This window comes from Cupressus sempervirens, chromosome 4 (assembly GCF_028749045.1).
Source record: "Cupressus sempervirens isolate cs-2001-9-10 chromosome 4, ASM2874904v1, whole genome shotgun sequence".
NCBI classification, from domain to species: domain Eukaryota; kingdom Viridiplantae; phylum Streptophyta; class Pinopsida; order Cupressales; family Cupressaceae; genus Cupressus; species Cupressus sempervirens.
The window spans coordinates 726,189,532-726,261,620 of NC_143121.1; the positions used below are offsets into that span (position 1 = coordinate 726,189,532).

General features: G+C 36.5%; 1 protein-coding gene across 3 annotated transcripts; it reads right to left on the reverse strand.

Annotated features, from left to right (window-relative positions):
• Nucleotides 1-1,894: 1,894 nt before the first annotated feature.
• On the reverse strand, nucleotides 1,895-58,581 carry LOC149563329 (beta-mannosyltransferase-like protein). 3 transcript variants are annotated; one of them, XM_089826677.1, is made up of 3 exons: nucleotides 58,287-58,581; nucleotides 3,433-3,555; nucleotides 1,895-2,531 (listed from the first exon to the last, which is right to left on the reverse strand). In XM_089826677.1, exons 1-3 carry the CDS (start codon nucleotides 58,464-58,466, stop codon nucleotides 2,451-2,453), a joined length of 384 nt encoding a protein of 127 aa, XP_089682803.1. In that variant the 5' UTR covers nucleotides 58,467-58,581; the 3' UTR covers nucleotides 1,895-2,450. The 3 variants fall into 3 exon arrangements, with proteins under 3 accessions (XP_089682803.1, XP_089682804.1, XP_089682805.1); XM_089826678.1 differs by lacking the exon at nucleotides 1,895-2,531 and adding an exon at nucleotides 3,010-3,266; XM_089826679.1 differs by lacking the exon at nucleotides 1,895-2,531 and having other exon boundaries at nucleotides 3,010-3,555.
• Nucleotides 58,582-72,089: the final 13,508 nt, after the last annotated feature.

Sequence of the window (72,089 nt, forward strand, 5' to 3'; positions counted from 1 at the left end):
AAGATCTATTCTAGGTGCTCTCGTTTGGGTTTGTAAGATCTATTCTAGATGCTCTCTCTCTTCTACTATTTTGAATCATGGTGTTGGTGTTTCTGGTCCCAAGGCTGATAAGGGAGGGCCCCCTCAAAAAACAATTTATAGCTACTTATGGAAGGATTTGTGCTCTTGCTCCTAAAATTGTTGCTACCAACCCATCTAATGTGAAAGCCTACCCCATTTTCTTGTGCCCGGACCTCACATATGGTCATTTGTGGTCCTGAAGTGGTAGATGATGTAGACTTTACCAATGTCATGCCTGGTTGGTAGATTTTCTTGCCTTTGGCCCCTCCCCTGAATCTATATTGTTGGGTTACAAACTCATGGAGACCTCTTGTTTCAAGTGACATTGAGCTCTACCCTTGTGATAAGGGATTCTTTATGGGTTCTTTTTCTTCTTCTAGAGATTGTAATTTGATTGTGAACAAGTTATGGGTTTGGGGAAATCATTCTCATTCTCCCAAACCCTAGATACTCTCTTTCAACCCACTCACTAAACCACTTAATGAGCAATTAGTGTGGGTTAGCCTTTCAAATCTCCCACTTCATTTCTGGGAGATGTCTTGCATTGAGGCCATTGGGAACTCCTTTGGTCATTCATGAAGGTGGATGAAACCACAAAGACTTTGGGTCATTCTACTTTCACCCATATTTTTATTGATATGGACGTCTCTCAATCGCTTTGTGCGGACGTGTTGCTCATGGTTAGGGAAAGGCAATGGACCCAAGCATTGGATTATGATGGGCTTCCCTACTGTTGTCGGCACTTCTCTACTGGTCACATAGCTTCTAACTGTGATATCTTCCACCGCAAAGGTGTTGCTACTTGGTGGAAGGTTGCAAGTAATGATCATTTGACTGTCTAGGTTGCTTTGAGGATTCACAAGTTGTTGACAAACTAGAAATCTATATGGAGAATATTGATAGTGCCACTATTACTGATCAAAACCAAGTTGTTCCAAATCTTGCTCCTAATGCAACCCTTCTTGCTGCCCCCAAATTGTTGGTTCAATGCCTCCTAGCTAAGATTTATTTGCTCCCTCTACTTTTGCTAATGCACCGCACCAAGCTTTTTCTTATGCTACTTAGCTCCTAAAACACTACGGTCACATGTTGATCATCTCCTTTGTTGGGGAGCCTAAAGACATCATCGCTAGGACAACTATCTAATGGCATAGAAAGAACTCTTGCCCTTCTTGTTTTGTGGCATGAGGTTTGCCCTTTATGTCTAGGCCAAAGCCTTTGTGCTTTGTGATAAGTTGTTTTCTTTTCTAGTCAGCAGTTGTGGTGATGCCTATGTGTTGGTAATGGCCCATTAACCTAGCGTTAGGCCTGGTTTTTGTAATCGGAAAGCCCCCTTGTTTTGGCTGCTTTTAATATCAAAAACTAAATTATTTTTGCTAGATTTATGCAATTTTTTATTCACATTTTGTCCTGAATAACATGAGTTTACAAGCGTCTTGTTCAAAGAGTTTACTGGGTGCCAAATTTGACAATTTTATAAATCTTAGTAGCAAAGAATAAAGATAATTCAAACTAAATTTACAGTATTTTTTTCATTACTCGTCATGCAAAAATAAGCATTGGTTTCCCAAAAACTAGCATGAAAAATCCCTTCGAAAAACCGTGTTTTGTCAGCAGATTTCAGTTAATGATGATGACTTTAAGATGATAGCAATAGATAATTTATTGACATTAATTAATCCAGCATGTATTATAAGCCAGAATTGTTAGAGCATTTCTGATAAGTAACAATGATAAGAATTGCTACTATGGTCATCTTAATAATGATAGCTTCTAAACAAGAAAGAACAACACTCAAATTCTAACTTGATAGTATCATACAGCAATACACAAATTGCGGTACCCACAAAATAGACTTGATAAATATTACAAGCATTAGCTTTCTGCAAACTTCAGTGTGCACTAGGAAATCCAAATAATTGTTTTAATACCTCCAATAATGTTTCACCTTCAAGGTGAAGCAAATCCAATCGATCTGTATTAGTGAAAAGAAAATTAATGCAGCAGTGCAATTTTCTGACTAATCCATGATGACAGGATATTAAAAATTAAGCAGAAAGTATTTCAATGGTGTTCTCCAAAAAGTGAAGGCATACGGCTTCAGACATAACTTCAGTTGAAACCCACAGCAGAAAGAATTGATTGTAGGGCTATCTCCTATTATAAACTACTTTAAGTAATGAGAATATCTGCTTAAATTTTCAACAAGTATATTGGCTTAATCGTAACTACCTACAGTCAACTGCCTTCCAATTACTGGTACATGAAAGTCAGGAGGAGCAAATCTCTCATTTGATGATATTACTTTCAAAAACTATAGTAAATTCAGTACCATCGTATAGCTTTCATCATTAAGGCAGGCCACATGCAAAAGGCTGCAATTGAGTTCTTCATGAAGGTATGCTTGTGCAGCAGTCATTAATGCAGCTGTTCTCTAAAAATGTAAGCATGCTGATATTTCCCATGAAAATCTGTGTTTAAATGCAAATAATTAATTGACATGCTTCCCATCTTACAAGTAAAAAATTACAATAAAATATGAGGGACTGAACAGGCTTTTCCTGCAATCAAATAATGTTACATTAAGATATGAGGAAATGAACAGGATTTCCTGCAATTGAGTAAATTCTGACACAGCCATCCAACATAACTCTAGCTTAGGCCCATGACTGCACAGCTCTGGAGATCTAAAAGAAGATTGAAATTATCAAAGCATTGATTATCTATGAAATTTATAGTGTTTCACTCTGTCAACTGGTTTATACAACTTTCTAGCATTGAAGATAGACTATTTTTAAGTCAAAAGATCCAAACCTTGCAAGCATTTTCCTTTTAAAAGGGCTGATTACTGTTAACAACTTTTGTTTGCATTTGGTTACATGGCTCCATGCTTAAGTTATGTTCCTAGACTACTCGTACTTTTCTATCTCAAAGCAGAAGCCAGGGACATATCCCAAAAATATACCATCACATAATTTAATCAATATACGTTGGTACATCCTCGTGGTATGTTGTATCTTCAACTGTTAGTCAGACGTCTTTAAAAATTAGAAATTGGGTGAATTTAATTTAGTTAAAAGCTGGATAGGTCCATGACCAGGAACCAAGTTAGAAATACAGATTCCCCAGTCCCAAATTTACAAGAGAGAAATCATTGGAGCAATATAATCTATTTTCCTTCTGCTTATACATAAGGGAAAGGTGGCCTGAATTGAAGAGATTAAAGGAATGTAAATGAGATTATTTTGCCAATATAATGAACAAATCAACTTTTTAACTTTACAAGACAATGCTAAGCTGACCATCCTAAAGCTTGAGATGTTACTTTTTAGCTTTAGAGAATCTTAGGCAACGATACTTTTCTCCACTTACAGTAATTTCCAAGGCACCATCTAGATTATCTTGAGTTGATGCAGTACCCATCAGGACACTTTTCTCTTTTTCTAGATCTTCCCTCTCAATTTTTAATCTTGCTTCTTGTCTTGCAATTTCAGCCTACATGAAAAAACACAAATATTAGACCATTTACATCATGAAAATCTCGTGGATAACAAAGATGGCAGTCCATTCCTATTAAGACTTATAATTTGTCCATTAGCATCTCTCTTTCTCTAAGTAGTGAGAGAAATAATTACATAGAACTAGAAAGAAATAAACAGATGCAATAGAACCTCCAGAACAAAGAAGTACAGAAAAAATGACAATACCACAATACATGCAAGCATGTGTAACTGTGCAACACCAATACATATTCAATTCTTTTCAATAATAAACTACTTGAGTTTCATTATATGATTTATATTTCCAAATCCCTATTTACATAATTAGAATCCTGTATTTGCAGGCTAAAAATCTTGTAAAGCAACTTATGTTTCCAACTTCAAACTATGTACCTCCATTTCCTATTTGCTTCTATCTAGCCTTTGAAGGAAATCATTACAGTTAACACACTAATTATCATCGATTTCCTCATCATTTATCCCTTTCTTGAAGGAAATCATCCCAAATACCTATATGTAATTTGGCAACTATTGTCGAAATGCTGACTTGGAGAGCCAATTGACCTGCATCATAGAGTTCTGTTTCCCCCTTCTAAGTGGTGTGACTTGAACATCACATAAATTCTCTACTGCCAACGGCTATTGAAAAAAAGGACTGCTAGACTTGAGATGTGTGATCAAACCCTCCAAGTGAGACAATAGCATTGATGTAAGTAGAGTTGGAATATGAGGTAAAAGGCATTGTGCCCAACTTCTTTGAGAATGGTATAGTGTAAGGTGTTCTATATTGGATGGCTTCAACTTGCAATGATTGTTTGGGAACCTCTATTTATTTAGGTAAAGCCAAACACAATTTGCAACTTGGAAAGGAGATGCTCAATATCAATTACAAAATGCCTTGTTAGAGGGGACTTTTGGGAAGTTTATTTTGGAGATGGAGAGAGAAAGGTGAGAAGGTCTGGAACTTTGTGGAAGAAGCTGAGAGTGGGAATGAAGAAGATAATGGTGAATATAGCTTTCAATTTTTAATCAAATCTTTAAGTGCTTGAAGAGGTTGGCTAACTTTGAAGATGATTAATTTGTCTTGTTTGAGGATTTTGAGGATAATGTTTTGTTTTGAAAAGTTGGGTATTGTGTTGTATGACATTTTAAAATATGGAGTATGGTATCGTGATTTGTGATTTCAGTTGTTGAGGGCTTATGTGTTGTTCTCCTTTTCAATGTGTTTGAATCTTATGGAAATGAGTTTTGTAGGGAAAGAGAGCTTGCCCTTCATCTCTCCTTGAGATGAACTCTTGAATTAGATTTAGATATTGTTAACTCTCCATGGTTGCATGAGTTTTTTTCTATATTGAATTTCCCACAAACTATCTGAATTTTTTGTGTGAAGTTTGACCAAATTTGCACCAAAAATGAAGCTTCAATCTGATTACAAATAAAAAGGGCATGGACTAATGCAGGATTGACACCTTGAATCTGCTCGTCATCCTGCAGATGAAATAGAAATATGGAAGCGAGAAGACTAGTGACAACACAAAAATTTTGATGGTTATCCTAAAAGCATCTCAAGAAGCATGAGTAGTGATCTGAAATGGAGTGAAGCAACCCAACATTGTTCCAAATGTGATTAAAGAACTAAGCCCAAGGTTTGCCGAGTATATGTGGGTGGGGCACATTAAAAGATTTTGATTTTGGTTAACCAATATATAACCACAACTATGCAATCATGCTGCCATTTATTGTAAAGAAAGCTCAGTGATAAAGTCCATGGAAACAGATTGCCGTGGGCAAAAAGGTACCTGTAATAGTTCATAACTTGATATAATCAAAGCTTTACAGTGGAAGGCATCGACATGTAATCCTGAACCTGCCTCAACACAAAAGGCTAGAAAAGAATAAACCAACCATTAAAGGTGTTGCAAGTCTTGTGTGCCTCAATATTTCTATCTTAGGAGGATGAGTAAGTTCCCTTTAGCAATTGTTTGCAAGAACGGCCAAACACCATCCTGTAAAGTGCAGTCAAGGAAAGACATTTCACCACTGTTAGTTACTGCAAGACTTCAACAATCAGATCAAGCTAAAAATCGATGAAGAAACATTTCCATTCACCGTAGGTTATGGATGTGTAGTAGACATTAGTAACCAAAAGGATGGCAATTATGAAGATCCACAAATTTGTCAGGAATTTTATGCATTTACTGGTCAATATCAAATTTGCTAATATGGGTTTTTTTAAATCATTCATGATATGCATAAATATGGAAGATGCATTAGGAATCCAAAAGGCATGTCCAATATATCATAGATTCCATGGTCTTGAAATCCATCTTTGAAACATCACAAAGCTTACAACTGCATTTAGAGCTATCCATAAATGCAATCAAGCTTGACATCATACTTGGCATGATCTTATAGATTAATACTTAGTTACCGGATTTGCATCTTGGAAGTGTGAACCGTGTCCAGATTTGGCGTGGTTCAGATACACCCTCACAATGCGGACTTGGATGCATCCTAGATGTGCATCCAAAGCACATCCACAAGCCAGTCAGAAAAAGTGACTTAAAAAATCATTAATAAGTGTTTTTGTTTCTTTATAGACACGCACACACACCCAAACCCCCAAAACAAATCTGCATGTACCCACATACTGAGTTCTCACACTCATACCTGCATCAGTAAATTTGAATTAATCTTGGAAAGTTGATAAACATTCTACATAATGATTTGGTTATTGAAAGCTTGATAATATTGATATGTGACTCACTACTTGTTTGGCATAGTTGGAGAATGATATCAATAAGAACGCAATGTTAAGTTGGATTTTTCAATGGCTTGTTTTGCACTCCCAATTGCCGTATTGCATTACGGTTGGTGAATTGGAGCATAGGACAAGCTCGAAGGAATGTTAAGTCAGTGTTCAATAAGAACGCAATGTTAAGTTGGATTTTTCAATGGCTTGTTTTGCACTCCCAATTGGTGAATTGGAGCATAGGACAAGCTCGAAGGAATGTTAAAATGGGTCTCAAAGAAAGAAGCCCTTTAGACTCTGAAATATTATAATGTATCAACAAGCAATTTAACTACATGTGGAAGCCTATCAATATTGTTAATATAACTACTATGGCAAACCCTAATCAATGTTGTTCTGAACCCTAGCAATCAAGCACAAAACTTATGAATGGAAACCCTCAAATTCATAGGAGGTCAAAGGACAAATATCCTAAAGATCTCACATGCCAAAGGACTAAAAACCCAATGGTCAAAGGAGCGATTCTCGTGTGAAGGTCATTTGTGTAATGTTCCCATTTCTACCACCATTAGAGTTTGAGGGATTAGCCTATCATTGCGATCCTCATAGGCTAATTATGGTGGATAGAGGGTCTTCTGACGCGGAGTCTTGGATATGGGAGGGTCTTGTCTTCTTCACAATTCAATATGTTCCAGTTTGGTCTTCGTTTGACTCTGATTGGACTTCGTTTGGGCTTAGTTTCATCCATCTACTATTTATGGCAAGTCAAGTGTTGATTGAGAGGGACCCTTTCTATTTTTTGAAAGTGCATTTCGTCACATGGGGAAATAATAGGAGTGACTCATGTTTCAGACAGCATATTTAAAGTATAAGTATTTTGGGAGTTATTATTATTTTAGTGGACAAATTATTATTAAATCATTAAATGGCTTAATATAAAGTTATAATTTAACTTTATAAGTTGAGGGTTGAGTCATCATTGGAAAGGGTCATTTAATAATTAATTATAAGCCTAAGTCAATTATTAAATATAAAGGTGCAAGTAGTTGTTACATTTAAAAGTTGAAGCCTCTTAAGTGAAAAGCGTCTTCATGAAGCCATGTGTTAGAAAAGCTATTTAATAAAAGAATTTAATAGAAGCTTCTAATTACTGGTGTGTTGGTGAAGCCAAGTGCATTATAAAAGGTGGCTTCATGAAGCAAATAGATCATCTAATTGCCTATTTTGCTTTTGATTATCTCTTGTGAGGGTTTCTGAGCTGTGAATTTCCATCCATTGCGGATGTATAATGGATTGGATCTGAAATTGTGACTACTCTACTGTTTCTCACTGGCTGAGAAGTGAATTGTTTTTTCGTGAGTTTGTTAGCATCTTCCTTTACTGTGCTGATGGTGGATGGGAAGAAGCTATTGAGCTGAGAAGTTGTGGTGAATTTAATTGCTATCAAAGAGGTTCAAGTTCTGCACATAGATATCTACATACAGCGTTTGGTGGCAAGGACACTGCTTTGCAGCTAGAGAATTGAAACTACTGCTGAAAAGTGTCATTACAATCTGCAAAAATCAGGTACCTGCAATTTGAGCCTGCAAACCAATGTTGTGGCTGCTGCTACAAGGGTTTAGGAGTACCACGGCATGAAGATGCTGTACAATTTACTACAGATCAGACATTGTTAGGAGACCACAGGTTCTTTCCATTCATTGTAAATTCTAATCTATTTGGTGATATATTAAATGCAGCGATCTTGAGCTTGGTATTGCTGTAATAATTTGTAAAAATCTCATATAGTGAACACTGCATGCCACATGTTTGTCAAAATGCCCTTGGCTGTAGATAGTCATTTGATTTTCCTAGAATGCATGAGCAGTGGTTGACAATATGTCAGTCATTGTGAAACTCATTTCAGTCACTCATGCATAAGAAAGTTGTAAACAAAGTAGCATTTTGTCTCTATTACCTTACCAGTCAAATTTGTATCATTAGAACTATTCCAAACACCATTTGCAGCATATGAAATTCAAAACAATACAAATTGAAACAAAGAACGGCAGGTAAAGTCTTTGCATGCAAAGTGTTTGACGAAATGTCAAACAAACTGGTAGGCGTTATTACAATTTGTGCTTTAATAATTGTTTGTTAGCAATATAAAGTTGGCGCAACACTTACAATTGTCGTGGGAGACAGACCAATGATATTAGACCTATCATAGTAACACAACTCATCTTAATCACGTCTATGTGATGTGCAGTGAGTTATTGCAGATCCCTAAACGAGCTATTATAGATTTATGTTATAGCATTGTTGCAAACTTAGAAGTAAAGTTACATTTTATTGTTAGAACTAGTCAATCATTGTTCTTATATTTATCGGAGTTGTTCTACTCCAATCAGATGTAATACCAACATTCTATAGAGCATTTATTTAAATACAATTTTCATCTTATCTTTTATTATGGGTCAAATTCATGCAACTGGGTTATCCATGTAAATGCATGAATGGCACAGAATTTTTATGGGTTTGCTAGATTCGAGTAGAACATATCAGGATTTGTCGCTTTAGGGGCCAATAGTAAAGTTTAAAGCATAATGATGGGATATCAAAGTTGCTGGTAAACATCAATATAATCTAGGTTTTATAAACTAGCTGAGAAGTGTGGGTAATATCATTGGCCATGGGAATGAACTAAGGTGAGAAGTGTGGGTAATATCCATCCAAATCCCAAATTCTCCATATTGTGTGGTTTTCTCAACAAGGCATCGATTTCTTTGATTTTGGGATATAAAAATCATCAATAGAATACCATTTTGGCATGAAGTCAGCCACAGATCTTTCCACTGTTACATAACAAAGTTAAACCCTTAATGGATCCATCAGGTAACCAATATCCCTTCCTTAATAACGAATAGGCAACGCGAGGAGCATTAGAAAGGGTAAATGATAAAGAGTAGGTTTACCCATGAAAAAAAAATGATTTGACTTTGACAATACTTTATTGTATTTCAATTACAACTTTGCTAGAATGGATGCTCTAGGAAAGTGATAGTAAAGAGCTCTATGTCCTATAAGAAATGATAAAATAATGTTGAGACCATAGTTTGCAAACTTGGACTCGAAGAGTACTTTGAAAAGCACAAAATTTCAACTCAATAAAGACCCAAAGCAAACTCTGCAAAAACTCAACTTAGAAAGAACTAAATAGTAAATTATCTTAAAGAAACATATTTTATTTGTAAAAGTCAATTACAAAATGTATTAAATTAAAAATTGACATCTTGAAAGAGAAAATGCATGGTTTTGGAGCAAAAAAACAGCATGTGAAAAACACATTTAACCAGCATTTTACTAGCATCAACATTTTTTTTATCGATAAGAGGATGAAGCAAAGATTTATTATTTTTTGTGTCGTGATTAATTAATATTATTATTATATATTAAACTTGAGTAGATTTGAACCCAAGACCTCTCGAATAAGAGGCTCACAATTTACCATTGTGTTGTAGGCTCTTGCCTACCTGCATCAAGATTTTACCCCTAGATTTTTGTGCCTATAAAATGCAATAGTTAGCACAACAACAAAAAATGGAGAGTACTCGGCAACTTGAGAAGTACCTGGTGAGTTTGCAAACTATAGTTGAGGCAAATATGATATAGGCAACTTGTGTTCCACGGGGATGCGTCCCTTGTGATTTTGGGGTTGTACTTGTTTCAAGGACAAAACGGGGATGCGGAGACAGATTTTCACTATCCCAAAACTATTCCTTTTTTTTCAAATTCAGAGATGTCCTTGAAATGGCCAAAATTGTTTTGCAGGAAACTTGGGGATGGCCAACAGTACTCGAGACAGCATTGTCATCCTTCATCCATCTCTGATACTGCTGGTTGTCCCCTTTTTTCTAGTCGATCTGGTAATGTCAGAGCACCCCCAAAAAAAAAAAAAATTCTGTCAACACGGGCCCCACACAATCTTAAAGACATAATTAAAAAATGCAAACCCTATTTGGTTAATTGAAACGCTAAAATACTAACTCTTCTACCTATTTTGCTAAGAGGAAGAAAAAACCATAGAGCAGCAGCAGTGAGGAAAGATTGCATTTAGTATTTACTATTTACTATTTGAGTTGGACTTCTCTTAATGTCATTTTGATTTCACGCATGATACTTGGAGCCTTTGGGCATTTTGATTTTTGTGATATGTATGTGATATTGTTATAATGAAAGTACTTAGCATTTGTCATTTGATAATTTTCCATGTATTGATCTTCTAACATGTCTATGGTGAATGATTTATCAATGTTATGATATGCATATCTGAATTTTATCTCTATATATAAAGAAATCCCCTATGTTTTTTATCACCTTCCCCTGAGGTCCCATCCCTAAATTTTCGCTTCAACCTATAGCCGTATAGGAAACACATCCTCGTCCCCCAAAATGTCCCCGTCCCAGAAACTAAGTGGAACATAGCGTCAAATCAATCCTTATGTTTTACGAACAAAAAGTAAGATTACATGTTATAAAAATGCTGATAAAATTAAAAAGCATAGAACTTTGTCTGAAAATTGTATGATGGACCACAAACTGGTAGTTCAGTCTGTTATGAAACATTACCTACTTTTTACAGGTGGCCTTGTCATTTTTCTCTGAGCCCTTATTTGGGTATTAATTATAAGAAACACTCTGTCATGGTTGAAAATTTAACTTCTAAAATTGAAAACTCTAAATAAAAAATTGAGAACTAGATAAATATGTACTATTTGGCAACATAGAAAAATAAATACTTTTGTTAGTTCACGTCATATACAGTTGCATATAAATAAAAATAAACACTATACTCATGAGCACACAGTTATACTAAGAGGGGGGTAAAGAATCAGTATAATAAATTCCTTTTAACCATTTTCGAATTAATTATTCAACTATGCTTAATTTATAAATATGAGAGAAAAACAATAAGCAATATAACCACAACAACAATGTTTATGTGAAACCCTTACAGGAGAAAACCGCAGCAAAAATTTGCTTTGTATTAATTTGTTTTTACAAATTCTGGTCGCCAACCCCTCATTCAATTCATGGGCGCCAACTCACTAGAGGTACCAACCCATTATTCAACTCAAGAGTACCAACTCACTAGAGGTATCAACTCCTCATTCAAATTTCCACCTTATCAATGTCGCTTCTACAACAGATTGTGGATAGCCTATTTCTTCACAACTTTTGTTGTGTTAATCTCTCTTCCAAACTGAAATAATCTCTTCCATAAATCTGCTATAACTTGTTATAAGTTTGCCACAATACGTCCACAATCTCCTCTTAAAATATGTTATATAGCTTCTCATATATTCCTCCTCAAGTCTGAAATAATTTTCTCATAGAACATTGAAAATAAAGAGGATAAAAATAAATATTAAAATAGTAAGTAAAACATAAAATCACAAGCTTTGAGATTTTGGGGATAACCTTTAAATCTTTCGGGAAAAATCATTGCTGTTTCAAGAACTCAAAAGAAAGAAGCTGAAATAGAAGAGGTATCTTGGAAAGAATTAGGAGAAAACAAGAGAGATTGCAAGTAAAGTCAAAATTCAAGATGTATGAGGTGTAAATGTAATTTGAAATTTAAAATAGAAACTATAAGTGTAGTTTGTTTGTTTATCCTACCAAAGAGTTGAAACAATTAAGCTCTAAGCAGTATAAAAGTTGTCAAATGTGTTTTATCCAAGATTATATTTGTACATATAATTTTGCAAAATCGGCAACAAGAAAGAGTATCTAGGCATGAACTACTTCAATTTTACATCTAAGCACTCTCAGTCTGTCAAGTCTCTTATGATTATTCATTTGAATCTCAACCAATGGCATTTCTATATTATCAAAGCTAACATTTTGATTTGCGAAATACCAACCTGGGTCTTAGGATTATAAACTCGATACACAAAATGTTGATCCCAACAATTTGGAAGTTACATGCTGCTGCAACCTAAGAGCCCAGTTAAGTCCATGAACACAACAGATTCTACTGAAAAGTGTGCATGAAAAGTCACTATGCAAGTTTGATTACTCAGCTAACACAAAACATTCTCAGATTTTCAAGCAATCAATTTCCACCATCTAGAACTGAAATAACATTCAGAAACAAAATTACTTATTGCGTTGCAGGTGGGAACACCAACATGAAGCCTCTATACAAAACAACCATTTTTCCCCAATTTCATGTGCAAATGTTCAGATCCAATCATGAAGAGTGCTACAGGTGTGCATAGCAGATAGCACTAGATGATCTGTCTTTGAATAGGCAAAACCATCTAGACTAGGGCATCCTCCACTCATGTCTGGCACTTTTTGGGTGATTTTCAGAGAGACAGCTACAGAACCTCCTAATCTGGAATCAAGAACTTACTATTGATTTCGAAACCGTCAGACTAGGGTATGCTCTATCCTTGTAAGAAATTTCCCAGCCAAGATTGCAGCTACAAGTTCTTCTGTTTCTCATCTTTCCGAACTTGAGATACTAAGCTGATTTCTGGTTCTGTATTTCACTCTTATTGCTGGAAGTTGTCAATTTCATTTCACTGCATGTCCAATTGAATTCAAATACATCTCAAAAAGGAAACCATCGATTAAAGTGATCAGCTCTCCTTTTAGAACTAAAGTTGAACTTTGTTCAATGTTCCCCAATGATCTTGTGTGAACAGTTGACATCCTAGTTTACATTCTTAGGCATCCTGATTTGGATGTTCAGATCTGATTTATTTGCATCAGTTTTTCAGATTTAGTTCATTAGTGTATTCATTTTTTAGATCTATTGCATTCATCAATTAATCATAAGATAGGTATCTCAAATTGCTTGAAAGTGGTAAATTTATCATAATGGTGCCATATCATATAGTTTAATCAATTACATCATTGCTGTCATTACAATTTATTTAATTAATTGGTTAATTGATTGCATTATTATCATTTGAATTCACATTTACCATAACTTTTTTGGGAGATAAACCAATTCATTAAAAGCGTAAACCAATTTCCCTATCTTTACCTATAGTTTTCCTTTGTTGTGATGGAATTATTGTCATTGATGTCAAAGGAATTTGTTAAGTATGAACAATAAGCGTCATCAATGTCAAAGGGACGAAATGCAAAAGACATGTCTGAAAGATGTATATGGATAAGATTGTTGACAAGAGAGAAGACATTTTTAAATTAAAAACATAAATATGTTTCTCTAGTAATAAGCAAGGAGTTGTGATAATTAATCATATTTGATGATTGACAAGTAAGCCAACCTCATATTGGAGAAAGTTGACTAGATGTCAAGCAACTATAATACAAAGAGTTGTGACAATCATATATCTCTGTCATTGCATTCAAAGGAATGCATATTTTATTTCATTCAGAAAAAGGCAAATTTACACAAGTATATAGATGGGAATGACTAAGTCATAGCATAAACTTATGACTAAATCGTCAAGGCAATGACCAGTAAATGGTGAGTGATTTTGCAATACAAGCAGTTTATACAGATAAATTAATGATTCAGTAAAGGAATTAGACGGTGAGTGTTTACATAGCAGCGGTAAAAATCCTATGATGGCAGCGATTATAATTAAGATTGTATTCATCAATTAAATCAATTCTAAAAGAAAAAATTAAGCAAGTTACATCCAAGACAGCAACTTCAAACTATTTCTTAATTAGCAATTTTATTGGAAGTGATTTCCAGTTTCACTGGAAGCAGAAGACTTTTAAGTTTTATAATATATCAAAGGAGCAATCTGTATGAGAAGATACTAAAGTTTGCATGCAGTGGCAACAATGAACAGAAGCCAAATAAATTCTGACAAGAAAGAAATGAAATTGAAGATTTACAGCAGGGATAGGGGACACCAAATATATTTAAACAAAACAGAGTATCGAGTATGATGTCATCTCTATGCAGGTTAACAATTCAGTTTGTCTAGCATAAATTACTTCACCAAGACATATAGGTTGAAACCATATGTTCTACAAAAGTCAACATACTGTATGAGATATGGAACAGCAACCACCCAATACGATCAAATATGCGTAGAAGTATGCAGCGATAATCATATAGCAAATGAGCCCAATAAAATAGAAAGGAAATAAACGTTATAAGGATGTCATGGGAGAAGCCTAGGAATTATGTGAGACCAGAAACAATATTGGTGAAGGGTACATTAGCGATATTATAAACAACTATAGAATCCGACAATGACTACAGTCAAAGGAAGGGCAACATGCATACGTATAGTGAGTTACAAATCAGCGGCGTTGTTGGCCTTGCCAAGTCATACATTGGTATCAACGGCAAGTGTATATTATGAACATATCAGACAGTTGAATAAGGTCCATGTCATCTTGAATACATGGAGGAGAGATCAAGCATGTAAAACAACAAGGAGGTTCACTGGTGTCCTATCACAAGTCAGCAATTGAAGTTCGAGTATGTGTATCGGTTATTGATTAAATGATATAGTGTAGATGGAGACAATTATAATCGAATCTGAGAGAAAGCGGCAATAAGTTATAAAGAACTATGGACTGACTTTAAAATGGCTCGATAGTTGGAAAGACGGTGATGAAAATATAAGCATTGTGATTATAAATCAGCATACATATTGACGGCATATATAGATTTTAATATAAATCAAGGTGCATTTAATAAAGGAGAATATTCAAAACAGTTACAAGTATAGTAAAGATATTTGAAATAAAAAGGTGTGAATTGGTTGAAAAGACATGTCCTCTAGTAAGAGACGCAACTCTTGTGTGAATGAAAAGATATAAATAAAAGAATATTTCAATTGCAAAAACATAAGGTAATGATGTGAAGAAAGCAGAGCAAGCATATCAGAGCAGACAGTGAAAGTAAATAGTTGGAATGATATAGAAGGGACATACGTGACACATAAATAGAGGTTTGAAATGCAGTTGTAAAAGTGTAGAGTTAGAATAATATATATCAAATGATATAGTAATAAAAGAGAGTGTAGTCCAGATTTCTTATATCTGATATGTATTTATATAAGAAAGGAGTTGAAATAAATATGAGAAGCCAGTGCAAAAATATAAAGGAAGGGAGAAAAGTGTGTATGTGTTGAACCAAAAGAAAATATACAAACATAAGTATCAGATTTAAGATGAGAAATAGTGCAAGCAAAATGTCCATCATCGGTCGAGTAAGAAACATCACCAAGGTGAAAGGAAGTTTCAGTGCAGTGGGTCGGTGCTCACGAAGACAAGCAGAGGGAGTTGCAGCTTCCTATAGGTCGGTGCCTACGAAGTGTGGGAGTTGGAGCTTCCAGTGAGTTGGTGCTCATAAATATAGAGGTTGGAGCCTACAAAACATTGTAAAAGAACAAAGTTTATATAAAAGCATTTATTTGCCGTGGTTTTCTCCAACATTGGATTTCCACGTAAATCTTTAGTTATTATGTTGATGAGAATAATCGTTTGTTTCAGTTATTGTGGCAATTGTTTGGATAAAAAAAATTAAATTGTAAAAGTTGTTATTTGTGGAACACTTGGTTCAAGAATCTAAGGAATTTTATACAAGGTGATTCACATAATGTTGATGTTCTACATGGCATAGCTCACATAGTGAATGAAAGGCGTATGATCCGAGGTAGCTACAGGAAAGTGCTTGGACATATCGCTCCTAAAAATCAAGTTGAGATACTAATGCTGATACCTACAACAATGCCTACTACTCTTGCATACACATCCTCTATCATTTCTATCACTACACAAAATGGTAATGCCATTCATATTGTAATGGGTCTAATCCTATCAATAAATATAATCATGTGCCATCTTCAACAAGTTTCCCTTTTATTTCTCAAAACACCCATCAACTATCTTCACTTCTTGTTTACCATAAAATTCCACATACCTACCATAATATCCCTTCAAATCCACTATCACAATCCAAATTTTCACAAGCTAATTCACCTACCGATGCTACCATAAACCAATTTTCACAAAATGCATCATCATTAAAACAACAATTGGCCAACTTAGGGCAAAATTGATCCCAAACAACTCTCCTGTCATATTGTACAAGTAGCTCATGTTCAATTTCTGTTCTTAATACTTCCATCACACAACATAGAGATACTCCTTTTTTTAAGAAATATAATGGGTAAGGTAGTCATGATACTCATGTATCAACATTTACCGCTTTATGCAATGATCTCATTTTTTAGGATGCCCTTCTTGCAAAAAAGCTCCCTAGATCCTTGAGAAAAACTAACTTGGATTGGTTTCGCTCTTCACTTGATAACTGAATCAACAATTTTGAGCAACAAGTAAATCATTTTTTGCAATAGGCTCAAAATAACATTAGGCCACAAGTAACATTATCTGATTCAGTGCATTACACACAAGGTGTGCAGAGGAGAGTGACTGATTTTATCGGTAAATATCAAAAATAACTCCTATTCTCTTCCTAATGTTGATGTTCAAAGAGTTTCAAGTATTAATTTACAACCGCATACTAGATACAAGACCGTGTTTATAAAATATCCATCCTTTAGACACTTGTGCATGTCACTTCATAATTTTGGACTTTTGGTCAATCAATGTAAAGGTTCTTCATCTATGACTCTAGTTGACAAATCTAAAGAGACTCCTTAAACTTGCCTAGGGTTTAAGAAACAAAACAAGAACATTTTTAAGATAAAACACTCATTCCTCTAATAACATTGTGACTCAAGTTGCAGCCTCAACACCTCCTAATGTAGCTCAGTTTACTTCTAAACCAAGGAATTGTAACTTTGCATAGCTTTTTAAGTCCTTACATTCTATTATTCCTTCCATAGCACCTCGAAGCCTTTGTCTCCTTCATTTAATCTGATGTTGTTTTATCAATAACATCATACTTATGAATCTTAAAATGAAATTCAAGACCTGATTCATTATAACTCCATAAGGTGGATGGTGTGAATGATAAAGGGAATAGATCCATAGAACCACCGAATCGAAACTTGCGAGTTTTTACCAGTCCTTCATTAATTTCTTAAATCTAGTATCAGCTCTTCAACACAGTTCATATGCTCTTCAATCAGCTCATCATTCAAAATAACTTCATAAATTACAAGAGCTCCTAGTACATGGGAAAATAGCTCTAAAACAAGTTACAAACAAAAAAGAAAACCTAGAATAAACTTGGTATTGCTACCTTCTCCTTTGCTGTTAACTGTTGTAAACTTTCTTCTTTTTGCCCTGCTGAAAATCGGAAATCCCTTCTTTGATTTTCTCTCTCAATGTCCTTGAGAAAGATTATTGAATTCTAATTAACCCTTAGCTTAGTTTTATAATAGCATTTGGGAAAAGTATTGTCCTACTTGAAGTCTACTTCCATAAAGTAGAGTCCTACTTAAAATCTTCTTCTTAGGGGACTGCTTAAAATAGTTAGGTGGATAAAGTAAAGTTCTACTTGACTCTACTTCCTCAAAGTAGACTCCTACTTGAACTCTACTTCTAACTTACCTTTATGAGCTACAATTATCAACACTCCCTCTTAGCAAGAAAGGTATTCACCACCACTCCAAGCTTGTCTCGAAAGAACACAAAATTCCCTTTTACCAAGGGTATGGTGAGTATGTCTGCAACTTGTCCATTCGTCAAAATATACTGAAGCTTAATGGCTCCCTTCAAGACCTTGTCTCTGATGAAATGATATATGATCTCAATGTGTTTTGACCTATCATGAAGCACTGGATTCTTTGCGAGTTTTATGCAACTTTGATTGTCACAATACAATCAAAGTAGGCCCCAAGTCCCGATCAAATAAACTTGTAAGCAACTTAAGAAGCAAAATTGCTTCACAACTTGCAAAGCTTAACTAAGTGCTATTGAGGTTTTCTTCCTGTTGAACCAGGAAATCATGGCTGACCCTAAACTGAAACAACACCTGAAAGTACTCTTCTAATTTGTACCACTCCTTGCCCAATCTGAATCATAACACCCTTGCAACTTTACCCCATCTCCACAGAGGTATTGCAAACCATACTCCTGTGCCTTGCAAATATCTCAGCACATGCTTTGTTGTGATCCAATGAACCTGCCTTGGCTCTACCATATATTGACTCAAGGTGTTTACACTTTACAACAAAATAATGTATGGTCAAGTGTTGATGAGATACATCAATGAGCCAATTAATTACCTATATTGCCTAGAATCTACCAATTCTAACTTAGAAGAATCAACCTTCTTCAAGTTGGTTGCCATTGCAGTAGCGATTGATCTATTGTTCTCCATCTCGAACCTCTTAAGGATCTGCAGTGTATACTTCCCTTGTCCAAGAAAGATCTCTCTCAATCTTTTCCAAACCTCATATCCCAAAAAGTAATGCATCAACCTGATGTTCTTCATCTCAAATTCTATTACCAAATTTGACTTGCACTCAACAATCAACTTCTCTTCCCTTGAAAGAATTAAGTCATCCACATAGAGTACCAAGATGAAGATCTCAAATCCAACTAGTATGAAGTATAGGTTGGAATCTACCTCACTCTTGGTAAACCCCATGCTCTGCAAATAGCTGTCAATCTTGGAGTACCCTGGCCTCGGAGCTTTTTTGAGTCCATACAAGTCTTTCTTCCTCAAACCCCAGTGGCTGCTCTATATATACTTCTTCAATGTTGTCTTTACATTCATCTAGTGAATCCTCGAACCTAACTCTGAAGTAATGGATATAACAACTCGAATAGAAGAGTATCTAGCAACAGAAGCAAAGGTCTCCTCATAGTCTACTAGCTCTTTCTGAGAGAATCCTCTAGCTACAAATCTTGCTTTATACTTCTCCGTACTATCATTTGTTGCATGTTTGATTTTGAACAACCATCTAGAATTCACTATTTTGACTTCCCCGCTGGTCTTTGCACGCATTCGCAAACATCATTCGTCATTATGGAGTTATGCTCCTTGACCATGGCATATCTCTACACCTGTTGGCTAGTTGCTTCCTCAAAGCGAGAAGGCTTTGAGTCTATGACGTTGGTTATCAAGGCCATATACGTTGGAAACTTCTGGAATGTGGTTTTGGGAGCCTTCACATGTTCCCGAACACATCTCAAGGTCTGCTCAAACCATTCAGGCAGCCTAACTAATTCAGAAGGGTTTAATTGTCCCTCTTGAAGTTTGGCCCTTTGCACTAGAAATTTTGTGAACTCTTCTCACCTTTTGAATCCTCTTGCAAAATATCCTCTACAACTATCGATGAATCATGAGATTTCTTGGAGGCCAAGTTTTCTTCAAACTTGACATCCCTACTCACAATTGTCCTCCATTGTCTTGGTATAAAGACCCTATAGGCTTTTGACTCTTCATTGTATCCCACAAGAATGCCCTTCTCACCTAAGGGCTCCAACTTTGTCCTCTTCTCTGCAGGCACATGAATATAGACTAGACAACCAAAAATCCTAAGATGTCCTATCTCCGGTTTAATCCCTATGAATGCCTCCTCTGAGGTCTTGTCCTCTAAAACCTTGTGAGGGCTCCTGTTTTCTAAATATTCGGTTGTGTTGCATGCTTCTACCCATACAAACAATGGCAAACTCTAATCATGGATCATGGCCATTACAAACAATGGTAGATCTATTCTTCCTCTCTGCAACCCCATTTGTTGCGGATTGTAAGCAATTGTTTTCTCCCTCTTGATTCCTGCATCCTTGCCAAAATCTCTAAACTCATTTGATGTATAATCACCCCCATTGTCTGATCTCAACAACTTGATCTTCTTCCCTAACAGATTCTCCACTTGAGCTTTGAACTCCTTGAATAGAGTGAAGGCCTCATCTTTGGTCTTATGAAGTAGATCCAGGGCTTCCTAGAGAAATCATCAACAAAGGTCACATAATAGGATGCACCATTCATTGATGCCACTGACATAGGCCCACAAACATCGGAATATATTAGATCCAAAATCTCGTTGGATCGAGTTTCACTGTTGGGAAATGAAGCTTCGACATTTTTGCCAAGAGCACAACCTTTACATACGCCTTCTTGCTCCAGACTAAACTCTGGAAGTCCAGTGACCATCTCTCTTAATATAGGTAGTGCTTTGTGATGCAAGTGCCCCATCCTCTTGTGCCACAACTCACACAAGCTCTCATTGTTACGCACCAATGCTTGAATGGAGTTACCTTGTAGCATATATAAGTTGCCTTCCTTGAATCCAATCCTCACAGTTGTGTCTGGATTGGCTCCCTTTGAGTATATAAACACTCGTCATTTTTGGAAGGTAATTGTGCAACCTTTGTCCTCCATAACTGAGATGTACAACTTCTTCTTTAGACCAAGTACATACAACACTTGCTGAGCATCAATTGATCCACCTGACTCAAGTTGGAACTGTACAATTCCTTGTCCCTTAACTGTATACAAGGCATCATTGCCAAGCTCCATAGTGATCCTTGATTCATATTCATAAAGTTGGCTGAACAACTCTCATGCTTCAGTCATGTGATGGGAGGCACCACTATCCAAATACCAAGCACTTCTAACTATAGTGCTAGTAGAAAGGTAGGCTACAAAGGAAAAATCATTCTCAAAATTAGTTGCAAATTCACTCAATTGAGTCTCCATTGTTGCTGCAGTTGCTAGTTGTGTCTTTCATGTGCCTTTCTTCTTCTCTGGACATTGAGAAGCATAGTGACCTTGCTTATGGCAAACAAAGCACTTGATCTTACTTAAGTCTTTATTCTTTTTAGGATGATGTCCTTCTCCATAATTATTACCTTTTTTGGTGAAAGCTTTCCCTTTGCTTTTCTTAGTCTTGATGATGAAGGCCAAGTTTTCATCACCACCTCCCTACTTGTTGGATCTAATCTCCTCACGAGTCTCCTCTTGAATAAAATCATCCCATAGCCTCTACCAATCTAGAATGTTTTCTCAAGCACAAATTCCCTTCACAAATGGTTCCCATGACTTGGTGAAACCATTTAGAGCTACATTCACCAACTCTTCATCCAAGATCTTTTCTCCAACTGCTGCAAGCTGATCACAAATTTGTGTGATCCTCATAAGGTAGCTAGTAACATTATCAGATTTGGTCATGTGACACTCTTGGAGCTTGTTCTTCAAAACCATCTTCCTGTTTATATTGTCACTTTGAAAGAGACCAACTAAGGCATCAAACATGTCCTTCACTTTCGTCTTTTCTGCTATATGTGGAATCAAGTGATCTTTTACAACATCTAGAATGACCCTTTGTCCTTTAGTGTCCTCATCCTATGTTGCCTGTGTAAGGAAACTCAGGTGCGGAAATAGCTTCCTACACTAATCTCTTAAGGAAAGTATGGTGCAAATCCTTTTAAAATTTTTACACTTGCAAATTCGATATCATATAAACAACAATATTGCAGCCAGCCATGCATACAGAAAATAGATAGAGAAAGAAACACATAACACAAAGATTTGCCGGTGGGGAAAAACCTTTCGGTAAAACAACCCCACCCCTTCAAAACCTGCACAATGTATTATCTTCAACACAAGTTTACAATACACTTGCAATGCAAGTTTAACAACAACAATAGAAGACTTCAGCGGCACCTCAGTACCTGCACACTCTTCTCTTCCTCTCTCTTTTATTTTCAACATGCAATACTACTTTTATGAACATCTTAAGACCCAACAAAATGCCCACAAAGGAGTTGGGCGTTTTTCATGGCTTAACCACCAAGAACCATGCACAATGCCACATGTACATGCAATACCAAGAAAAGGGCATCCATCCCTTGAATAGGTAATGACAGCTTGTCATAAAATCCGCCAAAAATAGCGGTCACAAAAGAAGTGTAAGGGAATCCATCATACCAACCTATTTTTCGCATATTCTCTTACACACACCAACCACTCATTCTTGGGCGCCCAAAAAGGCCCCATGTCATAAGATGCTCTTACATCTGTCATAGCTCATTCCTTAAATAGCTCTTACGCGTCATAGGAATCCGTCATAACCTTTTCAGCCATGATCTCCTTCACACACTTCAAGATGCCGACACATGTAAGTGATCAACATGCCAACTAGACATGTACACTCATATTTACATATTATTTGCAAAAATACATTTACAAAACAAATAATAATAAGAATAGGAATTATACAAGGTTGAAACACCTTATTCCTAACAGCCTGAAGTGTAAGATTTGTTTGTAGTGGAATAACCTTTTCTACATTCTCCCACAAGTTTTGCCCTTTGAGAAGTAGTATGACTCTTGCCTTCCATGTCAAGAAGTTTGAAACTCCATCTAGCATGTCCTCAAACCTAAGACTGCTAGCTGCCATAAATGTCTCATGCTTTTCTTTTAGAGCTTACAGCTCCGATACCATGTTAACTTTTTAAATCTAGTATCTAGGTAAATAGATTAGATCTAGATTTACACAACTAAATTTGTTTAACAAAATAAAGCAGCTAGAAAACTTAGAAAAGCAAAACACAGTTCATATGCTCTTCAAGCAATTCATCATTGAAAATAACTTCAAAACTTACAAGAGCTCCCAGTACATGGGAAAATGGCTCTGAAAAAAGTTACAAACAAAACAGCAAACCTAGAATATAGTTGGTATTGCCACCTTCTCCTTAGTTGTTAACTGCTGTAAACTTTCTTCTTTTTGCCCTACTGAAAATCAGAAATCGCTTCTCTGATTTTCTCTCTCTCTCTCAATGTCCTTCTTGAGAAAGATTATTGAATTCTATTTAACCCTTAGCTTCCTTTTATAATAGCATTTGGGAAAAGTAGTCCTACTTGAACTCTGCTTCCATAAAGTAGAGTCCTACTTGAAGTATACTTCTATAAACTAGAGTCCTACTTGAAATCTACTTCCTTAAAGTAGAGTCCTACTTGAACTCTTCTTCTTAGGTAACTACTTTAAATAGGTAGGTGGATAAGTAGAGTTCTACTTGAACTCAACTTCTAACTTACCTTTATGAGCTACAATTATCAGCATCCTTTGCCTTGCCATTCCATAAATGTTGTTGGGTTTAATGATGACAGAAATATTAAAACTGGTGTCTAATCCAGCCAAACTGAACATCTTGTGAATGTGAAAGAAAGTTGTCTCAAGCAAGAGAAGCCTAAACCTAAACCTAAATTTGAACCTAATATCACTTTTACCTCAAGTGACAAATTAATTAATGCACTTGATGGACCACTGTACAATATGAAAATCTTTTGCTACCTTAGACAATTGCACTCTTTCTATAGTATTGTGTCTCTATTTAAGTAGAAAGTAGTTCCATACAGAATTTGCCTATGCAAGCATTATCCATTGTTATCATTGTCCTTATGATTAGATTATATTTCTCTAAACCCTTGTCCTTTTTTATCTTTTATTTGAAGTCCGAATTAGTTTAGTATCCTAGTTCTAGTCGCTTAAGGGAAAAGAATTGATAAAGTACAAGAACAATTGTTGAAAGCCCCTCATGGTTTACAGCAATATCACATCAATTCATTGAGTCTATATCCAACATAAAGCTTCATGTTTGTGTTGTGAACCTTGGGGTTGCTTTAGTTGATCACACACTCTAGCATGTTTGGCATTGGAGGTTTCCTCGTTCAAGAGAGAGTAGAATACTTGGTATTTCGTTTTGTGTTGGCAAGTGTCACAAAACACACATCAACAATATTTGAGGATCCTAGGGCTCATGCGTTGTGTTTTGATATGGCTTCTAGTAAGCTTATGTAGATCTTACAAGCCATAGACGCCATGCCTTTTTGTTTTTGTATGCTCCATGTATGTTACCAATGTTGATCGTAGTGCTCACTTTGTACTTGCCTTTTATCTTGATATTGCAGATTGATAAAACCCTAAGTCTTGGGGGCTACCACCTGGCCAAGCTTTATATTGTCTTGTCTCTTTGATGTCTTCATAAAACTATTGTTTGCTTCTTTGTACTTTATCAAGAGCATAAGTCAAAGTTGATACTCCCTCTAAGGTTGGGGCTAAATGTAGTGTAGGAAATTATATCCCTTTACAATTTCAGTCACTTTTGACCCACTTTGTATGTACCTAATTCCTGCCTTATTACACTCAATTCAAGACCATTTCCACAGACTTTGGGTAATCTCCTACTCACAACCTTTATTCTGGCTCATACTTGTTGTGAGGTTTTCACACCATCCTCCTATTGCAATTAGGGAACCCCTCTTTTTGCTTTAGCAGCAGGATTAGTGGTTTTAGATGCTTTTAAATGTTCTTAGGTATTATTGGTGGAACCTTCAAGTCTCCGAGCTTTAGGAAATGTTGAGTAAAGCCAATAAAGAATCAACATTGGTCAAGTCCCTGATTTTGAGTTTCAAAGGGTGCATGATTACGATGGATAGATAAGGGCGTTATAATTCAATTCAACCAAGGTTCAACTAATAGACAAACATCCCTTGCTAGTTCATCTTAAGAAAGCTTGAGAGACAGGGCAAAAATTACAAAGTTTGGGGATAGCAAGTTACATGGGAAACAATCCTCAAGGCAGGGTGGAACCTGCCTGCCCTTATGGATTCAAAAATCCTTTCCCTGCCTCAAATTTTGTCCTCTCCTTGTGGCCTAAAATCCTGCAGTACCCCTAAAATCTGCCTATGAGCAAGCCGTTGAGGTCATTAGAGGGGCAAATGAACGTCACTTAGAGGTCAAAAGCTTGGAAGAAAGATGAAATCAGATTGAAAGATGAAGATAAAGCATGAAACCAGACATGATTAAACCCAAATCAGATTGAATTGGATGTGAAATCACATTTGAAACAAGATTTAAGGCTTATTTACATTTGAAAAAATGAGAAATTGCTATGGAGGAGGAGCTTAAGGAATCAAGTGAATAAATTTGAAATTGTATGATGGTACAAAGTGAAAGAGGAAGATTCCTCTAAGCATGGCTGAATCTGCCAGCCTTAGAGGATTCTAAAATCTTCTCTACCTCTCAATTCCTGCCCTCAAGCATAAGTGAGGAGAGACATCATGAGAGTGAACAAATTCATTTATTTCCCAAATGGACATGAAGGATACGGGTTGAGACTCAAAGTATAGATAGTGAGGTAAAATTGAAGTTATGAATATGCATAAAATCCTCTAGGCAAGGCAGACCTGATGCAGAGCCTCGCCTTGGAAAACTTAGGAGGAAATAAATCACTCAACTAAGTTTGCATCAAGGGGTTCATACGCCTTCAAGATCGATAAACAACTTATCTCAGATTGCTATCCAACTACTTTACTTCATATCAATTCATAAACTGTCATGTGACAAGAACTGTCTTGACCTCTTGTTGCCACATTTTGTTTTCCTATATCAACTTAATTGAGACCAACCCGACTCTTCTGCAATGTATTTGAAATACATAGATGACTTGATCATCTTCAGGTAAAGAAAACTTAACATCAACCTGACTACAAACTGATTACCAAATAGCATTTACTCATATTCGAATATACACCATCCTTTTTGCTTGCATGGATTTAAAACTTGAGCTCAACCCGACTATCGATCATGACATTTTTGATCATTAACAAAATCTGCAACTTCACAATTCGAACCGATTCTTCTCACGATCACATATCAGTTATGTCATTTAAACATGTCAGTGAATACATGAATATATTCACCATGTTCAATAGATTTCTTCCTCACAGATACAAACAGAGCCAAAGGAAACAATAAAAACAAATAAAAGAAAAAACATATGGTACGTGACTCCTCCACGACCTAAGAAACAGATCGCAAAGAGTTTTAAAATCTTCCATCGACTGCTACGACTCTCAAAACTGCACTTAGTTACATACAATAACTTCGTAAAACTTCAATCCGAAAACTTTCTTTTTGATTTTAAACCAACAGAATAGATCATTATTCTACAATGAGATCATCAACCTATTCTCACGATTTTCAGTGCTTTGAATTTTGGAAAGAAAATAAGGAAAAAGTTCACATTCAATTCAAAACTCGCAAAAAATTAGATAAACAAAACTCAAACTTTCTATTATCCTCTTTGTATCTGATCCCCTTTGGTTACAAAATATGCCTTTTTAAATACTTTCCCATCTCCTTGATCGGGAAAATGAAATGCCTATACAAAAAAACAAGGAAATGAAAACCATTGTCAAATCATGAAGGATCGGTTGGGCATCAGAATTCGCCACTAACTCTTCCTACTGTTTGAAACTTCCTGTAACCAATGATTCCTTAGCTGGCTTAATCATTTAAAACACACGCAACCACACTTCAAAAAAACTAACTCAACTGAAAAGTAAACACACTTTGTCCTAAGTGACTATAATTGGAGACTTTATCAAATCACTCCTCCCTTTATGCCACCACATCATAGAAATTTATTACAAACATTAAAATTAAAACACACTTAAAACATGACATTAATTTTCTGCATAACTTCCAGTAGCATCTTTAATCATGTTAGTTCCAATAGCAGAATTTGTCTAGTCTGCCACTGCAGCAAGACCAGCCTTAGACGATCCCATAATCTTCTCCACACCCCAAATTTTGTCGCTCAAATGAAAAAGATGAGAATGTAGAGAGGAAGCCCCTAGATTTTTCCTTGTATTGACAATGCTCTAAATCTGTCTAAAGCCTTCAAACTTACAATGAAGAAGGGAAATAATAAGCAAAGGCATATGGGGGACATTTGGATGACAAGAGCAAAGCATGGTGGAAATCCTCTAGGCCTAGAAATTCCGCCCTAAAATAATCCTCCAAGCACCTCAAACTCCCCCTTTATATGATGCTCGATGCTTTCTTTTGGCTGCCAAGTTCGCATGGAAGAGAAGAGAATCTGACTCACCAAGCTATGAGGATGAGGAAGTGGAAAATGAGTTTGAAATTTGGAGAAGGATTCAAAATTCCTTGGATACCCCAGATTTCTGCCTTAGTTTGCTAAGGCTAAAACTTGATTTTGAACCTCCCAATCGCATGAATATGGAAGAAAACAATGGGGGAGATAGAGCATTGGAAATAAAATCAAGATTGGAGTTTGAGTAAAATCAAGGAAATTCCTTGAGGGATGGCGGCGGGTTTTGCCATCCGCCAAGGATTAATAATCCTCCAATACATGTAATTTCCGCTTTGTGGTAGACAAAGTTCAAAAAGAGATAAAGGGGCGGCAATGTGATTAATGAGTAATGAACAAAACATGCTTTTAATCCCCAAGCAAGTTGGTCTGCAGTCACGAAGAAAAGGGAGATTGAACTAAGTTTTTTAATGAGCTAAGAATAAGTTGGCCTCTTTGTAAGAACATGCCCTTTCAAGTTGGCAATAGCCTATTTAAGGAGACAAGAAGAAACCGTTTCAACATCACATGTGAAGCAGATGTATCTATGCTAGGACAGCGAATTTCTACTAATTCAATCAAATAATCTTCCCAAGGCAGAAAATTCCATTCTTGGTGGTGCAAGTGCAACAATTTTGGAAATCCAAGGGAGGGTTGCTCCAAAAGATCAGAAATAAAGTAAAGAAAAATGAAATTTGGGCATGTCATACATTGTAAAACTTATTTGGTTTTCCAGATTTCAAGTAATTTCAGATTCAAGTCTCAAGATTTAGATCACTTTATCAACAAAATCAAAATTGGGAATTAAGAAATTTGGTTTAAAGCTTGAAAGAGTCCATTATTAAATCCAGTTTGCGTCTTTGATTTGATGTTGATTTTATTCAAACATTCAGACTGTTTTCAGTCCATGAATTTAATGCATTCTTCTCCTTTGTTTTGCAAGTCAGGTATGAACCAAGGAGAGGCTTGGAAGGTGAAAGATAGAGATGATGGCAAGGCCAAATTCAAGACTTCAAGCAAGGAGATAGCTCAACAGTTCAAATGAGGAGGTTCAAAATCCAAATGCCAAAGTTCAAACTTGAAAATGAAGATCAAGATGGAATTGAAAAGAGCAAAAAGCAAGAAGAAAGATAATGAAAGAAGATTTATTACTAATTGAATTTCTTCCGGAAACCAAAGTTCATATTAAAGGATCCAGGTACATGAAGGACTTCATCACTTCAAGAAGTTCAAGATTCAAGATTACAAGTGCAAGCAATTTCAAGATCTTAGCAAAGAGAAAATTTCCAAGAACGAAGATAGATAAAATTTGAGAAGTAATTTGGGAATATGTCATCACAATCGAAAGCTTGATAATGTTGAGTACCAAGAGATATTTTATCACAATTAAAAGATATTGATCAAGTCTACAAGATTAGGATGCTAAGGTGGTGTTCACTTGTCTTCTACCAATCAGAAAATTCTAGTTACATGTGTCCAAGCGCATTCAATCATATTTAAAATAGTGTACCATTTTCACATTGGCTCTCAAAAAGCGTCGTAATTTTCTTGTTGGCCCACACAATGGTGTCATTGTTTAAGGTGGCACTCACTTGTCTTCTACCAATTAGAAAATTCCAGTTACATGTGTCCAAGCACATTCAATCATATTAAGATAAAAGTACCATTTTCCAATTGGCTCTCAAAAGCATCGTTCTTAGTGGCCCATATGATGGTGTCTTTATGTAACTGAATGATAATGTGGAACTCTAGCTAGGGTTTGTAATGGGTAAACCTTGCTCCTTGATCTTGACTCAATCTTGGCCCTTCATTGTAATTCAGCAACAATAAAAGGCCATGGCCTCCTCATTTGCACAGGGCTTGACATTATATAAGAGTAAGGGAGAAGACTTGATGAAATTGTTGCCATAATGTTATCTAAGTAATTGTTGTGATGTGAATATCAGGATTTAACTATGTGATTTTGAGTCAAACTCGATGACCCATATTTCATGAGTAGTGATTCAACATGAATCCATCTCTCATGAGAATAAATGGAACACTTAGCACTCATTGGATCTAGGTGATGCTCACAGGGGTTCACGGTGATTCATTGTTGGTCTTCACGGTGGATTACTTAATTTTTCTTTGATGTATTGCATGGTTCCTTCAATTCCTCACTTAGATTTCATTTCATGTTAAAGTAAAAGTACAAGTAGATGGATGGAAGATATTGTTGAATGGTGATTAATGGTGGTCAGTGTCCATACCTTGTGATACTTCCTAACTGTAAGTACCAATCCAAGGTTAATTTGGGCCTAAATTGCAAGTGTTTAACTTCTATTGGAGATCTTCATTTAGATTGTGCCTTCGTAGGGTATTTGGATGAATATTGGTAAAGTGAAAATCATTCTTGCATCCTTAGAAGCTAGAACCCTCCTCTATCTAGTGAAGCAAGGATTGGTTAGAGGCTCAACATTGTCTTACATTCTTAGCGTTAGATAGAATTTCTAAACCTTTTTCTCTTTACAAGTTTATTTGGTTGGAAGTGATTGAAGAAGTTACAGTCAAGTTGATATATGTCGAATGAATAGCATAAGTCCCTTTGTGATAACCTGCATATCACATCATAAAACTAAGTGAAGTACATAATTAAGAAGGAACCTTTGGGTTGTCTCATTTTATCACACAATATGTCTGCATTGTTTAGCATATGAGCATCCTTATTCAAAAGAGAGTTGGAGATTTAGTGTTTCATCATGGGTTACTAAGAACTCAGTTTTGTGTGTTGTGGAACAAAACTCAGATCAACAATATCATTGGGACTGCAACACCAAACACCCTTGTCCAAGTTGTTTGGCCCAAGATTTTAAATTATAACAGTTGACTTTGCTACTAGTGTGAAATCGTTCCCCAATGTCAACCTTCCTAAAAAATTAAATCTGAAAAGGTGTAAGTTGCATAAAAATACAACTCTCTCTCTCCCTCTCATTTGAGCTCTAAGTCTTATCATGAGCATCCAGACAATCATATTCAAGGCAATTTAATACAGGCCTACAGTCAAGGATCAAGCATTCAAGCTTCACCAATCATGATCAAGTTTTATGTATTCCTCCATGACAAAGGTATGCATTAACATCATTCAAGCAATGCCAAGCCCTACTTGAGACTTCAAGCAAAGTGATTCATATCTAAGGTAACATTTGTCATCAATGTTTTAGCCTATGTCCTTTATGAGGATAGGCTCTCTTTTCATCAAACATTGTGGTGAAAACACCAACATGGGGTTGGACTTGAGTGCTTATAAACACAACTATTTTTTTCCCATTTTCATGTGTTCAGGCTCAAATCCAACCACAGAAAGTGCTACAAGTGTGAAAAGTGGCTAGCAATAGACAATCTCAAATTTCAAACAGTAAGAAACACCTAGACTAGGGCGCCCTCCAACTAAATCTAACACTTTTTGACTGATATTCAAAGAGAGTGCAACAGGACCTCCTGATCTGAAATCTAGAACTTACTATGTATATGGAGACCATCCGACTAGGTGCCCTCCAACCCTGTTTGACATTTTCAGGTCCATATTGCACCACAGGTTCTTGTTTTTCTCCTGTTTCCAGATCTTAAGCTATTGTGTCGATTTCTAATTTTTTATTTCACCAGTCTTGCTGAAATTTGTCAATTTCATATTATATAATTTTTGCTTCTGGATTTGATTGTGTCAATTTTTTTAGCATCAACGTTTCGGATCACACTCTGTGATCCATCATCAGGATGAGAGAATGCAAGAATGAAAAAGTGAGCAGATCAAGCCAGTTCAGGGGTTAATAAAGGGAAAAAAGAGGAGGGGTGCAGAAAGCGAGGTGGCTTGAGGAGAATAAGAATAAAAAATAAAAAATGGGGGATGGGGGGGGGATTGGACCCAAGAAAGAGAAAATAAGTAAAAGAAAAGATTGACACTACCCCTAGGAATTAAAGAACCCAAAAGAATAATTAATCAAGGAAAAAAAATTAAAAATGAAAATTAATAATTAATAATATAAAAGAACTAAGCAGGAAAAAATGGGTGGGGATCGAGACGCCCCAACCATTGGGAAAACGGGGGGAATAAAAAGAAAGAAAGAAAGAATATAAAGGAGAAGCTAATAAATATTAAAAATTAAAATAAAAAATAAAAATTAAAAATTAAATAAAAAATAACACTAAAAATAAAAATAAAAAGAATAAGAACACACAAGAAAGAATACGAAATTTTATATATATATATATATATATATTTGTGTGTGTGTAAAATTACTGAAAATAGAACTCTATAAACAATACGTATGTATATATATATATGTATATAACTGTGTGTCTGTATACATAAATATATATATTAGTCCTAAGCTATAAAAATACAACATAAAAACAATAAAAAACTAAACAAAGACAATCGAGGGAACAAATTTAAAAAAAAAAAAAGGCGGGGAAACAAGAAAAAAATAAATAATAAATAATAAAAATTAAAAATTAAAAAATGAAAGAACCAGAGCACTCCAAAATAAAAACTAAAATAACACACACACACACACACAAAATGGAGTAGAGCTAAGCAAAAAGAAGTTTTTTAATCAAGAAAACAGCTAACAAAGAAGAAAAAAGAAGAAAGAGCGAGAAAGGAAGAAAAAACCAAGGAACCAAGAAAAGAAAGGATGAGAAGGGTGAGGAAGAGGGGGAGAACAAAAGCTAGGGGAGAGTCACGACAAAAAAGGAAAGGATACAAGAGAGGCCGAGGAGCGTGCAAGACCAAGGACGAAGAGGAGAGAGAGGAAGAAAGGAAGGGGAGGGGGAAGCTCAAGGACGGTGACGACTCTCCAGAGAACATAATAATGGTTGCCAAGACTGGCTCAAGGACCACCCATCGTCTCGATTGAGATTAAGGGGATGGTGGTTTATTTCGATGGCTTCCATTAACTTCCTCTTGAAATAGTTATCTTCCTTGACAAGGATTTGGGTGCTCTCTAGACAGATATGGTGTTTGGTGGCAGATGAGTGCTCTGCTAGAGCAGATTTTTGGACTCTTTCATGTTTGATGTCTGCACTATGCTCCCTAATTCTAGTCTGGAATGAGCGACCCGTTTCTCCTATGTAGGCCACACCACAGGAGCAAACAATCTTGTAGACTCCTGAGTCAAGAAGAGCGTCCTTGGAGTCTTTAAGAGGGGGAACAAAGTTGCGAACCCTGGACAGGGGCTTGAAGGCAACTCTAAGGCCCTTTTTGGACAAGATTTTGGCAATCTTTTGGGATATGCCATCAACAAAAGGAATGGCGACACTTAGGGGAGGTGGAGACAAAAGAGGTTTAGGGTTGGCAACCGAGAGAAAGAAAGACTTGGCTTGGTTAAGCGCCTTAGAAATTTGCTTATGCGAGTATCTATTAAGCTTGAAGACTTGGCGGAGATGGGTCAACTCATGGTTTAAGTTGTCATCATCGCAAATTCTAAGGGCTCTAAGGGCGAGGGTCTTGAGAATGCCAACCTTTTGGCTGGGGTGATGGTGAGAAGAAGAGTGGAGGTATAACTCAGTGTGGGTGGTCTTGCGATACACACTTCGGCCAAGGGTTCCATCTGCCTTCTTGATGAGAAGAACATCGAGGAAAGGTAAATGGTTGTTCGACTCAAGTTCCATCGTGAAGGAGATGTTAGTGGATAAGTTGTTGATGTGCTTGTGGAACTCCACAAGCTTGTCCTGACCATGTGGCCAGCACACATTTGTGTCATCCACATATCGCTTCCACCATTTGCGTTTAAGAGGAAAAGAGTGGAGGGCCAATTCCTCAAAGCGCTCCATATAAAGGTTGGCAATGACCGGAGAGAGGGGAGAACCCATAGCCACCCCGTCCACCTGTTCATAAAAGACACCTTGGAAGGAAAAGAAAGTGGACCTCTGACATAAATCTACTAAGGAGGCAATTTCTTCACCCATCTTTCCCTTAATGATGTCAATGGAGTCAGGGATAGGCACATTGGTGAAGAGAGAAACCACATCGAAACTCACCAAGATGTCATTTTGCTCCAACCTGACATCTTTGGTGAATTGGACGAAGTGGCTAGAATCTTTGATAAAAGTGTCAGAATTTCCCACCAACGGGGAGATAAGCTTGGCAAGATGAGATGCCAACCAATAGGTTGGTGACCCAATGGTGTCAACAATAGGTCGAAGCGGGATGCCATCTTTATGAATTTTTGGAACCCCATAGATGCAAGGGGTTACTTCTTTAGATGGCAACAATTTTTTCTTAGTGGCCTCATCAAAGGAGGAATTGGATACAGCAGTCTTGACAAGCTTGAGAATCTTCGAACAAGGGTTACGAGGAAGGGGCCTGTAGCTATTTGAATCAACAAGCAAAACCCGCATTTTGGCGACATAATCATGCCTGTTCATGACAACAGTGGCATTACCTTTATCAGCCTTGGTGATGACAATATCGTTGTTGGCAACTAAATTTTTGAAGGCCCGCAACTCAGCTATGGGGAAGTTGAGTCTGGGTGGCTTGGCACGTCTAAGGGCGACCGCACAGTCCTGTCTAACCTCTTCCGCCAAATCAGAGGAGAGGGAGTGGATAGCTTGCTCGATCTCAACAAGAAATTTAATGTGAGGAATAGATCTGGGAGCACAAGCGAAGTTAAGACCACACTTCAAAAAATTAAAAGAAGGACGATCAATAATAGCATGAGATAAGTTGACCACAAGCTTATCCTCCCAATTGTGCATGGTGTGGTAAGAAAGAGAAGGGTGAGGCGGGAGACCAGCACGGTCACTTCTAGAGTTGGCAACAAGGTTCATGGGATGACCCATAAGATTGACGGTATGAGGGAATGCATCAGAGCCGCAAGGAAGATGTGGAGGCTCCCACTTAGACGTCACCAAAGTGGGGGACGTAGGAGCAGGAACCACATTATCCAAGAGAGGGGCCTGCACGTTGGATGACGGGTCATTGGCTTGCAGGGTGACAAGACTCGCATTAAAAGAGAGAGGGGCACGATGGGATGCATCCACAGGAGATTTACAATGCGAAAAACCATCTGGCTGACAAGGAACGTTGGACGAAGGAGCAACAATAAAGTTTATCGGGTGCTCCTTCGTCCAACGCTCCTTGTCAGCCAGATGGTTTTTCACATTGTAAATCTCCTGTGGATGCATCCCATCATGCCCCTCTCTCTTTTAATGCGAGTCTTGTCACCCTGCAAGCCAGTGACCCGTCATCCAACGTGCAGGCCCCTCTCTTGGATAATGTGGTTCCTGCTCCTACGTCCCCCACTTTGGTGACGTCTAAGTTGGAGCCTCCACATCTTCCTTGCGGCTCTGATGCATTCCCTCCTACCGTCAATCTTATGGGTCATCCCATGAACCTTGTTGCCAACTCTAGAAGCGACCGTGCTGGTCTCCCGCCTCACCCTTCTCTTTCTTACCACACCATGCACAATTGGGAGGATAAGCTTGTGGTCAACTTATCTCATGCTATTATTGATCGTCCTTCTTTTAATTTTTTGAAGTGTGGTCTTAACTTCGCTTGTGCTCCCAGATCTATTCCTCACATTAAATTTCTTGTTGAGATCGAGCAAGCTATCCACTCCCTCTCCTCTGATTTGGCGGAAGAGGTTAGACAGGACTGTGCGGTCGCCCTTAGACGTGCCAAGCCACCCAGACTCAACTTCCCCATAGCTGAGTTGCGGGCCTTCAAAAATTTAGTTGACAACAACAATATTGTCATCACCAAGGCTGATAAAGGTAATGCCACTGTTGTCATGAACAGGCATGATTATGTCGCCAAAATGCGGGTTTTGCTTGCTGATTCAAATAGCTACAGGCCCCTTCCTCGTAACCCTTGTTCGAAGATTCTCAAGCTTGTCAAGACTGCTGTATCCAATTCCTCCTTTGATGAGGCCACTAAGAAAAAATTGTTGCCATCTAAAGAAGTAACCCCTCGCATCTATGGGGTTCCAAAAATTCATAAAGATGGCATCCCGCTTCGACCTATTGTTGACACCATTGGGTCACCAACCTATTGGTTGGCATCTCATCTTGCCAAGCTTATCTCCCCGTTGGTGGGAAATTCTGACACTTTTATCAAAGATTCTAGCCACTTCGTCCAATTCACCAAAGATGTCAAGTTGGAGCAAAATGACATCTTGGTGAGTTTTGATGTGGTTTCTCTCTTCACCAATGTGCCTATTCCTGACTCCATTGACATCATTAAGGGAAAGATGGGTGAAGAAATTGCCTCCTTAGTAGATTTATGTCAGAGGTCCACTTTCTTTTCCTTCCAAGGTGTCTTTTATGAACAGGTAGACGGGGTGGCTATGGGTTCTCCCCTCTCTCCGGTCATTGCCAACCTTTATATGGAGCGCTTTGAGGAATTGGCCCTCCACTCTTTTCCTCTTAAACCCAAATGGTGGAAGCGATATGTGGATGACACAAATGTGTGTTGGCCACATGGTCAGGACAAGCTTGTGGAGTTCCACAAGCACATCAACAACTTATCCACTAACATCTCCTTCACGATGGAACTTGAGTCGAACAACCATTTACCTTTCCTCGATGTTCTTCTCATCAAGAAGGCAGATGGAACCCTCGGCCGAAGTGTGTATCGCAAGACCACCCACACTGAGTTATACCTCCACTCTTCTTCTCACCATCACCCCAGCCAAAAGGTTGGCATCCTCAAGACCCTCGCCCTTAGAGCCCTTAGAATTTGCGATGATGACAACTTAAACCATGAGTTGACCCATCTCTGCCAAGTCTTCAAGCTTAATGGATACTCGCATAAGCAAATTTCTAAGGCGCTTAACCAAGCCAAGTCTTTCTTTCTCTCGGCTGCCAACCCTAAACCTCTTTTGTCTCCACCTCCCCTAAGTGTCGCCATTCCTTTTGTTGATGGCATATCCCAAAAGATTGCCAAAATCCTGTCCAAAAAGGGCCTTAGAGTTGCCTTCAAGCCCCTGTCCAGGGTTCGCAACTTTGTTCCCCCTCTTAAAGACTCCAAGGACGCTCTTCTTGACTCAGGAGTCTACAAGATTGTTTGCTCCTGTGGTGTGGCCTACATAGGAGAAACGGGTCGCTCATTCCAGACTAGAATTAGGGAGCATAGTGCAGACATCAAACATGAAAGAGTCCAAATATCTGCTCTAGCAGAGCACTCATCTGCCACCAAACACCATATCTGTCTAGAGAGCACCCAAATCCTTGTCAAGGAAGATAACTATTTCAAGAGGAAGTTAATGGAAGCCATCGAAATAAACCACCATCCCCTTAATCTCAATCGAGACGATGGGTGGTCCTTGAGCCAGTCTTGGCAACCATTATTATGTTCTCTAGAGAGTCGTCACCGTCCTTGAGCTTCCCCCTCCCCGTCCTTTCTTCCTCTCTCTCCTCTTCGTCCTTGGCCTTGCACGCTCCTCGGCCTCTCTTGTATCCTTTCCTTTTTTGTCGTGACTCTCCCCTAGCTTTTGTTCTCCCCCTCTTCCTCACCCTTCTCATCCTTTCTTTTCTTGGTTCCTTGGTTTTTTCTTCCTTTCTCGCTCTTTCTTCTTTTTTCTTCTTTGTTAGCTGTTTTCTTGATTTAAAAACTTCTTTTTGCTTAGCTCTACTCCATTTTGTGTGTGTGTGTGTTATTTTAGTTTTTATTCTGGAGTGCTCTGGTTCTTTCATTTTTTAATTTTTAATTTTTATTATTTATTATTTATTTTTATTTTTTTTCTTGTTTCCCCGCCTATTTTTTTCTTTTTTTTTAAATTTGTTCCCTCGATTGTCTTTGTTTAGTTTTTTATTGTTTTTATGTTGTATTTTTATAGCTTAGGACTAATATATATATTTATGTATACAGACACAGTTATATACATATATATATATACATACGTATTGTTTATAGAGTTCTATTTTCAGTAATTTTACACACACAAATATATATATATATATATATATAATTTCGTATTCTTTCTTGTGTGTTCTTATTCTTTTTATTTTTATTTTTAGTGTTATTTTTTATTTTTATTTTTATTTTAATTTTTATTTTTTATTTTCATCTTTTATTTAATTTTTAATTTTTATTTTTTATTTTAATTTTTAATATTTATTAGCTTCTCCTTTATATTCTTTCTTTCTTTCTTTTTATTCCCCCCTTTTTCCCAATGGTTGGGGCGTCTCGACCCCCACCCATTTTTTCCTGCTTAGTTCTTTTATATTATTAATTATTAATTTTCATTTTTAATTTTTTTTCCTTGATTAATTATTCTTTTGGGTTCTTTAATTCCTAGGGGTAGTGTCAATCTTTTCTTTTACTTATTTTCTCTTTCTTGGGTCCAATCCCCCCCCCCCCCCATCCCCCATTTTTTATTTTTTATTCTTATTCTCCTCAAGCCACCTCGCTTTCTGCACCCCTCCTCTTTTTTCCCTTTATTAACCCCTGAACTGGCTTGATCTGCTCACTTTTTCATTCTTGCATTCTCTCATCCTGATGATGGATCACAGAGTGTGATCCGAAACGTTGATGCTAAAAAAATTGACACAATCAAATCCAAAAGCAAAAATTATATTCTAATGGATTGTGGAAATCTAATAAGATTGAATTTCATATTAGTTAACCTAGATCTTGCATATCCATTTCAATTCCAACACACCTCAAAAAGAGAAGAACCAATCAAAGTGTTCAGCTCTTCTATAAGCGCCGAGGTTGAACCTTGTTCATTGGTCCCCAATGATCTTGTGTGAACAATTGAGATCCTAGTTTACATTCTGTGGCTAGGAATCACAATTTTCACCACTTCAAACTGAAAATATCTTTGGATATTCTGGTGCATCTCTTTTCTAGCTATATCCCATTTAAGTTCAAAGTCAAACTAAATATAAACTCTTCCACTATTTTTCTCCCATGGTTCCTTCAGATAATATGGGTTTTTCCAAATGCAAAAGCAAAACAGCTGTCATGGAACAGATTCCTCTATAAAATATTAAGGATTTTAAGTATATCATTATTAAATATGTTTGGGTTTTCTAATAAATTCAGCTACAACAAAAGCGGACAATCATTATTTTGTATATTTGTAGCTTTCTTTTTAATGTGAGTCAGCTACAATAGTAGGAGATAGCTAGCTGTCCCTAAGACAGTTGGGAGACATCTGAGATGTCCCGTCATCTTGACAACAGCCAGTTGTACCCTATCCATTCGTTGCCCCAAAAAATATTTTCAACGGAAATGGCTAGGGAACGTCCCTGAGCCACCTTGCTACAAGTTCCCCTAGGAAAACACAAGTAAAGCTCCAACATGGAACACGGTTAAAATAATTAAAAGTCTCACTTTAGTTCACTTAAAATTTGTATGGATAAATGGATAAAATTTTCTACGATTGTTGGATTTTCCCATTAAAATAATGCTTGCGACATAATTCCTTCACGTTTATTTTGCAGGTCTACAAGACTTTGCCATGCAAGTCTTGCAGCGAAGGACAGTGGCTTAAACTGCCATCTGGGGACCTAGCTTGAGAAATAAAAGCCTTAATTTGCAATTTCGACCCTCTGGAAGTGGTGCAAAAACTCTAGCACCAAGGCAGCAATGGCATCCATCTCATTTGGTGATTTCCCTCTATGACATCCAACATTATGTTGATTGCCACTATCCCATTGGGGAAGGGTTGCCTTGTGTAGCGCAGGATATTCAAGAGTCAAGACATTGGTAGAGCAGAGAGTATGAGGGTAAAATGTTTTCTCCTTCTTTAGCCTTTAGCCACTATTTGTTTTTAATTTTAGTTTTAGTTTTTATTTTGTTATTTATAAAATTTCATATATTATATAATGTCCCCATTTTTGTCAACATCAAGGATTAGCCAATTATTGTGATTGTTACATCCCAATTTTTGCCCTAAAAGTTTAAACTGATTATAGCCATTGAACCAAATTTATTCTTCGTGTTCATGTGAAATTGAGATAGTTCATTATAGTCGTTGTTATAACATGTTAGTTATAGCCGTTACTTATTCCTTCATGTTCATATGAAATTGAATCAGTTAATTTTAGTCGTTGCATTGATCTATTTATTATATGAAAGTGAGTCAGTTAAATCTAGCCGTTGTGTTAATTTATTTATGATCATGTGAAATGGAGTCAGTTAATTTTAGCCGTTGTATATACATGATGAATAAGTTAGTTATTATGATGAGATTCCTAACGGTCACTTGATGATTTTATTTAACAAATTATGAATCTTGAATTGATGCTTTGGCGAGAATGTTGTTTTAAATGTTCACAGGATGAAGACCGGAGAGAGAGGGGAAGCATTATGAAACAAGGTCATCGGAAGGGGATGGTCATAAAGTTTAGTCATCAAGAGTGACAAGTTTGACCTAAAAACCACCCTAGCAAGGTTATTAGGACTTGACAATATATTTCATGGTGGAACCGCATGAGCTATAAGTATAAACAATATAAGTATTAAAAATAAACAAAATTCTTACCTTGAAGAAATTATCAAATAATAATATCATTTAAATATTATTTTATTCGCTTAACTAAGATCATAGATAAATAATTATAAAGTGGCACCATTACATTAAATCATTAATCCAATAATGCCACCTTACAAATATGTACCTATAAACTTAATCAAGAAAATAAGATTGTATAAATAATATAAATTGTTTTAATAAAACTCTTCATCTTCCTTTCTTTTAAATTTTTCCCAACTCTTTCTTTCTTCTAGCTGATTGAATAAAGATTTCAAGCATGATCTTGGTAACTGTTGGGTAGCCGTATGGTCGGCTTAACATTATTTATGCAAACCTTGTCGTATCTCAACATTCACCTTTGCATACAGCTTTTCTCTTACATTCTGGTCGGACTAATAATCCCAAAGCTCAAAATCCTTTTGAACCGTGTGTTGAACCAGCTGAACTTGGTTCTGAATCTTTCTTTGTGGACAGTTCAAGCCAATACCATTTACCTAGGTTCACAGACATGGAAACCAAAGCAAGGAAGATGGTTTCACCCAAAGTATCGGCCCTTCTCAGATTGCATTAAAGTCACGTAAGGATTCTGATTTTCAATGTTTTCTAAACTTCAACATGTTGCTGAGTCCGTCATAGGTCTAAACCAATGCAAGTCAACATACATTTTTCATTGTTATTGAAAGTATGAAGCCATACGTTTTTCTATTCTTCTTTTTAATTTATTTGTAATGAAAGTAATATATAAAATTGACTGCAGTCATTCCAAATTAATATATCTTCAAGTTTAATCGACTGCCATAGTATTGATCCAATCATAAGATTGTTATCATCATAATATCCGAATATGTAATATTCTGTAGATCTTCTTGAATGACTTTCTTCCTTGATAAAAGATAATATACAATATGGAATATTGTTTAAATCTGAGATGAATATCAAACTAGTGTACCAAGGAATTCACCAAGCTAAGAGCCAAATTATGGTGAAGAAGGTACAAGATATATTTGAAAAGTTAATTGATGGCACCAAGGAATCACCGGCTAAATGGTCTGTTTATGGTGAGGAGGTGTAGATGAACCTGTTAATGAAAATACAATAATGAAATCAGTAACCAATACATACATAAATAAACTAATGCATTAGCTCATGCAAGTTCCACTTCTGAAATAAGTTGTCAAGCTGAGTGGTGGAGATCGGGTTATAAACCCACATTTTGAAATCCTTGGCCAGGGTGGAATTAGGCAGACTTGCCAGAACAAATTGATCTTGTTGTTGTCCAGATACTTCAGCTATTCCGTCGGATAACTGTTGTTATTCCGTCGGATAACTGTTGTTATTCCGTCGGATAACTGTTGGGACCTCAACCCACCTGAATACTCTGATGGCTGGAACAATGAACATCCCAAGCCCGACCTTGGGGTAGGGAGGGTCGTTCTATTAAATTAGAACTTGTGGGGATAAGCAAAAGGCCCGCGGCTAGGAGGTTAAGCCTATGTTAATGCTTCTCCTCTCACCAAAGCCAGAGCTTGAACAATCTATTAAGGAAGCTTTACACAAATCCGAATGCTCTTTATCAAATTTGTAAGTGTAGTATTTCTTTTCAAGTTTATTAGTCATTTACTTTAAAGATAGATATTTTAAGATTAGAACGTAGTTATCTCTGTTTTCCTTTCATTCAGTTGAATAATAGAAATAGATAAGTATTTATTTTTCATCTGAACAAGTAATTTATCAGTTATTGTTATCAATGTAATTCTTGATAGATGAGGAATGCGATTTAGATTTAATTCTAGTTTAAACCGTTAATGGAAACTATGTCATGTGAGTGAGAAATAGAAATAGGGTAGTTTAGTAATGAAATTTAGTTAGAAGAAACCGGATATTTCAATGACCCTTGTAGGCTAATTATTGTGAAAATATGATCTTCTAAGTCAGAGGCTTGGCTATGAGAAGGTCTTGTCTTCTTCACAATTTGGTATGTTCTAGTTTGGTCTTTGTTTGACTCAGATTGGACATCGTTTGGGCTTAGTTTCATGCACCTGCTATTTATGGAAAGTATGGTGATGATTGAGAGGGGTCCTTCGTATTTTAAGTGAGTGCATTTGGTCACATGGGAAAATAGTACTTGTGACTCCTGTTTCAGAGACAACATATTTAAAGGATAAGTATTTGGGACTTATTATTATTTTAGTTGCCAAATTATTATTATAATGTTAAATGAGAGCTTTTAATTGAAAGAAGTATTGATAAAGGCTCTTTTTTTAAAAGTGAGGAAGAAGCGTGGTTGCATTATAAAGAGATGTCACAGAGAAAAGAAATTCATTCTTGCCTATTGCTGTTTAATTACTTGAGAAGTTTCTTGAGGATTTGAAGTTGTGAATTTCTTGAGGACTGGTTCCTCTTGAATTGGTCGTCAATTTGCTATTGTTGTATAGCAAATTGAATTGAAATTTTGGAGAGAATTGAGCATTGAGTATTTCAGCCTTCTAGTCTGTGGCTATTATGTTGCTGCAAATTTGGCATAAGATTCAATCACTGTTGCAGCCTTTTCCTAGCAACTGGGATCTGTGTTTTGGGGGATTGGTGTTTCCTTGTTTGGGCAGCATCTATCATATGATAGCAGCGATTTGCATTTAGCTGGTAAGAATGTGTGGTTGTACGTGGTCCTTGCTATTAATCTGCTACAAGTTCAGCAGCTATATACAGGTTCTTTAATTTAATTGTTATTTCCATAGAGATGGTACAATGAATTGCAGAATTAATATTTGATAATTGGCATTGTTTACTTCAACATTATTAGTGTTCATGGTAAACAGTTGGTATTGGAAAGAGGAGTTATAAGGTTGCACCACAACTGTTTGATAAAATGCCAAGCTGTAACAACATGTGTTTCAGGTTTAATCATTCGCTAGAATGCATGCCAACAGTTCGTAGAAATGTCTACTGGTTGTAGATGCATGCATTTGAATGGTAAAACAAAAGATTGCATTTGTACTTCAGTTCTTTGCTTGGGTATCTAATAACCATTTGCAAGTGTCTAAACTATATTTGAAACTACTACAAGCAAGCAAAAGTAATCTGAAAATAAAGGACAGCGAGATGGAGGTTTCATGCAAAGTGTTTGACAAAATGTCAAGCACCCAAAAGTGAAGTAATTTGATGTTTGTTGGAGTTGAAACTGGTTGAAGTTCTTTACAGTGGTATCAAATCGGTTTCATGTCATCCTGTGCGGTAGGGAAAGATTTATTATCTTGGTTGTGCTATTGATATTTGAGTGACCAGCACTCTTGCACTTATTTCAGTTACGGACAAATACAGGACATCTAATAAATATAGAAACCAATTGAATAACAGGGGTAATCTAAGGAAGCAAACAAATGCCTTGATGGAAAGTATGGAAAAGCTTAGACAACATCAGGCAAAAAATGAAAGCAAGACTTCCAGATCCGACGACAATTGACAAGGCAGCTAGGTATATGGTTTCCTTTTTTAAAAGGTCTTCATTGAGAATCTAGGAAGATAAGCTAGATTTTTTCATAGGTGAGATATCCAAGAGTCTTCACCATGAGTTTTCAGCAGCTGGTGATCATACTGAAGATGATCCTATGCTTAGTGGGGCAGCTACTAGTCCTATCTGTGGTTATGATATTGGAGATTCTACACAAGAACATGTGGATGTGTTTGTTTCATTAGAGCACAGCAGCATTGAGTTTCAGCAGTTTAATAATTCCAGAGTAAGTGCTTCAGAGAATGTTGAGGACATGCTAACTACCTTTGAGGACAGTCTTACATTAGTTGGTAGCAATGGGGATATGGGTAATACAGGGTTTGATTTTCAGAACAATAGCCCCTTATGTATGTCGATGATGCTACGCATACTGTGAATGCAGATGATTGCAGTTGTTATCACCGTTAGTTTAGGCTCTCTTGATGGGGGTATTGTTTTTGAAGACTGCATGGAGGATACAAGCACTGACAGGTCTGATTTTTATGGCACTTGTCATAGTGTTGATACCAGTGTGATATACACCTCTAATAATTTGTATGAGGATGATTCATATTGCAGTGAGTCTGATATATCATATCAGGTTTTGGGCGATGACTCAGAGTGATTATTGGATGATGATAGGTCCCAAGATCATGATTTACAAGGACTTACTAATGAGGAGGAAGCAGAGACATGTGAGGAGTTGAATACATCAATGGCTTCTACTTCTTCAGAGGAGGTATTGGTAGAGATACACAATAGTAGTACCTCGGTTGTTGATATGTGTGGGGATAATAGTACACATAATGTCAGTGATCTTGTGGTGAGTAGTACAAATAAGAGTCTTCTATCACAGTGCAGTTAGTGAGTCAAAGAGCTTACGTAGGAGCCAAGGTATGCAGATACATATAAACTAAGAGTTGAAGGTGAGTGAAAATGACATACTTTCAGCTCTTGAGCATTATGATGTTATCCGACAGATGTTAGCTATATTTGGTTGGGGTGCTCTTACGTCAAATGAGCACAATGGTAGTTGTTTTTCCATAACAGAGATTCATTCGCTTCGAGAGGCTGTCGGGATCTTGAAGCATAATTATTTACAGTTAGTAACTAACAGGGATTACCTTCTTGAGTGGGGTAGAACTTGTTTAAGAGGCATTGTTAGGGAATGAGAAGGAGGTGGTTGAGCTCACACTTGAGCTTGAGGTGACTATTGAGTCTTTGCAGTATGCTCAGTTGGCTTCCCAAGAGTCACTATCAAGTTTGGATGAGGTTACCCTAGAGTTGGAGCGTGTATAGTCGACACCATCCCCAAATCCGGTTCAACTACACAGTGTTAGTTGGTGATGATTTGATACCCATAGGCTATGGTTGTGAGAAGGTTGAGGATATGGCCACACATATCCTTATTACAGGTGCAGATGACATAGTAGGGATGAGTGCATTTGTAGAGAGTAGTGAGAACCCACACGTTACATCAGATTATCCTATGGTTAGATACACTACAAACGTTGTTGGTGATGAGCTAAAACAATTAGAGCTATGACAATCAAAGTTTGACCGAGGTGGGAGCTTTTTCTCATGACTGCATAGGGAGCAGTATATATCACGACTTTTTAGATCCACATAGAGGATTTGACGATGCATCAACGTGGATTGGTTTTGAGGGTGTATCATCCTTTGGGGAGCGAATATTTTCTATCTGCAGTAGATGGGTTCAATGGTTCCAAGTTGGATTGCTTGCAAAGTGAGCACATCCATTGACCCTAGCAAAGGATAGATGAATGGTGCTAATGATTCAACTACTTTCAGATGTTCTGATCTCCATGGTATGGATGGATGTACATTCAGTGTGCCCTAGTTCCTTAGTGTTGACATGGTTAGCACTAAAGTTTGGTCACGTCTTGTTGATTGGCTTCATCACTTTGGGCTTGGTGAAGTTGAGTTCAGAGTTAAGCAATAAATAAGAGGATGTTCTTCTCAGCAAGCTTTTGTTCAATCTTTGGGATCCTTCTAGTGCATCAGAAGTTCAGCTAGGGCCTGTAGAGGAGTTTTGGGATGTGTACATGGTGTCAAGTACATATAGTTTTACTTTTGACTCTCATGCGCATGATCTTTTTTAGGTGCACAAATCAATTGCACGTGTCAGATAGTATGTATGGCACCTCACTTTGTGCAATTCGGGGAAGCAAACTTTGTCAATTTTCTAAATTGTTTCTCTATGAGATATTTTGTCTTGCAACATCTATAGTCAGATTCATTTCAGTTTGGCATATTCTATCAATTAGATTGGTTATGATGCTACAAGAATTGGTAATCACCTGGGTTAACTAATGTGTTATTTGTTTCGGAGATTGCTTTGGGATAACCAATCTTAGGGAGTGCGGACTATAATGTCACCATTTTTGCCAGCATCAAAGTTTGAGGGATTAGCTTATTATTGTGATCCTCGAAGGCTAATTATTGTGGATAGAGGATCTTCTAAGTCAGAGGCCTGGCTATGGGAGGGTCTTGTCTTCTTCACAATTCAATATGTTCTAATTTGGTCTTCGTTTGACTCAGATTGGATGTCATTTGGACTGAGTTTCATGCAACTTCTATTTATGGGAAGTATGGCGATGATTGGGAGGGACCCCTTCTATTTTAGGAAAGTGTGTTTGGTCACATGGGTAAATAGTAGTTGTGTCTCCTAATTCAAACTACATATTTAGAGGATAAGTATTTTAGAAGTTATTATTATTTTAGTGGCCAAATTATTGTTAAATTATTAAATGAGAGCTTCTAATTGAAAGTTGTATTGATGAAGGCTCTTTAATGAAAAGTGTGAGGAAGAAGCCAAGTTGCATTATAAAAGAGACTTCGTGGAGACAAAGAATTCATTCTTGTCTATTGCTTTTTGATAACTTGAGAAGTTTCTCGAGGATTTGAAGTTGTGAATTTCTTGAGGGCTGATTCCTCTTGAATTGGTCATCAATTTGTTGTTGTTGTATAACAAATTGAATTGGAATTCTGGACTAAATCGGGCATTCAGTATTTCAGCCTTCTAGTCTGTGGCTATTGTGTTTTAGAGGGTAATTTTATGCTGCAAATTTGGTGTGCAACTCCATCACTGCTGTGGCCTTTTCCTGACAGCTGTGATCTGTGTTTTGGGAGATTAGTATTTCCTTGTTTGGGCAGCATCTATCATATGACAGCAGCAATTGGCATTGAGCTGGTAATGTGTTGTTGTACATTGTCCTTATTATTAATCTGCTGCAAATTAAGCAGCTACATACAGGTTCGTTAATTTAATTGTTATTTCCATGGAGATGGAACAATGAATTGCAGCATTAATATTTGATAATTGGCATTGTTTACTTCAGCATTATTAGTGTTCACTGTAAACAGTTGGTATTGGAAAGAGGAGCTATAAGGTTGCACCACAACTGTTTCAAAATGTCAAGCTGTAGCTATATGTGTTTCAGTTATAATAATTTGCTAGAATTTGGTAAAAATGTCTACTGGCTGTAGATGCACATTTTACATGTAGAAATCATATGTATGAATTTGAATGGCCTAAAAAAAGATTGCATTTGTACTTCAGTTCATTGCTTGGGTATCTCATAACCATTTGCAAGTGTCTAAACTATATTTGAAACTACTACAACCAAGCAAAAGTAACCTGAAAATAAAGGACAGCGAGATAGAGGTTTCATGCAAAGTGTTTGACAAAATGTCAAACACCCAAAAGTGAAGTAATTTGATGTTTGTTGGAATTAGAACCGGTTGAGGTTCTTTACATATTAAAAGTGTATCCATTGTGTTATTCTATTTATATCTTTTTTATATGAAAATTGAATGTTATAAATGTTCAATTCAAAAAAAAATTAACATATTTAATATAAAAAAATTGCATATTTAGCATTTAAATGTTTAAATTATTAAATTTGAACCTATTTATGTTGCTTGTTCAGAGGCCGGTGAGGACTAATCCTCAATCCAATAGGGTGAAAGAGCTGAACCGGATTCCTTTGGACCTAAGTTGGATCAAAATCAATTTTAATGGTGTCTCGACGGGCAATTCAGGTCCGTCAAGTGCTGGCTAGGTGGTGAGAGATTGGAAAGGCAACACTTTGATGTTGGGGGCGAAAAGGTTTGCAGAAGGGACTACTACCAATGAGGTTCAGGTTCAGGCAACCTTGCTAGCAGTACAAACAGCATTGGATTTAAATTTTTCAAAACTTCAATAGGAAGGAGAGTCATTAGTGATAATAAATGACACAATCAAAGGAGAATCCATTGTTTGCTACAGCAACAAACCAATACAAAGGATAAAATTTCTACTTCGGCCCACTGATGAGTTCAAAATTACTCATGAAAGAACAGAGGATAACAAAGTAGTTGACTCTTTGAGGGGAAGAAGTGTCATTGCAAGACAAGGACAAAGAGATACTAGTGAAGGACATTTGAAATATAAAAGGAGAAATATTTGACAAATGGAATTGAAGGCAGGGAAATGTAAATGAGAACATTGATTTAGGAAGGGAGGGCATAGGGACTTTTCAATTTAATACAATGACGGGAAAATCTTTGTTTCGGATCTCATTTAATACATTTTCAAAACTGTTTTAAAGTTTTTGGCCGCTAGAAGGACCATTTGTGCCAATGATAGTGAAGAGTTAATGCAAGAGGAAGAAGTAATGCTTGATCCATTTGAATTTATGAGGCAAGATAGTTGTATGATCAGCCCAGATATTTATGATATGGGAGCATCATTTTATATGTTGGAGCTTGGGTTCGACGCGTCTAGATGTAGCATTTAGGAGGCATGCCTTGTGAAAAGAGAAACAGGTGGTTTCATTGCAGAATTGGGCAGTAAACGAGTCTCCAAGGTTTTGAAGCTAAGAGTGAGTAAAGTGACTATGGAAGCAAGTTTTGCCTTGTACACACAGAATCTGTTGAAGTTTGTAGCTGCAATAGAGATCTTTATCTTTGAGAGAAATATGTTTGTTATAGCCACTATGGTCATCTTCAGCTGAAAGAGATATCTGTGATTATATTTAAGTTAATATTATACAAAACATGCGTCATACATCATGTGAAGAGGCATGTGTATGGAAATATGAAGGGTCTTATTTTTGGGACTCAAAGAGACCTTCATGTGTAAGATGAAGAGTCTTATGCAATCTATTTATATGATTGTTTGGTATATTGTAATTCAATCAAGTGAAAACCCTTGTACTATGAACATTTCTTGATCAATAAATGAGATATTTTGCTGGTGTGGCTAGGTTTTTCCCTTCGAGTGGAAGGGTTTTCTCAGGATAAATGTTTGTGTCTCTTGTATATTGTTTATGCTCTTTTGTTGTTGTTTATCTATTTTTCCGGTTCAAAACATTAACAGAATCAAGTGCAAGCTTTCAAAAGAGAATTGAAGATGAAGAGACTCAAAGGAATTTCACCATTGACAGTCTGCAGTTTTGGCAATGTGCCGACCTGATTCTGGGATAGGAATTTTCTCAAACAAAGCACAAGCTTCAAACAAACATTGACATTTCCTCAGCCTTCCTGGCTTGGGGTCTTCAGGTAGGAACAAGGGAGGAAGCCCTATAGGCAATGAGGACATGTGTAAAGCCACAATTGTGTGGAGGAGTGCTTTCCATCATAGGCATGGCAGAGCTGGGGATTGGTCTGACAGGAGGCTTTGGAGATTGGTGAAAGGGAATACAGACAGCATCAAAGCATTTCTGGTTTGGAACACGGCTACAAGAAAGGAAATACAAATAATAGAGGTCCATGGTGGATGGCAAATGCTTATGGAAGTGATGCTGCAGATGGAAGAGGAAGAAAAAAAGAAGGCTTTGGAAATGAGGAAGGTTAAGAAGGCTTGAATTGATACAAAAGGTGCTTTATTTATCCCTGCTGGATCAAATGTACCAGGATTGAAGTCCAAGATTGGCATACGGGAGGTTTGATGATGTTCAGAGGTTAATCATTTTTGGTCAGTTTTTGTGAATGTGTCCATTTACACAGCCCTTTTGGTAGCACACAGGCTTTGGCTCTAGAAGACAGCAAGTATAATTCAATGGGCAGAGTTTTGTTTATCAGATCTGCAAGTTTTAGATATAAAAGTAGGTAGGGTTGCCATGTTTGTGTGGCAATGGACATGGTTCATCATGTATCTCTGTTGGGCAGGGCTAGTGGATATTGGCATAGGGTGTTGGGTTGTTTTTTACAGTCTGGTCTGGGCATTAGTTTAGCTCTAAGCTGTAGCTATGTAATTACTTTTTATTATATAATAATATTTTACTAGTTGACACTAATCATGAAATTTTTTTGCAAAGTTTATCTTCATCAATCATTATCCAAAATTTATCTTTTCCCAACACAAACACAAACCCAGACCTTAAGACATAGACTACTCATTTTAAAGCTTGCATAGGCATGCATTGTAAATATAAATACTAAATATTTGATGCTCCTTGTAGATGTGATTTTTAAGTTGATCTTGCTGGAGTAGAATCTCAAACCATCCAAAACATTGTAGCATACTATAAACCAAGGCCTACCTTTGTCAATAAAACAAAGCCATGGCACATAGCTAAACCAATCAGCATCTCCAAACAAGCAGCTACACAGAATTCATAAGGCTGGTTGATTTAGTAGATGAAAAATGCAAAAACCAAATTCAACATCTTCTGAAGCCTTGCCTTAACCAATCTGATGCGTATGTACTTACCCTCAGCATATACCTCGATTTGGAGCTCCTCGTCGTGACTATCTGAATTCAGCCAGCTCTACCTGAACTATTGTATCATTTCTAGGTCCCATTAACTCGTTACTCCCTTCCGGTTAAACAAGTAAAGGAGCGTAAATCCTTTACACCTTTTCTATTACGAGGTAATTGGTAAATACTTGCTTATTAATAACAGAGACCGAAAGGTCAATTTATACAAAAGGAAGAGACGATGTTTCCTTAGGAAACGATCGTAAAGAATAGAAACATTCTATTCCAGAGAAAGCAAAAAACGAAAGCAAACTAAAGCTAAAGATATTTACAAGATAACCATTAACTAATAATAGACGTCTTATCTATTATTGTAATACCCTCCCTTAATGGTTAATCTATCTAACACACCAAGCTATCCTCTGAATTTGACAAACTTATCAGGACCAAGAGGCTTGGTGAGAATGTCTGCAGTCTGATCTGAGGTAGGAACATACTGCAGATCTATAGTCCCGTCTTCAACCAGTTGTCGTATGTAATGACAATGAACATCCACATGCTTGGTTCGTTCATGGAAGACTGGATTCCGTGCTAACTTGATAACGCCTTCGTTATCAACAAACAGAGTAGTCGGTCCTGCTGATGACATCTGCATATCCCCAAGCATCCGACGAAGCCAGACAGCTTCACATCCTGCCTTAACAGTCCCTCTATATTCAGCCTCTGTAGAAGAGAGAGAAACTGCCTGCTGCTTCTTGCTGGTCCATGTGACTGCACCGGATCCCAAACTGAACACATATCCAGATGTTGACTTTTTATCATCAACAGAGACTGCCCAATCTGAATCTGTGAACCCATTGAGTTTAGGATTAGAACTCTGAGAATACAGAAGTCCATAATCAGAAGTGCCCTTCACATAACGAAGCACACGCTTTGCTGCCATCCAATGATCAGCCTTAGGAGCTGTCATAAAGCGTGAAATATAGCTGACTGCGAAGCTGATATCAGGCCTAGTAGCAGATAGGTAGATGAGGCTGCCTACTAGTTGCCTATACGTAGTATCATCAACGGAAGGAGAATCAGACTTGGTTGATAACTTGAGACCTTTCTCCATAGGTGTAGATGCAGGTTTGCAATCCTGCATTCGGAATTTGTCTAACAAGGCTCTGGCATATTTGGACTGAGAGATGAATATACCAGAAGACTGTTGCCAAACTTCAACACCTAAGCAATAATGCATGAGCCCAAGGTCAGTCATATCAAAAGACTGGCATAAGTGTTGTTTGATTCCCTGAATCAAAGATGCCGAACTGCCAATGATGATCAGATCATCCACATAGATAACCAGAAGGATGATGTCACTGTCAGTAGTCTTGATGTACAGATTTGAGTCTGAAGAACTCCTCTTGAAGCCTTGATCACTGAGGTACGTATCAATCTTGATGTACCATGCCCGAGGGGCCTGCTTCAAACCATAGAGAGCTTTTACCAATATGAGAACCTAATGGTCTTTACCAGCAACCTTGAAACCAGGAGGCTGCATCATGTAGACCTCTTCATGGAGATCACCATTCAAGAAAGCACTCTTTACGTCCATCTGATGGACCTTCCAGCCAAACTGTGCTACCATGGCTAAGACTAATCTGATGGTGCTCATCTTTGCAGTAGGAGCAAAGGTCTCCTCATAATCAATGCCCTGACGCTGAGAAAAGCCCTTTGCCACTAAACGAGCTTTGTACTTATCCAAAGTACCATCTGATTTGTATTTGATTTTGTAGACCCATTTGCAGCTAATGGGTTTCTTCCCTGGGGGAAGATCAGAAAGGACCCAAGTGTTGTTCTTCAGCAGGCTCTGGTGTTCAGATTGCATGGCCTGTTCCCACTCTGGAATTCCTTTAGCCTCGAAATATGTTTGAGGTTCAAACACACTGTGAATGTTGGCCATAAGAGCAAAGTTAACAGAATCTATAGTTTTGCTCTTTTTCCGAGTAGTTCTCCCATCAATGAGCTCATCATCATGAAGATCAGCAAGTGTCTTAGCCCACCACTTAGGCCGGAGAGGAGAATGACCAACAGTAGTACTAGGAGATGCTTGATCAGCAGGATCCTGATCAGAAGAATCTGGATCAAACTCAGGTGAAGCATATTCAAAACGAGGTGATCCTGCAGGAGAAGCCGGAGGTGGCTGTACAGGTATCACTGGCAGGACTGGAGCTGTAGGAGCTACTGGAGCCCTCCCATCAGGTGGACCTAATGGAAGCCGAACTCCCAAATCATGAACCTGCATAGGCTGGTCTGCTGGATCAGGAACAGGAGAAACAGGCATGAATGGTCCTCGCTACTCATCAAAGACTACATCGCGGCTGTATATGAGACGAGATGTCTCAACATCAATAAGGCGGTAGGCTTTGTGAAGACTGCTATATCCAGCAAGCATCAGTTTCTGACTCTTGGCATCCAACTTGGTGCGTGAAGCATCAGGGATCCAAACAAAAGCAAGAGAGCCAAAAACCTTCAGGTGACTGATTCTGGGCTTGCGACCTGACCAGGCCTCTTCCGGAGTTTTACCTTTGACCGCCACTGTGGGTGACCGGTTCAACAGATAAACTGCAGTGTTAACTGCTTCTGCCCAAAAACGCTTCGGAACATGTCTGTGTTCGAGCATGGAACGAGCCATCTCGGTGATTGTCCTATTCCGACGTTCAACTACACTGTTCTGTTGTGGCGTGTGGGGTGTGGTGAACTGGCGTTGGATGCCATGTGTATCCAAGAAGCTAGAGAAAACATTAGAACAAAATTCCCCCCCATTGTCTGATCTAAGAGTAATAATAGATTTCCCAGACTCTTTTTCAACTAAGGGTTTAAACTTCTGAAATACAATAAATGCATCGGATTTCTTTTTAAGGAAATACACCCACATTTTTCTACTGAAATCATCTACAAACAACAGAAAATACTTGTACCCAAGAACAGAAGGAGTGGCCATAGGGCCGCAGATATCAGCATGAACAAGCTGAAGTACTTGAGAAGCTCGCCAAGAATCGCCACTGGGGAAAGGTGTGCGATGTTGCTTCCCAGCCTGACATGCGTCACAAACTCCAAGGTGTTGGGTTTGAATCTCTGGCAAACCAAGAACAAGCTCATCCCGAGCAAGTTGTGAGAGATAATGCACATTTAAGTGCCCATATCGCTGATGCCAAAGTGTGCTGATGGAAGATCGCCGAGCAGCCATAGCTAAGTCCTGAGAATCACCAGAATCAGTAAGTCTGAAAAGACCATGATCCTCAAGACCAACTGCAATAGTAGACTTAGTCGCCCGATCAGTGATGGTGCACTGATGTGAACTGAAGGTGACTGCCAAGTGTGGAGAATGTCGCAGCAACTGACTGACCGAGAGTAGATTTAGTTCCATCCCTGGAACGTAGTACACATCAAGGAATATGAGCTTCCTCCCAACAGACTGAATTTGAATGTTGCCTTTACCAACAACCGTGTACTCTTCTCCACCACCAAAGATAACAGAATCTGAATAAGGCTGGTAGTCAGTAAACTAGTCTCTGCGGTGAGTGAAATGTCGAGAGGCACCTGAATCAATGTACCAGGCAGATGACTGTACATGATCTGCAGGTCTTTTAGCCATGAAGGCATAAAAGGCAGATTCCACCTGCTCAGTGTGCTCTGCACTGTTCGCTTTGGGTTGCGAACCTGATTGCTTAGACTGGGCAGCTAAGCGTTTCCGACATGCAACCTTCATGTGACCATACTTGTGGCAATAGTTGCATTGAATGTTCTTCTTTTTGGTACCATCGGATGCTGGAGCAGAAGACTTCTGCTGAGATGGTTGCTGAAACTTGCCCTTATCTTTCTGAAAGGATTTCGCAGCAAAGGCTTGCTCAGTGGAGGTGGAACTGGAGCTGCTACCGAACTGTTGTTTCCACCGATCTTGCTGAAGTAGCAGGGTGCAGAGATCAGTGAACTTTAGATCAACACCAGTAGATGTGATGTTGAGAGTCTGCATAAAATGCTCATAGGAATTTGGTAAACTCCGAAGAGTGATTACCACAATATCCTCTTCCTCCATCTTGCGACCGATGGCAAGTAACTGATCACGGATTTCCTGAATCCGATTCAGGTGTGCCTGGAGCGAGGTGCGCTCATCCATGACAATAGAAAACAGAGTGTTTTTCAGAAAGAAGGCTCTGCTCTTGTCGGAAGTCTCATGAAGACCTTTTAGATGTGGCCAGATTTCGGCCGCTGTCTTGCCGGATGGAATTTGAGAAAGCTGGTCATTAGCTACAGAGAGTTTGAGAAGCATTATTGCCTCTCGATTGTTCAGATCCCATGTATCTTGATCAGGACCCAGAGAAGTCGAACGCTGCTTAACACCCAAAACAAGTTGATCGGTGTTTCGATATTCGAAGATTGCGATGATGCGCTGCTTCCAGGTTCCATAATTGCGACCATTGAATTTAAAATTATTCTCGAGCAGAATATTTGTCAGAGATGCCATGGCACGTTTTTCAATGAAAAACTGTGAAAATCTGTGAAGGCACGTTCTTCGAGGCAAAAATACGGAAGACCCAGAAGAATCAGAGAATGACCCAAAAGAGAGCTCGAAAAACCCAGAAGGAATCTGGTGTCGTTTTCTGAATCCGCTGGCTCGAAAATCAAGGCGCAAAAATTGAGGCACCCCGAAAAAACGAACGACAACCCAGTTGAGCTCTCGAAAAACCCACCAAGAATCTGCAAACAAAAAAAAATTTCGACTCCAAAAATTAGGGTTTCGAAAAAAAACGGCCCTAGCTGAAAAAAGCTTGAAAAAACTTCAGATTTCTTGATGAAAAATGGTCGAATCTGCTTCCCAGAGCATGATGACAGACTGAGACGGCTAAGAGCATGAAGATTTGATACAGAAACATGCAGATTTTCACCCCAAAAATGCGAGTCTCCAAAAAATGGCCACGATTTCCATGCGATTTGCAGATCCGTAATTCGGGAATTTCTCCAAGCAGAAAAACCCTAGGTGGGTTTTGGAGAAATTAGCTGAAATAATTTTGGAAAATTTTAAACAAATAATTTCAAGAAGAAATTATAAATTTTTCCGAAAAAATTTAAGTATTTAGCTCTGATACCATATTACAAAGTAATTGGTAAATACTTGCTTATTAATAACAGAAACCGAAAGGTCAATTTATACAAAAGGAAGAGATGATGTTTCCTTAGGAAACGATCTTAAAGAATAGAAACATTCTATTCCAGAGAAAGCAAAAAATGAAAGCAAACTAAAGCTAAAGATATTTACAAGATAACCATTAACTAATAATAGACGTCTTATCTATTATTGTAATATTTTCTCCTCGCTTGTTAGGCTACTCCATCCCTCACCCCCTTGGTTGCAGATCTTCTAATGGCAAAGGTGGTGGAGCAGCACTACCTACAAGTCATATGATAGCTACCATTGGGCATTAAAAATGGGATCGCTCTACAATAATTGGAGGAGAGGGGGTCAGCCCTTCTTCGTTGGGAAAGTGCCCTACATAAACTAATTCAGGGTTCAAAAAGATGCACCAGCAAAAAGGGGAGGAGCCGAGCGGGTAGCACCATCAGCAGAGCTATTGTTGGAGTATCAATCATTCCAAGATTGAAGATAGCTTTAAACTGATTCTTAGTGCACCCTTCTCTTGAAAGTGTCTTTGTCTGAAAAGTTTTGACTAATTAAGTGTGGTTACCAATCATTTTGGCGCAAAAGTGGTTTTCACAGCTACCAATATGATAGTTGTGAATTAAATATGTAAAGTAACCTGAGAATCCCTTCCTACCCATCTTGAAGCAAATTTTGGCAGTTCTTATAACCAGAAGCATTAACAAAGACATGGCGTGGTTATACCTCTCTGCAAGAGTAGCAATCTCAATAATCCCTCTAAATACTGCACAATTACGGTGAATCCACTTCTTGGTAAATTATTTGGGGGCATGATAGAATGCAAAATCAGTAATTGGGCGAAGAAAGGAAAAAAAAGAGCAAAAGGGCAGGTTGAAATTAGACTGAAATACTCTACCATCGACCCCTGCATCAGTCTTACACACCTTATTGAGAAAGTTTAGAAAATTGAGACCTTCAAAGCAGAGGCATTCTATTATTTCGTAGATTTCAAAAAAAGCATTTGACATAAATCCTAGATACAAGTTTGGAAAAGAAAGGAGGGGCTCAAGATCCAAAATGAGCTTAGAGCGACAGTTCATAGACTCTATAAGCTCTATAAGCAAGTTAGAGCTAGAACCAGGACAAAAGATGGCATGTTAGAATGCTTTGGCAATGATATTGGGGTAAAACAGGGAAGCCCTCTCTCACCCACTCTATTTGGCTTGTATATTGACAAACTAGAAGAATGGTTAAACAAAATTGTAGGAGAGGGGTCCAACTTGCCAGGTACATGACGAAAGTTACTTCTTTGTGCTGATGATTTATTCCAATTGCGCAAACAGCCAAGAACTTGAGAGAAAACTTAGGGCACTAGAGAGTTTTTGTCACGAAGTTGGGAAGCAAGTGAACACTAGCAAGAGTAAAATCATGATTTTCTCTTTCAAAACAAAGTAGCATGATAATTTCCTCGTTAAAGAATATGCTTGAGATCGTGGACAAATATTAATACTTATCTCAGTTGGGAGACTTGTAGAACTAAACAGATGCAAGGGGGATGGATAGCTTCCTTTTTGCAGTAAAATAGGTGTAGACAAGTGGAACTATAGGATTGGAAAACCAAGAAGACTCTTTTTGGCCTACTGGTCACTCCAGTTGTGTTGTACTGCTGTGAGGTTTGGGGAAGCAGCCTTTCTAACCACAAATGGAAACAAATTTGAAGAATACAAAAACATCTTATCAATACTGATTTTATAGTCGAATCAACAATTCCCTGTGAGATTCTTTTGGCCGAAGCAAGTATGTTCTTGATGGAAGATTTCGTGGTTATCCATCTGTTAAGCTATTTAAACAAATCTGAAAATATGGATACACAACACTGGCCCAAGTGAGTGGTCAAGGAGAGATTAACTGCAGAGAGAAAAGGTGGATGAGGCAGAATAAGGAATGGCTAAATAAGTGGAACATTGACATGCAAAAACGTCTCAATTCTAATGAAGGATAAAAAGACGTACAGAAAAAATTTAAAGCTACCATGTGACAAAGCAAATGGGAAGGAAAAAAACCCACCATGTGAAAGAGTTCAATCCCACATGGGGTAATGAGGATAAAGACTATTTACGGGTGGCAATCAAAGGTAAAGCTAGACTGTTAGCGGCCCAGTTGAGAACCAGATCCCATCATCTGCAGTGCATAGCAGGTAGATGGCTAGTGTCCAAAAAGGTTCGGGAAGAAAGAACATGCATTTTTTGCAGTAAGAGATGTGTTGAAATAGAATGACACTGTACTTTCGAGTGTGTTGCCTATCGGGATATCCATGCACCATATGAAGACAATTTGAAGGAGGGCTGCATACATCAACTTTTTAATGAAATAAGATGGCACAATACCACTGGTTTTTTTATTCAGATTCATAACAGGAGGGTTTATATTAAATGGAAAATGAAAACAATATAGGTCTTTGATTTACAGTCCCATAGATTGTCCCAGTCTCATGGATGTCAATGAAATACCTTCATTCATCCATACATACAATTAGAGGCAGAAGCTTATATGTGACATATGTTTGGGTTTTTTAAAAGGTAGGGTAAGCCTGAAGTTTTTTGGTCATTGCAATGTGAGACCAATTTGGCATTTGATAAGCCTCTTGTTTTGCCTTACCTTATAGACTAACCAAATCTTGTACTCGCAATCAAGACAAACTTCATAAGTAAATTTGAATTTGCCAACTCATTTGTACCTAACTCGCCATATGTATCTCCAATTTGATAGTATGCGTTGAAGGTAGACTTTTGCTCGGGGATATTGAATAAAATTGAAGCCTGCTTCATTTGCATGGTTATTGCCTTGTGTGAGCCATATTGCCACAACATTTTTTCAACTAATAATAAAATGTCAATTCTCAAGATAAAAAAACTAATATAAAACGTGATCCGAAACACAGTTGCAAAAATTACATACCCAATCACATCCAGAAACATTAGCAACTAAATTAAAACAAAAATGTAAGATAAATTGCAGAAGAGAGATTAAATATAAGCTCTAACCAGCATTTAACTAAAATATTATTTGGATCAATTGAAAAACTGACGACTCAACACAAACCCTAGCCATCATTTAACTTCAACTGCAGAATTAGCTTACAGGAAACCGTTACCAGTCTCTCAAGTGTGAGAGAACATCAATTGATTTAGTACAAGGTGCGACGAGATTCTAAATAATATTGAGCTTGATGAGAACATTATTCCCTCGTAAAGAAATTTGTAATAAGGTATAATACCAGCAAATAATTCTTCAATATGCTATGTAGGCATGTTTACTTTTCTATAGAACTCGGAGCTTGACCTAAATTAAAAGCAAAAATGGTGAAAAGGGAACAAAATCGCTCACCTCTCTGCGAGAAAGTTCGGCTTTCCAGGCGGCTTCGCGCTCGGCAACTTCACGCTCACGCTCCTCAATATAACTCTGCATCTCCCGCTCCTTCATTATCCTATCTTGTATGTCTGCTTCCAACGCCTCCTTCAGCTCCTTCACGAACTTATCCACTACAGCCTTAATGCGCAGAGACATCGCTGCAGGAGATTCGAACCTGGGACCTGCCTGCCTTACTCAGAATCTATACATACTCGCAACAATATCGAACAGAGGTTTGAGATTCAAGCTACTGTCCACGTTGGACAGAGGTGAGAGACGTTGGTAAGGAATTTGCTGTTCTAAACCCGTCCAAACAGGCGGCAAAACGCCAGCTGGCAGGCTCTGCACCGCTGAAGCTCGTTTTGAACCAGAGAATTGTTTGGACGGACGATATCCTCTCGCAGTGTTACATCGCCAAAACTCCTCTTTCCTCACGGACACGTATGCAATTTCTAAATCATTGGCGATCACTGTTTTGTTGGAAGGGTGTCTTGTACAATAGGCCTAGTACCTACAACGTCACCTATTAGTGGCATTTGTATTGAGAGGAGGTATGCTGATAGGTTTTTAATTTGACAGCATAATTAGCATTTGTACTAAGCAGAGGTGCAACAATAAGTAAGAGTCAAGATGTTCCCTTTTTAATGTTCATAGTATACATTGCATATTGTCAAATGAAATAGATGCAAAAAAAAAAAAAAAAAAAATTAGGAGACTAAAGTTATTTAAAATCATTTATAATATTCTTTTATCTTTAAAAAAATCAACTTTTTGACTTCAATTTATTTTAGTGTTGTCAAAACCTACACATATGCTTTTGTTATGCACAATATTCCTCTTCCACAAAATGTCTTCACAATTTCCTCTTGAAGTCTTTCAATGTTACCGAAGTCTCTTTGTCACATAACATATTTGATTATTGATGTAGATATTTCATAGTACAAATGTGCTTATAAATAGTTGCCTTCAAGACATGGGAAAATTGAACTATACAAAATGTTAGAATTACAAATGAGGTGTTGCATTTTGAGATCGATTGTCTTAAATGAACCAATGTAGGGGGGGCGGGGGGGTAAATTTTATGTCAAAAATGTCTAAGAAATTTCTAACATTCACTGTTCTAAGAAAATGGTTTTGTCAAGTTGTGTACCTCATATTTGTTAGAGAGAGAATTGTTTTAACCGAACTTCCTCTTTCTTCCTTACTTGATTGTGTTTGAGTTGTCTTGCATTTTAGAGTATCTCTCAAAGGAGAATATTGGTTGAATGTGAAGGTCATTCAATGCTCTAACTCTAAACATAGTTGTGAATGTCAACACTTGCCTTTCCATCTTGCCAATGTTGATTTTTATTTTCTACAATGTTAGACCTTGAGATTTGTGTATGGGTATAGCCCATGTCATTATGAGTGGTATTTTCCTTCAACTTCGTAGTGATATAGGAGTTATTGGTATAAGGTGAAGGTCCTCTTAGCAATTCTTTAATTTTACAATTAAAATCATATTTATTTAGTTTATTAAATTGTACTCAAACCTTTTCAAAAATACGGGACTAATAATGTTTTAAACATTAGTTTAAGTCGGTGATGGCCCAACTACTCAAGTTAAAATTAATGAGAAGGAGCGATGTTTCACGGGTCCCATGCTCTTCTAATGACTCGAGTCAACATGAGATAACAGCTCGTGAAAATGGAAAAGCATTGAACAGTTCAACTTTCCAGATTTTTTTATGGGTATGATTATATTCTCGGGATTAGAAATGATAATTCATAAATGAATTATGACCACCATATTAATTGCATTCTTATCTTTATGATTTTTCTTATATTTTTCAATTCAAAAAATAAAAAATATGCCCAGGAAAATAGTATTTAGCCAAAATAGTTTGACTCAAAATCACACAGTTAAATCCTGATATTCACATCACAGTATTTAGCCAATCAGAAAAAATTGATTTTTGTTCTCATAAATGAATTTAAAAATATACAGCATAAAAACCTTAGCAATATGATAATTGTTTCCAAAAAAAGAAATAGAGGGGGGGTAAACAAAAACATTAGTTCCCTGGCAGGGACTAATAAGTAAGAGTCAAGATGTTCCCTTTTTAATGTTCATAGTATACATTGCATATGTCAAATAGATGTAAAAAACACTAGGAGACTAAAGTTATTTAAAATCATTTGTAATATTCTTTTACCTTTAAAAAAAAATCAACTTTTTTTACCTTAATTCATTTTAATGTTGTCAAAACCTACACATATGCTTTTGTTATGCACAATATTCCTTTTCCACAAAATGTCTTCACAATTTCCTCTTGAAGTCTTTCAATGTTACCAAAGTCTTTTTATCACATAATATATTTGATTATTGATGTAGATATTTCACAGTACAAATGTGCTTATAAATAGCTACCTTCAAGACATGGGAAAACTAAACTATACAAAATGTTAGAATTACAGATGAGGTGTTGCATTTTGAGATCGATTGTCTAAAGTGAATCAATGTACGGGGGGTAAATTTTATGTCGAGAATGCCTAAGATATTTCTAACATTCATTGTTCTAAGAAAATGGTTCTATCAAGTTGTGTACCTCATATTTGTTAGAGAGAGAATTGTTGTAACCGAGCTTACTCTTTCTTCCTTACTTGATTGTGTTTGAGTTGTCTTGCATTTTAGAGTATCTCTCAAAGGAGAATATTGGTTGAATGCGAAGGTCATTCAATGCTTTGACTCTAAACATAGTTGTGAATGTCAACACTTGTCTTTCCATCTTGCCAATGTTGATTTTTATTTTCTGCAATGTTAGACCTTGAGATTTGTGTATGGGTATAGCCCATGTCATTATGAGTGGTATTTTCCTTCAACTTCCTAGTGATATAGGAGTTATTGGTATAAGTTGGAGGTCCTCTTCGTCTCACGAGGGTCCATTATAATTATCAATCCTTATTGTAACATACATTAGAACATCAAGTGGTTTGGAACCGAGATTGTACACAATATCAACTACTTCACCAAGAGATCCATTTACAAGACCCACTTGTGTCCTTATGTTCGTTGTGATCATGATATGGTGTCCTTTACAAAGTAGGACTTATTTTTCAAGTTATCCATCACCAGTTGCATTGTCCATTTTATTCCTAGTGTTTGTTGCAACTTAATGCAATCAGGCAGTTCAATAGTTTCAAAGTTCTTTTGTCGTGTAGAGTGAAATTATTGGTAGCAAATAAGTGTATTAAGTGGTCGAATTATTCCCTTTCATTTGATGCTACTTGTTTGTCTATATACATGTCATTAACACTTGTCAATCTTCTTCATTTGGTTCTGCATTTCATATGTTCTATAATATTTCACAAAATTGCATTTGTCGCAACATTGTTTATAAGATGAAAATTGTTGTGAGTTGCCCACATAGCACTCTGGTGTTAGACTGTATTGTGTATATAGGCTTGTCCATCACAAGTGTTAATTGTGTGAGGTTACTGACCAAGATTATAGAGATTCCATAGAAGCACATGTGTTCATTTGGGGGGAATGCTTATCGTAGTCGACCATCTATTGTCAATAGTAGTATTGGCCCTATAAAGCTCACTTCATCAAAATGATGTATCTTATGTCCTTTAGTTCTTGTTGGAATCTTGCCAAGCCTTGAAATAGATGCATTTCTCTAATAGGAATCTTGAGCATTGAATGTATTGTCAACACATGTATGTTGAATGTGGCAACTCTCGTACTAGCTAGAGTAAGTAGTTGGCTTCCTTGTTGCGGTGCCCTACTCTTGAGCCCATTTTGTATGCAAGAAAAGGAGTAGGATTTTCCTCTACCATTTGTTCCTTGAATGATCATGTGAAGTGGTTTGGCATAGGAACATTTGCTATGGTTTGTAATTATTGTTAGCACAATCTCCTACTTTCCTAACAATGTATAGCTTGGAATATCAAGATTAGGCAAGTTTTCTTCTCGCCTTTTTTTTGTATTTATGAATTGCGTTGCAATTTCATGTAATGGTTATAGTATTGCAACCAAATTCCAGCTATTTTGTGGTTAAACTCACGTCTACCTAGCATATTGAGCTCAATTAGGTTAATGTCATGCCCAAATTTTACAAGGTAGAAGACAACAATTTTTTTTAATTTTTTTTGAATAACAACTATGTACATTAGGGTGATACATACTTCAATCATTAAATTGAGGGTGATTTAGCATGAAGTAAAGTGGTTTATAAACTCTAGGTAGCATTAGCATTTTCAACTAGGTGTAAGATATCAATGGTAGAATAATTACGTTCTATGTATCCTCAGGATATAGTTGGTTGGATAGATAATCCTAGTTGGTGGCAATGTAAAAGGATTCATTTCATTCAAAACTCTAGTCACCAAGAGCAAGAAAATCAAGGGATATCTATCTTTCATAAGATTCCATGATACCACCTTTGCTAAAATTCAAGTAATGACACAGGGGCTGGATGACATTATGAGATATTAATTTTAATTCCACATCATAACTTACATGTAATTGTTGTTTTTATAAATAGGAAGCACCAATTCTTTATCCAATATAGGCTCATAAACTTGACAATCAAAATGTGTGTATAACCATATTGTTCCAAGCATTATGATTGACTTGCAATATATATTTCTTAACATTTATATAGTAACCTTAACTTATTACTTTACCATTGTTATCCCACTTTACAAAATATGTTTTATTCTATTTTAATGGACTATTACATTATTATTATTATTATTATATATTAAAAAAAAAAAAAAATTGCAACCGTATTTATAACCCACTCACGATATACTGTTAACTAGGTTATTGATATCATATACTATTTATTTTAATTCTAAATGCTACTACATCTATATTATCATCTACTAACAATTTAACATTAATTTAATAATTTAATATAATATACTTAAACACTACCACTCCTTAGACTCCCTTCGAAAACCCTAACTATCTATAAACTTAGAGAGTGGGTGAACACCCCACAAGTTTGTCCAAGTCTCCCTAAAAAGGCTTTCCCACTATCTATTTTGGCAAAAAAATCAAGCCACTACCTCTTACAAACTTGTCGCCCCCCACCCCCCCCAAGTTTGCTATTTTTGACTTAGTGGAAACATGGGGAAGAACTCATGCGACAACTCAATTTTCGAATTGATGGAAGAATGCATTGGTAAAAGGGCCCTCTAGACTCTGTTAAGCATTACATTGGTCAAATTTAGGCCCCTAACATGTTATACTAACATATGGGTAGCTTATTTTCACACAAAGGACACTTTGGGACCACCTAATGACCCTTCAAAACCCTAGTCAAGTCTAAATTCGAATTTCCCTTTGATATTGACTCATCCTATCCCTTGTTAAGTGGGTTTACTTAATCTTTAATAAGGTAATTAGTTTAAGGGTTAAATGCTACCATGACCAAGAACCCTAGGTGACATGTCATTAACACACAAAAATTTACAAGTGTCAAGTGACACATTAAAGCACATTACACATCATCCTGGCATGTCTCTAATGCATCTTTGAGATTAACATTTTCACACACATGCAATCTTACATTTACAAAATAAAATACATCACAACAAGGCTTTTGAATCTTCCAAAGATTTGCCTTGGCTAAACCATGTTTGCATAGGTTTGGATCTTGTTTCCTCAATAAATTTTCATGGTTCCACTTCTTGCACACTAAACTCGAGCATCAGTAGTTCAAAGAGAAGTCATATAAAATATATATCTTAAATGTATACAAATTCCAATGTTGCATAATCCACATTAACATAATTCAATTAAATCCCTTTCTTATTCATTTCAAATAAAGCATTCAAAACATTAAAATATCTAAATTTGCATATCACATTTAATCTTAAATCAACATGATTGAATTAACATTTTGAATCACATCATAATCCATTTTCTATCCTAACATGTGTAAAGTTGCATATGTATTTGTTAGATCATTCCATACAAAAATTTGGTTCTTAATACATATCATAGATGGAAATCACTATTGTAAATATCAAAATAAATAGATAATATAAGCCACTATCCATCCAAGTCTTGAATATATGTCAAAATATCCAAATATTGAATATTGAAATGCAAGTAAAATATCTATGCTATGACAAATCAGGGAGAGGCCTCACAGTTAACACTATTTAAGGGCCCCATTTGTGAAAATAGTTGTCATTCATTTAGCTACGGTGTTTCATCCAGATGGATATTACTGTCACTCTCATCTTCTTATGAGGTTGTTTCATTTTGGGTGATGTGATTGACATGTCACACATAATATCTCATTGAATTCGTTTTCTTCCAATCTGCAATAATTTGGTCCTTTGTAAGCCATATTTAATTCTCTATATGATGAAAATGTTTATACAAGAGTAGCCCACTCAAACAAAATATCTAAAATTACTCTAAGTCATCATTTGGGATATTGTAGAACTTTGGATAGGCATTGACTATGGCTTTTACCCATCTCTCTTTCCACTTGCATTGCTTACGATTTGCACAACAGGTGTACGATCTTGTGGATTCAAGAAGTGTTGTTGTTTTGAGCTCAAGAGGACGTTCATTGTAGCTTTGTAGGTAGGTAGAATACACTTCACTTTCACCATTTCTCTTTGTTATCTATTGGAATGCTTTTTGGCCAATTTTGTAGATGTGAAAGGACGATTGAAAATGATTAGTAGTAGTTTTTGGAGCATGTGCCATATTTCTTGTGCCCCTATATCATGCTTTGTAACAATCTTTGTTATCCAATTGTTCCTTGGATGATCATGTGAAGTGGTTTGGCAAAGGAACATTTGTTATGGTTTATAATTACTATTAGCACAATCTCCTGCTTTCATAACAATGCATAGCTTGGAATATCAAGATTAGACAACAAATTTTCTTCTTGCTTCTTTTTTTTTTGCATTTATGAGCTGTGCTGCAATTTTATGTAACCATTATTATATTGTAACCAAATCTCACCTATTGTTGTGGTCAAACTCACATCTACCCAGCATATCAAGCTCAATTAGGTTAACATTATTTAAGGGCCCATTTGAGAATATAGTTGTCATTCATTTAGCTATTGTATTTCCTCCATGTGAGTATCACTATCACACTCATCTTCTTACGAGGTTGCTTCATTTTGGGTGATGCGATTAACATGCCATACATAATATCTCATTGAATTCATTTTGTTCCAATTTGCAATAATTTGGTCCTTTGTAAGCCCTATTTCATTCTCTATATGGTGAAAATATTTATATAAGAGTAGCTCACTCGAACAAAATATTTCAAACTGCTCTAAGTCCTCCTTTGGGATGTTGTAGAACTTTGGGTAGACATTGACTATTGCTTTTACTTGTCTCTCTTTTCACTTGCATTTCTTACCATTCACACAATAGGTGTACAATCTTGCAGATTCAAGAAGTGGTATTATTTTGAGCTCTAGAGGAAATTCATCGTAGCTTTGTAGGTAGGTAGACTGCACTTCACGTTCACCATTTCTCTTTGTTATCTATTGGAACACTTTTTGACCAACATTCATATACGTGAAAGGACAATTACAAATGATGAGTGGTAGTTCTTTGAGTGTGTGGCATGTTTCTTGTGCCCCTATATCACACTTTGTAACAATCTATATTATGAATTTTAGATATGCAATGAGGGTTGGCTTCTCTTCTTTTTGTGTTGTTGATATTCTTTGTAACATATTAGTGCAAGTATTAGATGCTTTCTTTTCTTTTAATACATATTTGGAGATGTACTTAAGAACAAGGGGTCATGAGATAACTGGCTAACAATCTATATTGGCTCTCTAGATCTTTAGCATGTCCATGTTGTGTATGTTTAGCCTAACATTATTTCATGTAGGTTCATATTTTTTAATCCCATCATTGTCACATGACAAGATGGAGACATTTTTATTCTTTCTATGGAGCTTTATATTGACATTTTATTTTGTTTACCCTTCTTGCACAAACAGGTTCCCTCTTTACATTTTGTGTGTCTCTGGACACAATTAATAATTTATTCATAGTTATCCACGTGATTTGTGGCAAATATCTCAGTTGTGCTCAACAAACATGGATCATTTAGCAGAGACTAAAATATTGTATTATTTCTACGAGCTACATCTTGAGGGTTCCAAGCGCATACATACATGTCAAAAAATTTGCATGCTCTTCATCATTCTTCCAATCAATTTTATCCATGTTTGGTACATTTTCTATCCAATTAAATCCATGTGTGTGTGCAGTCCCTCGATGTTTCCATTTGTAGCGATACCAATAATATTTTACACCAAGAAGTTTCTAGATCACCTCTTTGCAAAAGATTTTGAATCATTGATGCAAGTGCCCTAATGCAATTGGTTGCATACCTAATACTTACATTTTGGGTACAATTTTGATAGACTAGATTCAATTTGCATTTTTGTAAAGAAGAATGAGCATTTTTAGTATAATTTTGTCTCTATAAAATAGTTCGAACTATACATAAACAATATAGTTGTTTTTCCTTTTAAGTGGCATCTTTTTGCCAATTTCAACACATGATTTCAGTGCAACCATCTTTTAAACTAAATTCAGTTTGTTTGCAGTCATATAAGGATGTCTTTAAGTATTTGATTTTTAAATAATATGCATACCCATCAATAGGCGAACGACCTTGTTCTCTAATGTGGCATTGCACAAGAGTTGGTCTGCGTATTGTATTGTCAAAACATTAGGGGCCATTGCCTTCTTTTATAATATGTTTGGGTAGTTGGGTTGAGTCAACAGAAGTTGCAGAGAAGTCGGTGATTGCTTCATTCCTTATGCATTTTCCCCTGGAATTTGGATAGGCACATCTTTGTTGTGCATGTATTATAGCATTTATTGTAGTTGTCAATTGCCAACTTTCACATTGATAGCCCCAAGATCGCATTTTTGGCTACAATGCAACTTATATGCACCCATAGTAGTGTTAAATAGTCTCATCTCTATTATAAATCACTAAAATGCACTTTAAAAACATTGCATATAAGTTGCATTGTAGATGGCGCCCAAGATCACAGTGTCAATGTGAAACTTCTAGAGGACAACATACGTAATCAATGGAAAACTTTCACACTTCTACCTATTTTTAAGTCATCTTTTCCAGCAAAAAACAAGTTGAATTTCATGTATCAAATATTATGGGATGTTTTCTACTGGCATAAAATATTAAAAATTGATAGCCATCCTCCTACTAAATACCCTATCGGCTAATTAAAGATATATATAATGGAAGGAAGCATATAAATTTGATATTATATAAATATGTTGAGTTTTAGAAGCGAGTCATATATGCAACAACAACCTTTAAGAAAAGCTCTTGTCAATAAAAAATTATACATTAAAATGTATTATAAATTTGTTATGTCTTTGTGGAAAGTTAAGAATATTTGTTCTTATAGTTCTTTCATTTCTCAAATTGGAATCTAGAGGGTTGCATGTATGGTGGATTCTTATATATAAATTGTTGTGATTCTTATTGGAGCAAAAACTAGGAGTGGGTTTACTTTTTTTGGTTTGTACATAGTTCAATAGTGCATTTTTGTTGCAACTAATTAGATGAGATTGTCTAGTTCACGTTGTTCCTTGTATAACCATGGGCAAAGGTTGTGTTATGCAACCAACTATGGAATGGTTAGAAATGAGAGAAAGTGACACTTGTTGTTAAGCCAATTGTTCAACACTTTAACCACAACTTAGGGAAATACATTTTGCAAGATTTTGGATTTTTATTTTAATATACTTAATTGAGTTCACTAATGTGTTTGACCTAGTCGATAATATTGGACCATTGATTTTTAAAGGACTACTTGAAACATCAATTATCAGAACGAGTTGTTGAGGGTTTTCCATTACCTAAAAGATCAAAATAAATGTTAAATCTAAAGTAGAAAACTGCTAACATTATTTACAATTTGTGAGTTTCAACACTTTTTTTTTTGCACTACTTCAAGTTTAAGCCATGATGTTTTTTGTCATAAAAACAATGATATCAAGCCAATTAATGAACAAAATAAAGTTCAAGATCCAATGTTTAGTTTTGATAATTCATTCATACCATGGGATGTTGAATAAATTTTCAATTTAAACATGGATATTGGCTAACACAAGAAAAATAAAATTCTTTAAAGTTAATTTAGTACTTAATACATAAAAGCCAGTTAACAGTAGAAAATGTTTGAACCATATCCTAACAACAATTGTGAAAAAAATGGCAGGGCAAAATCGTGATGTGCATCCAACCCATGTGCATACTCCATGATGAATGCTTTACTCACGAAATGTTACAAATACTTTTCATTAAGTTCTTTACATTGACAATAACTCAATTTTCTAAGCATGACCAAGACCTTTTGCCAAATAACTATATCAAAAAGTATATCTCAAATAATATGCAAAAGCCTTAAACCATAAAATCCTTCAGCTCCATTATTGGTCCTATAAACTATACATCATTATTTTCTATTGGTCCTATAAACTATACAACATTATTTTCTAATTTAGTTGCTAAGAGAAAAACATTATGAAATATTGTTGCAAAAGGGAGTGAAAAAATAAAAGTTATGCACAATTTACAATCTTATAATTGTGCACTCGTGTTATGTATCCACATGCATAATATGAAAATTAAGTCACATCCCACCAACTAAACAAAAATTGTTTAAGAACATAATAAAAATAGCTAAAGAAAAAAATATCATCCAATTTATTTTCAATGAACTCAAATTTGTAAAGCTTTACATACATGTTTACATACTATATATACAAATTTCTTACATACCTTTGTCCCTAAAAAAAATAGAAAACAAAATAAGAGAATACTATTATTTTGAACCACCCAATGCAATAAAAATTAAAAATCATCTCTAATATCTTAAAATATGCAATCCCTTCGATATTTTTTCCCTCGTAAATTTTTCATTCATCCTATTGCATTAAAAGCCCTTCTTAGGAATGCAATCCCATGAACCAAAATACTTAACCTCAATTATCATTTAAGGGTAAATGCATATGTACACTTTACAAGTTTGCATTTGATAAAACTCAAAGTTTGAAATAAAACATAATAAATTACATATTTCTTAAAAATAAATTAACATAAAACAATGAAAAAAATATAAAACTTTTATTTTGTAGTTGTTCATTATGTCACGCATTCATTTTGTAGATAGTCTCTTATACAACACAAATACTTTCTATTTCATAATTGATTTGTTCAAATTAGTCAATTGATCATATTAGAGAGTACGCTTTTATTTCAAAGAAAATTCAATACTTTTTATAAATCAAACAAAAATCATTGTAACGCCTCGCCAAGGGATCCAAAAGAATTAACCTAAAGTTTCACTAAGTTTGCTAAACATTTTTTTTTTAAAGTAAGAATGTATAACATACACATCAAACACATAGTAGTGGAAGCAATAACATGTAATCATCGATAACCATACTTAGCAAGTTACATTTCTTAAGGATCCCAAGACGTTGAGTCACGTTTAAATTTAATTAATTCTAAGTCTAACAACTATCACATACATATGAAAGAATAAATAGAAAGTCCCATGTCCATAATATACATTTGTTCTGAATGCCTCTTGGCAAATTAATTCGGAATGCTCAATCATCCACTGTATAAGTCACAGGGTATGAAAGGCTTAAAAAAATATACATATGTAAAGATAAAGATACAACATCCTCAAATCCATGATACAAAGTACAGTAAAAATATATGAAACTATTCACCATACATGATACATCCATACATCCATAATGATAAAACATCTATCATAAAATCTAACCATCCATCATAATAATCCAAGAACATAGTGAAGGTAAATGCCAATCACGAACACTCCAGCCACGGTGACCACGAAACGGATCTCAATGGTAAGAGTAAAAAGCACTACCACCCGACTGCGTGGAACCTAAATGGTCCACTCCCACCGTGCTGAGGAGATAGTCTCAAGTCCCAAATAGGATAACAAAACCTATAATCATAAATACTCTCTAAGTTCAGGAAATCCTATAAGTATGCTAACTCAAGGGTTCCTAAAAAGATCGACATCTAAACCCAGAGGTACCACAAGACACGTAGGAAACTTAATATGCAAGCGGGAAAGTGTCATCGCAAAAGTCACTTAGAAGTTACCCGAGCAATCCCTTAGGAATCCCGGGTCCCTACTGATCCCTGCGGCCACTAGTATCCTCTCGTACTAACGAGGCACACTATGGAGTGCAAGGTCGTAACCAAGCGTTCTCTCTACCCCATCCTAGTCTGTACTAGCACTCAAGGCATGGGAGAGAACATACAATTATCTTGTTAGGTTCATTTTCCCTCATTTAGTGTAAATGTTTTCACTTATTAAAACAACTTACAATGGGTTACTCCAGGCAGCCTCTTAGGGCCCCGATCCCCATTGCAAGCCACTTCCCGACTCTACACATAGATAACCTACCCTAGGCTCATGAAGTCACAAATCAAAGAATCATAATAAAATCACCTCAGTCCTATACAAGCAACTGAAAAACATCATAAAAGATAAGCCACAAAATTACATCAGTTCTTCATGAGCAATAGATAAGCACCCAATAAATATCATATGATCACGACAGTTCTCTATCAGCAACTGAAGGCATCAATGATAAATCACAAAATCCAATGGTTCTCCAATGAGCAACCAGAAAGTATCCCAATAGTAAATTACACTACTGATCAAAGACTCCAAAATGGTCAAGTCAAAACATGACATCATCAAGAATATAACAAACACTTCAGTCCTCTCAAGCGACCGAAAAGCAATCCAAGTATAACTGATCGAGGCTCAAAAATGGTTATCAAATATAACTGATCGAGACTCGAAAATGGTTAAGTTAGGTATCTCAAATACATACACCTCAGCTTCACACAAGGAACTGGAAAGTAATAACAAATAGTAAATAGAATAATGCCATAGAGCACTTCATCACATTACCATGGTCGGGTTAAGAAAGATCGAGACCAAATCATCATGACATCACATTCACAACCCCGAGCCTCTGGTAACAACCTAAACTGGTCAACGCTAAACCAACCCCATAACACTCAAAGCACAAAGAAAACATCAAAGTCTCAGAGATTGGATTTGAAAGTATATTATTGAGTTAAGGTAAGGTTTATGTTTCAGATTAATGTCAAATTCAAGTAACTAGGTTTTCATAACTACCCCTTATGATTAACCAATTTCTATAATAACTTCCATTAAGTCAATATTCCAAATCTACCATGTAATCAATTAATATTCATTATTAATTAACTTTAATTAAACTAATTTTAATTAAATTAATCAATAATCATTTGTTCTAATTACTTATTTTAATCTATTTATTAATTGTTAATTTATTAATATTTAACCCAAATTATTAATAAATTAATATTTACAAACTATGTTAAATGTATTATTATTTAATTATTAAATATTAATAAAAATTAAAATATTTATTAATTAATATATATATTAAAAATTTATTAATTAAAATTTTTAAATAGTAATAAAATTTGTTTTTATAAATAATAAAAATTATATTAAAAAAAAAAACCAAAAGAAAACATGTTTTAAATATACGTTTATAGCCCATCGGCTAAATAGACCTCTGCGGTCTGCCGCAGGCCTACCGTCGCAGGGCCTGCGGCGGCAGGTACTCTGTACCTGCCATCGCAGTACCTACGACGCAGGTACTGTCGGTAGTGGGGTGGGTACGGGGTGATTCCCT

What these genes read in the sequence shown, in the direction of transcription:
- LOC149563329 (XM_089826677.1), bottom strand. Translation starts at nt 58,466, where the DNA reads ATGTCTCTGCGCATTAAGGCTGTAGTGGATAAGTTCGTGAAGGAGCTG. An exon ending in CCGAACTTTCTCGCAGAGAG is followed by an intron (nt 3,556 to 58,286) that starts GTGAGCGATTTT and finishes TTTTTCATGTAG; the next exon opens with GCTGAAATTGCAAGACAAGA. An exon ending in ATGGTGCCTTGGAAATTACT is followed by an intron (nt 2,532 to 3,432) that starts GTAAGTGGAGAA and finishes ATTTAAACACAG; the next exon opens with ATTTTCATGGGAAATATCAG.